The sequence below is a fragment of the Geotrypetes seraphini genome, chromosome 3, assembly GCF_902459505.1.
Source record: "Geotrypetes seraphini chromosome 3, aGeoSer1.1, whole genome shotgun sequence".
Taxonomy (NCBI): Eukaryota; Metazoa; Chordata; class Amphibia; order Gymnophiona; family Dermophiidae; genus Geotrypetes; species Geotrypetes seraphini.
Window position 1 is genome coordinate 74,850,688 of NC_047086.1, and position 72,089 is coordinate 74,922,776.

The 72,089-nt window shown below is 42.8% G+C and overlaps 1 long non-coding RNA gene across 1 annotated transcript; it reads right to left on the reverse strand.

Moving 5' to 3' along the window:
• Window positions 1–27,893: 27,893 nt before the first annotated feature.
• On the reverse strand, window positions 27,894–56,850 carry LOC117356532. Its single transcript, XR_004538662.1, has 2 exons — window positions 56,790–56,850; window positions 27,894–28,245 (listed from the first exon to the last, which is right to left on the reverse strand). It is a non-coding gene; the product is annotated as an uncharacterized LOC117356532 (long non-coding RNA).
• Window positions 56,851–72,089: the final 15,239 nt, after the last annotated feature.

Genomic DNA, 72,089 nt, shown 5'->3' on the forward strand with positions numbered 1-72,089 from the left:
CGACGCGGTTTACAGTAGGAGAAATAGGAAGGAACTAAAACAGAGGGTTAGAGGTAGAAGTGTGAAGAAAATTTAGAGGACTTGGGATGCCAAGATGTAAGAGTTTCCTTGATTCCTAAGTTGGAGGGAGACTTACATTTTTTTGAGAAAAGCCAGGTTTACAGATGTTTGCGGAAAACTTGGAGAGAGCTCAAGTTCCGAAGAGGGGAGGTAAGGTTGTTCCAGAGCTCAGTGATTTTGAAGTGGAGGGAGGTCCCTAGCTTTCCTGTGTGGGAAATGCCTTTTAGCGAGGGGAAGGAGAGTTTTAATTTGTGGGAGGATCTGGTGGTATTAGGGTTTGAGGAATTCCAAGAAAAAGGGATAAAGGAAGGGAGGATACCATATAGGATTTTGAAAGTTAAACAGGCACATTTATAGTGGACCCTGGCGATTATCTAATTACTTCATAAAATAAATTAAAAACAATCCCTGCCTTTATTCTTGACCTCATCTGTCTAACTACCTGAGACACTTTAATCCTTATATACCCTAACTAATACATTTGTATTCAGTATCAGGAGCTGTTTCAGCAACATTAAAATTTCTTTTACTCACAAAATTCTTCAACTTGCATCAGTCAAGCAAAAATTTCTCTTCACGGCACAGAAGTTAATCAGAAATGCATTCTCAAAATCTCTACTTCATTTGTTCAAATTCGCTTTCCTATTGCTTCTCTGATGAGAAACAAAACACAGTTTTAGCCAGCCACAGTTAAACTTCTGTTCAAATTCAGGAGCCAATGCAGAAAGCTACTGTAAGCTCAACCTTGTGGGAATCATGAGGAAAGTACCAGCGAATAAAGTAGAAAGGAAATTAAGCGCGGGTTTACCTCAGTGCAGCATACATGGCCACACGTTGCATTCAGATGAATGCATATAAGGTCATTAAGTATGCTGATCTGATGTACAAATCCAAAACATGGTCTCTTATCACACAGTTACTCTCTATCACACAGTTATTGTGTGAATTTTTTTTGCCAGGTCCAGGGCTGGCATAGAAATGCAGAAACATAAAAATAAAACAGAGAAATAGAGAAAAAATGAAGGCAGGTAAAAAATATATGGCCTATCTAGTCTGCCTACTATTTCTTCCTCTCCCTTAGAGATACAATGTACGAACTTGTCCCAGCTTTCTTGAATTCCAATATAATTTTGTTCCAATATAGTTTTGCTCTCTACCACATTCTCCAGGAGGCCGTTCCACATATTCACTACCCTTTCCATAAAAAGGTATTTTCAGAGGTTACTTCTGCCCTCTTATTCACCCTTCTTTTTAAACTTTCAGCTACCTCTCAATTCTCTTTCTCCTCTCAGTCCCTAGCTCTCCCATTTTCATCTCACTTCTTTCCCAGCCTCCTATTTCCTTCTATCTACTCCCCTTTACCACATTTCTTCTCCTTTCTCACCTTGGTCTAACATTTTTCTCCCTGTCTTTTCTGTTGTTCTTCTCTCCCCCCTTGATGCTGAACAATGAGATGGATGGAAGAACAAAAGATGCTGCATCCCTCTCCCCATCTCTCCCTCTCCCCATCTCTCCCTCGCCCCATCTCTCCCTTCCTCTCTCTCTATTCCTCTCTCTCTCTTCCTCCCTCTCCCTCCTTCTCCCTCTCTTCCTCTCTCCCTCTCCCTCTCCAGGCTAACCTTCCTTCCATCCCAAGATCCAACGTATCTCCCTTTCTTTTCCCAACTGCCCCCATCCCATCTCTCTCCCTGCCTCCCTCCCCCAGGTCCACCATTTCTCCCTTTCTCTTCCTAACAGTTGTCCCTTCAAGTATCTCTTTCCCTCTTCCTCCACCCCACTCCAGGTCCAACCTCTCTCCCTTCATCTCTCTCTCTCTCTCTCCTCACAGCCCAGCATGTGTTCTCTCCCGCGCTGGTCTGATGTCACCGTCAAGCTGAAAAATCTGCCGGACTCAACAGTGATTCAGCAATGTTGGCCATGGCTCATCTCCAATGACACTCAACTTCCTGTTTCTGCCCGGGTTGATCTCAGTAGACGGAAAGCAGGAAAGGGAGCCACAGACAATATTGCTGAATTGCTGCCAAGGCCAGCAGATTTTTCAGCGTGATGGCAACATGGGACCAGCACAGGAGGGAAGACATGCTGGGCTGTGAGAAGGGGTAGTTTGGGAGCATTGCCACGGGCCACATAAAATGGCCAGTCGGGCCGGATATGGACCACGGGACTTGTGTTTGATACCTGTGCTCTAGAGTAAAAGGAAACAGCGATCATAATATGATCTGCTTCGACCTGGATGCAGGGGTGAAACGTCGGTCCAGCATGACAGCCATGGCACTGAACTTCCGAAAAGGGAATTACGAAGGGATGAGATTAAGCAGAGCATGAACAATGTAAAAACACTAGAAAAACTTGGTCCCTTTGTAAGGATACGGTCACCGAGGTGCAAAATCTATATATACCGCATATCAACGAGGGATCCAAGAAGAAAAAGAACAAAGAACCGGCGTGGCTCACTGTAGAGGTAAAGGAAGCGATCAGAGACAAAAAACTTCATTTAATTAAGGAATGGAAAAGGTCGAAAACTGGAATAAGCATAAACAACATCAACGCAGATGCCATAAGGCAATAAAGGGGCCAAAAGAGACTATGAGGAGAAAATAGCCAAGGAGGCAAAAAACTTCAAGCCGTTCTTTCGATATATTAAGGGGAAACGACCCAGGAAGGAAGCGGTGGGACCATTGGATGACCAAGGAATAAAGGGAACGCTAAAGGAGGACAAAGCAATCGCCGACAGACTGAACACATTTTTTGCGTCTGTATTTACCAAAGAGGATATACACAGCATACCGGAACCCATCAGGCTATATGCTGGAAACAAAAACGGGACTGACAGGGTTAGCGGTCAGTCTAGAAGAGGTATGCAGGCAGATTGATAGGCTTAAAAACGATAAATTCCCGAGACCGAATGGCATCCATCCAAGGGTAATCGAGGAACTGAAAGGGGCTATAGCAGAACTGCTTCAACTAATAGCCAATCTGTCGATCAAATCAGGAAGGATTCCGGAGGACTGGAAGGTTGCGAATGTTACGCCAATCTTCAAAAAAGGTTCAAGGGGAGACCCGGGAAACTACAGACCAGTGAGTCTGACCTCGGTACCGGGAAAGATGGAGGCGCTAATAAAGGACCGCATCATTGATCACCTTGACGGACACGGTCTGATGAGGACCAGCCAGCACGGTCTCAGCAAAGGCAGATCTTGTTTGACTAACTTACTGCATTTCTTCAAGGGAGTAAACAGGTAGATAGACAAGGGTGACCCGGTCGACATTGTATATCTGGATTTTCAGAAGGCGTTTGACAAGGTTCCGCATGAACGACTACTTCAGAAAATTGCGAGCCATGGAATTGAGGGTGAAGCATAGGAAACAGAGAGTGGGGGTAAATGGACAATACTCAGACTGGAAGAGTGTCACCAGTGGGGTGCTGCAGGGCTCGGTGCTTGAACCCATGCTCTTCAACATCTTTATAAATGATCTGGACATAGGTACGACAAGTGAGATGATTAAATTTGCGGACGATACGAAGTTGTTCAGAGTAGTGAAGATGCTGGGGGATTGCAAAGATCTGCAACGTGACATAATCAGGTTCAAGGAATGAGCATCGACATGGCAGATGAGGTTCAACGTGGATAAGTATAAAGTGATCCATGTAGGTAACAAAAATCTCATGCACGAATACAGGATGTCTGGGGCGGTACTTGGAGAGAACTCTCAGGAAAGGGACGTGGGAGTTCTGATCGACAAGTCAATGAAGCCATCCGCACAATGTGCGGCGGCGGCAGCAAAAAGGGCAAACAGAATGCTAGGAATTATAAAGAAGGGGATCACGAACAGATCGGAGAAGGTTATCATGCCACTGTACCGGGTATATATGGTAAGTGGACAAAAGATTCAGGGAATAGGATTTTAGAGGCAGGGGACCCTGTAACCCCTCTCTGCCCTTTCCATTGTACCTCCTCTCTGATGATATCCTGCATGCCACCACACCTTCCATACGACCCACATACCTGGAATCCCTGGTAGTCCAGAGGTGTAGAGGGTAGGAGCGAACTTTCCATGCTCCTGCCCCGCTGCTGAGCCGGTAATTGCTGCAAGATCTAGCGGTTCAGCTGTACACTTCTGCCCGGCGCTGAGCGGCTTCCTGAATGGCTGCCCTGAATTCTTATGAGTCTCACAAGGGGAGAGTGTGGCGTTGTGGTTAAAGCTACAGCCTCAGCACCCTGAGATTGTGGGTTCAAACCCACGCTGCTCCTTGTGACCCTTGGCAAGTCACTTAATCCCCCCATTGCCACAGGTACGTTAGATAGATTGTGAGCCCCGCCAGGATAGAGAGAGAAAACTGCATGAGTACCTGAATAAATGCATGCAAACAATTCTGAGCTCCCCTGGGACAATGGTATAGAAAATTGAATAAATAAATAAATAAAATAAACTCAGAGTAGCCATTCAGGAAACCGCTCAGCACTGGGCAGCAGCGTATAGCTAAACCGCCAGAACTCGCTGCAGCAATGGGGCAAGAGCATTGAAAGCTCACTCCTGCCTGCTACACCTCTGGACCATCAAGTTTTCTAGGTATGCGGGTCATACAGAAGGTGCGGTGGCATGCAGGATATCAGCATACAGGAGGTACAAAGTACAAGGCAGGGAGGCAGGACAGGGTGGCAGGGCAGGGAGTGATGGGGGCTGGGTACAGAGCCTGGCAGGGCAGGAAGGGGGCTGGGTGCAGTGCCTGGCAGAGGAAGGAGTGAGGGAGGGGGAACTGAGTGCATATCATGGCAGGGCACTTGAATATTAAGCCCCCCCCCCTCATCTTTTGTTCAGGTCAACCATTTTTCCTCTTTTGGGGGGGAAATGGGAGTCTCGGCTTATATTTGGATCACTTATATTCGAGTATATATGGTAAGTGGACAAAAGATTCAGGGAATAGGATTTTAGAAGCAGGGGACCCTGGCCCTAGCCTCAGAAACTTTTAAAATTCACTTTTAGAGACACCCTCCCTTCCCCCAAATTTCTCTCATAGGCTGTCACAGTTTTACTCATTGTGCCATGCAGATACTGGGAGCTGCAAAGGGCTGAAACTGCAACCAGAGAACTTTTGCCTCAGAAAAGCTTAGGAAATCTGGATTGCTTGCTTTTTCAGACTGCCCTTCAGTCCATCCAACTGGACTGAGACCTCAACCCCCTTCGCAACCCATGAGCAATGTCAGGGTAGAACACAGTCAGCACCCAATCCTGGTGAAAAACCACCATGGGGCCACTCAGCCTGCGCTCAAGCTCTCTGCGGACAAAACTTGGAGTGAGTCTTGCTCTCAAGGAAACGGACCCTGTGCTCCCGGACTGTTAATGCAGGCTGGCCAAGCAGGTTGTCTCTTGGCTACAGACTACTGCCTTCAGAGTCTGTTGTTATCTACAGCCAGAGATGTCCTGAAACTGGGAGCCTCTATAACACTGAAATGCCTCACAACCAGATTTAAAAAAAACCCACAAGACTAAATGAAAAATAAACACAAGCAGAACAGACAGGCTCCTACCATCTCATGTTTAGAGAGTAAAATTGAGTGAGGAGAGGCAGAGCAGAAAAATGTAAATGAGGCTCTCTACACAGGATCTCTCAACCAGATGTTCTACCCATCTCTTCCAGAATGATGTGCCTATTGCACAAGAAATGATCTTAGAAGGCAGACAAGGAATCAAATGGTCATCTTTTCTAAACAGTGAAGTTGATCTGTTTAAAGGGCTCAATGAGTATAAAAAATTTAGCCAGTGATGTGCAGCTAATAGAGTTGGAACATCATCAAATATTCTGGCTCCTGTAAAGTAATCTGACAACTATATTTTGAATAAGTGGAAGCCATTTCACAGCGGTCAGAGGCAATCCATCATATAACGTACTGCAACAATCACTCTGACTGTGAATTAGAAAATAAATATGTGACCTCAGGTCTGGTACATCCAACCAGTCTTTTATTGACCAAATCCTATGAAGAACACTGAAGGAGGCCTTCTCTAGTGCAGAAATTTGAAGATGCAATATTATTAAAGATGCAGCAGGGCACCGCTGAATGGTGAATTATTGCACATTCCTGAAGTACAGTTTAATTTGAAAAGGTAATTTTCCCAGCTAGCATTTGCCTTCATTAGTTTTATTATCTCAGGCAAAATTCAATCCAACATTTATGTCCTATTTGCTTCCATTATTTATATTAATTACTATGCTTATGGAGCATCCACGAAAATTGCATCTACTTGCTTGAAAAGTTTAATCAATCACTCAGACTTCTGAAATTATTTGTTATCTAGCAAATATGTCTACGGAGATGTGTAGGGCAATTTTATACAGGTTGAGAAGTGAGTACTGTTCACCTAAAAATGGCCATCTAAATGTGTGCCTGCATTTTGTAAACTGCATGGAAGGTAAAATAGATATATTTCTAACCCCTTCCCCCAAGTGTGTATACTGTATATTTGACACATTTTTATTTGATGTGTGTGCTTATGTGCAAGCATGGGGATATACAAAATGGCAAGGAAGCCCAGCATTAGCAAGAGAGATGCACTATTTTTTTACTCAACTGATGGTGGAAAGAGAGGAGAAAGAACCATGCTACCATGATTTAAACCTGGTTGTACCTCTGTAGATGGATTAACTCTTGGATCAGATGCATCTAATCCAAGAGTTAGGAACCTACAAGCAGATGAACTGAGCAGCAATGGTATAACGTGTAACCATACAGATGAGAGAATGACTGGAAGGCAATAAGAATGTAGCATGGACTATGATACAGTCCTGTGAGCAGATCTGGGAGGGACCAGGGGAACCCCTCCCCCTTCCCCCCCACCAAACAAGAAGTTTGCTCTCCCAGCTATTCTCGGTCTACTTGGATCATTTTGATTGGTTGCAAGATAAGATATTTTTCACATATTCATTTTGGCCCCCATTTATGAAGCTGCATTAGGCTTTGTTATATTGCTGACCGCAGCGGTATTAGCTCTAATGCTCATAGAATTCCTATGAGCATCGAAGCCAATACCTCCACGGCCAGCAATTAAAAAAAAAAAAAAAAAAAAAAGCCTAACGTGGCTTCGTAAAAGGGAAAGTTTGCTCGTTAAGTGAAGTGAATGTTCTGCACTGCTCCTGATGCTCATATGAACTCTTATGAGCGTCGGAAGCAGCGCATAGCATTAAGCGTGTCAGCCTGCACTAAAAAATGCTATCATGGTTTTGTAAAAGGGGTGGGGGTTACTTGCTAAGTTCCAGTATAAGATATCTTCTCCTCTCCCCTGAGATAGGTAAGACCTGTACTCAGGCTATTTGAAAGTGGTACAAAATGTGCATAATCGCTCCTGATCCTTCTTGTGACATATGGGACAAAGACCGTAAAATTCTGTCCAGCTTTGTCTACACTGCCCCACTGCTGGGCTTTCCATCAAAGCTAACTCCAGCCCCTCCCAATCCATCTTACCATATAAGAAACACAGACCGTAAAAGTCCATCTAGCATCGTCTCTATTTCCCTGCTGCATAGCTTCCATTTGGGCACCACTTCTGCACATCATAAATGAAGTTATAGTTTTGATCTTTCGAATTTTGTGTCAGTATTATCCTCTTTCTATTTAGGAGTCTTTTTTTATCTATCCCATGCATTTATGAACTCCGTCACTGTTTTTGCCTCCACCGCCTCTATAGGAAGGGCATTTCAGACCCTCTCTGTGAAGAAGTATTTCCTGACATTACTCCACCCCGCAAACTCATATTATGTCCTCTAGTAATCTGCCATTGTACAAAGAAGCTTTTACAGTTTTGTTATTCTAACTGGATGAAAGCTGACAGAAGGTGAATGACTGAAGCCTGCACTATTAAAGTGAGCAAAGCAGTCAGGGGTTCTGATCCTGCAAATAGAGCTAGCTGGTAAACAGAATAAATTGCACTATATTAAAGTTAGATTCAATAGACAGTGGCACTGAATTTTTCTATTTTTTTCCTCACCCATAAAATGGTTTGTCTTCTTTTCCTAATTTGGCAACATTAGAGAGACAAATGCAGTAACCCACAATGAACCAGAGGAAGAATATCAGACACCCAATGTTTATTCAAGACAGGAAGAAGTTCCTTGTAACTGGGCTTCTCCCAGAAGATCCCAGACAGATAAACTCATTGAACTTGTGGCCTTATAATATTACTAGTGTTTAAGCCCGTTAGATTAACGGGTGCTAGATGTCTCCTGCTTTTGAACCTGGGCAGGGGCAGAGGCAGAGCCGGGGCGGGAGGGAGTGATGGTGGGAGAGCAATTTCAAAGCTTCAGCAGCGGCGGCTCCTTGACCAATCCGCGCTTACAACGTCCCCACACTTGTGGTCTGGCTGGCTCCCCCACCAAAGCCCTTCGCAGCGGCAGCCCCTCCCGTATCCGTCCCCGCGTCCCAAGCCTCTCCGAAGGCCGGCTCCCATGAAAATGGTACCCCTCTGTCCAAAGCCGCGGCGGAAGCCTCCCTCAAGACACATTTCAAATCTGACATATTGTAATCACAAAACAGAAAATAAAATTATTTTTCTTACCTTTTGTTGTCTGGTCATTATTCATATCATGTAGGGGTCCCAGGCTATGGTTGGCTTTTGATAAATCGCTTGCCAGGGCCCCTTCTTTCTTCTTCCCTCCCTCCATCCCTGCAGCTGAAGACAGGCACCTCCCCCCAGTGGTCTGAGACAGGAGGGAGCAGTTAGGACAGGGTCTGAGGGCAAAGAGGGGCTCAACAGCACACAACCACCTTTCCTTCCCTCCCTCCATCAGGTGCTCCAGTGGTCTGAGACAGGAGGGAGCAGTTAGGAGAGGGTCTAAGGCTAAAGAGGGGCTCAACAGCGCCCAACCACCTTTCCTTCCCTCCCTCCATCAGGTGCAGTGAATCCACCAATGTTAAAAGGAGCCGCGTCGAAATCGGAGGCCTGCCACTGCTGTAGCACGTTCCCCTCTGCCTTGGTCCCGCCCCTTCTCTGACATATGGGACCACGGCAGAGGGAATGTGTTACGGTGGCGGCAGGGCTCCAATTTCAAAGCAGCTCCTTTTAACATAGGCGGAGGTGAACTGTACCTGATGGAGGAAGGGAAGGAACGGTGGGCCAAATTTCGGCAACGGCAGGAATTGTTTTGCGGGCCAAGCACCGTGAAACTTTGTTTCTTTAGGCAGCCCCGGTTGTTTACTTGGATTCAATGTGAGCCGGGTGAGGAAGGCCGCCGCAGCCTCGCGGCTAGGTAGGGGGACAACAATGGCGCTTATGCTCAAGCCCTCACCGCAGCTCCTCTCTCGATCCTGGTGCGGTTCGAGAGGGGAGTCGTGGCGGTGGCTTGAACATAAGCTCGATTGTTGTCCCCCTACCTAGCTGCGAGGCTGCGGCGGGGTTTCCATGGCAACCCGATCGCGGATCTCAGTGTAGGGCCGGGTCTGGCGGCGCCATGTAGTGCAGAAGCGGGAGGCGGGACCTCAGCACAGCGCCGCCGGCCCCCAGGAGCTCGAGGCCGGCTGCAGACATGCCTGGCGTGGCATGGTGCAGGAGGAACAGTGATCGGTGGAGAGCAGGTGATGACAGTGATAGGTGGCGCGAGGTGGAGAGTAGGTGAGGACGTAAAACGTGTGCATGCGCACTCGTGTTTTCGCGACGGATCAGGGAACACGTTTTTTTTAGTGCGCATGCGCGGCCTACCATTTTATTAGATTAGATTAGACTGGACTCTGTGCCTTATTAATCATTCATTCATCTTCAAGCAGTTATGTTGTTGTGAGGAACCTTTGCTTGAGAAATCACACTCAAACTCTATAGTTCAATCAGTTCACACAAAATCATATTTTATTAAATTTTCTACACAGAGCAATGGATTTCCTTATTTCAATCAATGCAGCTTCATAATTTGAAAGCTCTTTGTAACTGTTTTGATCAGATCTAAGCATTCATGCAGCTTTACTTCAAGTTTCTACATATCTCTCAATTCAAATGTCCAGTTGCTCTGTTCACAGTTGTACCATTGTTTTACTGTAGATTGTTCAACTGGGTTTAATGGAGCATTGCTCTTGCAGGTTTCCACTGTTACTGGGCTTCTCCCAGAGGATCCCAGACAAACTCATTGAACCTGTAGTCTTATAACATTATCAGAATGGATTCTGTATTCATTAAAGTAAATTTATTTTAATACAAACAAAGAAATAAATAAACCTATAGTTCAGTTAATCTCAAGGCATTTCTTCTACAAAATCTACACTCTACCAGCATATCCCAGAACTAGGGTAAGCTGGGAGTGTATTTCACATAATTTTGTGAAGTAATAATATTATACTTTAACTTAACCAAGTAAGCTGTATTTAGACTAACAGATTCAAAGCTTTGCAACACTAAGGGCTCCTTTTACTAAGGTGCGTTAGGGCATTAACGCGCGGAGTAGCACGTGCAACAATGCCGTGCACGCTAGATGCTAACGCCTCCATAGAGCTTGCATTAGTATTTTCATCTATCGCCCGGTTTTGCAATACACAAAGTCCTGAGTATAGTGATCACTTGCTCTAGACCAGGGGTGTCCAACCTTTTGGCTTCACTGGGCCGCACTGGCCGACAAAAATATTTCTGGGGCCGCACAAACGTGCAAACGCTGCAGTAAGACACAGGAGAGAGCCGGCAAGACGGTAAACACTCAGGGGCAGCAAAGGAAAACACTGCATCGCCCTCAACCGGGGCCACACAAAATACTTCACTGGGCCGCATGCGGCCCTCGGGCCGCAGGTTGGACACCCCTGCTCTAGACCTTCCAGGTCACCATGATCAGGGCAGTACCACCAGTCCTGCATTCAGGGGCCCGGAGCTGACAGGGGGCCTGGGCTCCCCCAGGGTCCTAGGCCACAGTCTAGGGGGAGGGGCGGTCCGCCCCACATGGACAGGAGAGAGCTGGACAGGGGACCCACGGAGTTCAATACATCTTGAGCCGCGAGGCTCGTCTTCTGTTCCTGCCTGCCCTGGCGCTCACATATAGCCGATCGCAAGTGTTCCCCGATGTCAGCGCTGATGTCGGAGGGAGGGCTTAAGCAAAGCCTGCCCTCCGACGTCAGCGCTGACGTCGGAGAATACTTCCGGTCGGATATTTGTGCGCGGCAGGGCAGGCAGGAAACAGAAGACAAGCCTCGCGGCTTGAGCTTCGTTTTGCTGAGAAAGTTGCAAAGATGGGCTGGGAGGCAAATGCGGAACACAAAAGGGGGGAGGGAGTGCGTTTTGGACACAGGGCATGAACTTGGGAGAGAGGAAGGGAGGGAAAGAGATGCTGAGGTGGGGGAGGGAATGGGTTTTTGGACACAGAAGGCATGGACTTGGGAGAGAGGAAGGGAGGGAAAGAGATGGTTGTGTACACAGGGAATAGAAGAAAGGAGAATTTTTGGTCATAGGGAGGAAGTAAGGTACAGAAAGTGGCATACCAGGGTGGGGGGGGCGGTCCGGGTTTACGTCCCGAGGGGGTGCACAGCTGGCCACCCTCCAGTGTTCTCCCTAGGCCAGCAAACTGCGGCTCTTTAGCCACTTGAGTGCCACCGCCGCCATCGGGAACAGGCCGGCGCCAAGTTCTCCCTGCTTTTCCTTGTGGGGCCGGCCAACTCTCACCACTCGCGTCAATTCTGACGTCGGAGAGGACGTTCTGGGCCAGCCAATCGCTGGCCCAGAGTTGATCGGCCCAGAGTTGAGAGTTTTAGTAAAAAGGGAGAGGGAATATTTGTCTATTTTTGTATAGTTGTTGCTGAGATGACATTGCATAAAGTCATCTGCCTTGACCTTTGAAAACCTGCGGGATATAAATGATAATTAACATTTTCTCTGCGTACAGCGTGCTTTGTGTTTTTAAAATTTTATTGTTGGTAGATCATTTTGACTTGGCCACAAAGGTAAGGGGGAGGGAGGGAGGGGAACTGCTGAAAGACATCTAGTAATCCTTGAAGGCTTGACTGTGCAGGGAATTATTTTTGTAAAATCATGTTTTGTTATGTGACTGGCATTATTTAGACTTTAATTTCTATGAATGAATAGAATGAAAATGATATAAATTACTTGCTTGTTTTTATGTGCATGTGCTGAAGGAAAGTGGAGAGAGAGTGGGCTAAGGACGCTGAAGGGAAATGGGGAAGAGAGAATGGGGAGAAGACGCTGATTTATAAATTGACAATTGTACAGAATATTGTTTCTTTTTTATATTCATCCATAACTGCATGTTAATGATGTGCTCATATGCACTTATTTATCATCATAACATATACATCATCATTAACATGCAGCTGTGGATGTGTAAGGACAGGCTGAGGAGGATGGATGGGAAGGAAGGAAGGTGCACATATCAACATATCGTACATTTTTAACATGCATGATGCAGCTATAGGCAAGCAGAGGAGGATGGGATCATACAGATGTGTATGTTCAGATATGTGCTCAGATGTGTGGTTTTTTCTGATATATTTATTAAGCTTACAGTATTTATAAAAACACATTTAATACTTGTTACAAAAAATATTATGCAATTGTGATCTACTTCTGGCCTACAAAGGTCAAAAGAAATCCTTAACTGAGATTTTACATTCAAAAGTGAATTATAGCTACTAGCACTATTATTTATTAGTTATTTATTATGCAGATGTTTGTTAGTTTGTTATTAGTTCAGTATTAGACATATGTTAGTTTAGAATAGATAGGTATAGATTAGTTTAGTTTAGGTTAGGTTAGGGCCCTGCTGAAAGAGTCTACCTTGACGTGGTTGCAGGCTTACAAATCTTTTGGTCAAAGAGTGCGGCGACAGAGAAAAGTATGTGTGTATTCGGCCCATGGAAGAAGGGAGGGGGTTCGGGGGGGGGGAAGGGCTGCTCAGTAAGGGGCCCAGAAATTTCTGATGGCGGCCCTGACCATGATTTCGGTATAACCATGGTCAACACAAAAGCAAAATGTGCACACTTGCCAGATGTGTGCTTTTGCAGGATATCCAAAACAAAATCTGTGCCAATTTACCCCAGAATATATATAATATACCAAAAATTGTGAATAATAGTGCTCAGTCACATTAACTCCTAACACATCGGCAGCAGCGTGATTCAAAGTGTTGCAATTAACATCATAGCGCCACCTCCTTTCCACCAAAGAATCTTGGATAGGAAGATATAGATGGAAATGAAAATAAAAATCATTTTAGGCAAGAAAACTAAGGCATGCTGTTGTTATCCTGAGTCTGGATGATTAATTTGATCAGTTGGACAGTCGGAGAAAGGGAGGACATCGGAGGAAAATACACATGTGAATGTCTACAGGAGCTGAATAATTCTATCATAGCTAAGTGCTACATTGTTGACCACTGGTTCAGGGTCAAAGGATTTAAGTAGTAAACACATTCTTTCAAGACAAATGCTGGAAGTATGGAAAATAGCATTTCCAGTATACTGCACAACCACGAGTACAGGTTGTTCCAGGCTACATTAAAAGACCAGCATAATTTGCACACATACATACATATATGCCTCTTCAAAATTAGATAAAGCTTAATTCCCTTATGTAAGAACAAGTACTTCTTATGAAAATTTATTCATTTTAATTTAATACTTAGAAATCTGAGCACTTTCTTTCTTAAAGTAGTTATTTGAAACTATTTCTTAAATAACAGCTTTTTCTCCCTATTAAAATACTGTCATTTTATGTCTTAAACTAGGTGGCTTCATATAGGAAAAATATTTTGCTTAACAGCTGTTTAAAAACTGCAGGATGACCTTTCTTAGGGGTTCTTTTACTAAGCTGAGGTAAGCACTTCACATGCTTACCGCAGCTAAAAATGCATTACCGTGGGGTGCACTTAGGTATCCCATGGTAGTTTTGGAATTAGTGCACACTCCTATGAACTAAAAAATAACATTTATTTTTTAGCACTGAGGTCGGGTCTGAGGGTAGAGACTGGATATGTTCTGTGCCGCATTAGTTTTTTTCTTTTTATTGCCAGCCTATGGGCTCCTTTTACTAAGCCGCGTTAGGGCATTAATGCGCAGAATAGCGCACTCTAAATTGCCGCACGCGCTAGATGCTAACACCATCATTGAGCTGGCGTTAGTTCTAGCCGCGTAGCACACGCTAAAATGCTGCGCGTGCTAAAAACGCTAACGTGGCTTAGTAAAAAGAGCCATATAAGTGTCAGAGCTTTTGCCACCGCCGCCTCCGATAAGAAACCCTAACCCGGCTTCATAAAAGGGGGCTTAACTGATTAGCAGGTGGTTAGCAACGTATAAATTATCATTCCCTTCTTTTAGAGGACTTAAATGTGTTGGGAAGCTTAGTAAATCTATGGCATTTGAACTGGGTGAAATTTGGAATAAGCTTCCTGATTCTATCAGATTGATAGATCAGTTACAACAATTCCGGAAAGATTTAAAAACTTGGTTGTTTACACAATATCTTAAAAGCTTACCTGTTGAAGTGCTGTAATAATAGTATATTTTATTCTTTTCGTTTTTTAAATTCACATCTTCAATTTTAATTATCAGTGCTGTTTCTGGAAATAATACACAAATAGCACTCTCTCTTTTAGGCCTATCATTATGTCAATCTAATTTTAATCACTTATGAACCGAGTCGAGCTCCTTTCGGGAGATGACCCGGTATATAAACTGAAGATTAGATTAGATTACAGCCTATAAAATAGGTAGCAGTAGGAGCTCACACACCAATGGCCACATGCTAATGTAAAAATTATCTCGTGGCCATTAAATGGGAAAAAAAAAGAAGAGAATGGCAGTGAAGAATGTTCAAGTAGCTTGGACAAGAAAGGGAGGTTAAAGGGATGATTGTTAGAAGGGCAGGTAGTGTCCAGAGAAGGTTTTTTTGAGGAGTGGTATAATTGTAGCATGATTAAAGGAACTGGGAATGGTTGCAGTGAAAACTGAAGGATTAATGATATGACAGATATAAGGGATGACAGAAGAAAAAGTAGAACTGAGAAGATGGGTGAGAATGTGATCAGAAGAACAGGTAGTGAATTTGGAGGAAGTTTCTTCTTCAACGATTTTAGAAAAGGAAGAAAGGGTTGAAGGTAGATTGGGAGAATGAAGTGGGAGAAGGGAGACGGAAGTGACCTGGTGGAGAACTTAAAATACATCTTTGGAAGTTCTCAGCCTAATAGGAAAAAGTGAAAAGGGAGGTGGAGGTGGAGGTACAATAAGGATAAAGTTCAGTGTGGCAAAAAGATGGCAAGAGTTGGAGCCAAGAGAGTTGTCAAATGGATGTAATAGACTTGTTTTGCAAGTGCAAGAGCAAACTAGAAAAAGGTCAGCAAGAATATGAAATGAACTGAATGAACTCAGAATGGGTGCAGGATTTTAGCCAAAGACATTCAGCAGACTGGGCACAGGAATGTAAGCAATGGATTCTGGAGGTCAGCCAATGCTGAGAATTGTGCATCTTCCAGAGAAGAGAAGAGAATAACATTATGAGAAGAGACATATTCATTGACAGACTTGGATACCATAGTGAATGAGAAGAGAGATGAAGCAATGTTGGAGAGAGTGCAAAGGTCAATAGCCTGAAAATCCCTAAATGTGATGGTGGAGATTGGATGAGAGGGAGGGGAAAAGTGAAGTGTGAAAATTATCAGATGATAGAGATAGATTGAGTTGGAAAAATTACAAAGTAGTTAGCAAAGGTGAGATCAAAGCTGGGTGGGACATAGCTGGAGATTGAAAGAAGATATTAAAGCCAAGAGATTTAAAGACATAAGAGTAAAAGGGGTCAACAGCATGAATGTTATGGTCCTCAAAAATGAGGACAGTGGAGGATGGTTTGAGAGAGAAGGAAAGCCAGGAGTCATAATTAGTATGAAATGAAGAGAGCTAGTGTAGTGAATAAGTGTATGAGGTAGACTTCAAAGGAAGAAAAAGCAGTGAGACTGATGTGGAAGAAAAGGTTGAAATCTACAAGGTGAGAATAATTATTTAATTTTCTATACTGTTCTCCCAGGGGAGCTCAGAACGGTTCACATGAATTTATTCAGGTACTCAAGCATATTTCTCTGTCTGACCTGGGGGGGCTCACAATCTATCTAATGGGGGGATTAAGTGACTTGCCCAGGGTCACAAGGAACAGTGTGGGTTTGAATCCACAACTGCACCACACTTTCCCCTTTTATATAGTAGCTCAGCATCACTATCACAGCCCACAGGGTGAGTTGTATAGGAGAAAACGTAACCTCCCTAAGAACACAAGAATAGTCAGACAAATGGTTCATCTAGCCCAGTATCTTGCCTTCAACAGTGGCCAATCCAGGTCACACATACCTGGCAGAATCCCAATTAGTAACACGATTCCATGCTACCGATCCCAGGGCATACAGTAGCTGCCCCCATAAGGAAAATGCTTCAGTACCTGATTGCAAAAACCGCTTAGATAACCTTGATAGGCGGTATATAAAATCCTAACCGCTGCTGTAAGAAGGTAATTTAGATTCGCGGCTACAGGGCAGGGAGGATTGTCGGACCCGGGCTGTTATCGGTCGGTCGGGGAAGTGCCACAAAAGTAAGGGGACCTGGCCGGCTGTGCTGCAACCGGGGCGGGGCGGCCGCCCCTCTCTCTTGGTACCGCGAGGCTACTCTCCTTCTCCTTACCTGCCATGCCTGCAGCACAGAGCCGAACGGAAATCTTCCCGACGTCAGCGCTGATGTCGGAGGGAGGGAGGGCTTTGTTTAAGCTTTGTTTAAGCCCTCCCTCCCCTCCGACGTCAGCGCTGACGTCGGGAAGACTTCCGTTCGGCTCTGTGCTGCAAGCAGAGAAGGTAGGGAGAAGAAGAGCCGCGCGACTGAGTACATCCAGCCCCGCAAGTAAGGGCATGTAAACTGTACCCGGCGTATAAGACGACCCCCGACTTTGGGGAGGATTTTAAGGTACTAAAAAGTCGTCTTATACGCCGGCAAATACGGTATATAAAATCGGAGGTATGTATGTGTGTGTGTATGTGCCGCGATCACGCAAAAACGGCTTGACCGATTTGAACGAAACTTGGTATGCAGATCCCTCACTACCTGGGGTGATATGTTCTGGGGGTCTCGCGGCCCACCTGCACACGTGGGCGGAGCTACAAACAGAAAATCAGATTTCACCCATTCATGTCAATGGAAAAAATGTAAAAAGCTGCCATTCTCACAGTAATTCAAAAACGGCTTGACCGATTTGAACGAAACTTGGTATGAAGATCCCTCACTACCTGGGGTGATATGTTCTGGGGGTCTCGCGGCCCACCTGCACACGTGGGCGGAGCTACAAACAGAAAATCAGATTTCACCCATTCATGTCAATGGAAAAAATGTAAAAAGCTGCCATTCTCACAGTAATTCAAAAACGGCTTGACCGATTTGAACGAAACTTGGTATGCAGATCCCTCACTACCTGGGGTGATATGTTCTGGGGGTCTCGCGGCCCACCTGCACATGTGGGCGGAGCTACAAACAGAAAATCAGATTTCACCCATTCATGTCAATGGAAAAAATGTAAAAAGCTGCCATTCTCACAGTAATTCAAAAACGGCTTGACCGATTTGAACGAAACTTGGTATGCAGATCCCTCACTACCTGGGGTGATATGTTCTGGGGGTCTCGCATCCCACCTGCACACGTGGGCGGAGCTACAAACAGACAATCAGATTTCACCCATTCATGTCAATGGCAAAAATGTAAAAAGCTGCCAACGCAAAAACGGCTTGCCCGATTTGAACGAAACTTGCTACACATCTTCCTTTTCAGTTTAAGAGATTGCAAATTCCAGTGATACTTGCATTCTCTATCACAATCAACAAATCACAGGGACAGACTATTACATACTGTGGAGTGGATTTAAGATCCCCCTGTTTTTCCCATGGTCAACTCTATGTTGCTTGCTCAAGGGTGGGTTCACCCAAAAATTTATATGTTTTTGCTCCTGGAGGTGAAACTAAAAATGTTGTTTATAATCAAGTTTTCTGTTAGTTGTATTGTATTCATTTTGTCAAATATTTCACATTATAATTTGAATATTGTACTTTTTATAAATCTGTAAAAAAATAATTTCATTCACCACTATAAAGTATCTTTATTTGAATCCATTTACAGTGTTATTGCTATAATTAAATACCCGTGCTACGCCGGGGCATCAGCTAGTTATATATATATTTTTTTTTTTTTTTTTTCAGATTAGGTGGTTGTCTGAAGGCCAGGATAAGTGGAACTGGGAATATTTCTATCAGCAATTCATCTTCCTAGAGTAATGGCTATAGAACTTTTATGATTCTTCCATCTTTCTGTGTTTTTTTTTTTATCTGTACTACAGTAGGGGCTCCTTTTACAAAGGTGTGCTAGAGGTTTTAGCGCGTGCTAGCTGCTACCGCCTCCTTTTAAGCAGGCGATAATTATTCGGCTAGCGCACGCTAATCTTGTACGTGCGCTAAAAATGCTAGCGCACTTAGGGCTCCTTTTACCAAGCCGCGTTAGTGTCTTTAGCGCACATGACTTTTAATCACGCGCTAACCCAAAAAGCTACCGCCTGCTCAAGAGGAGGCGGCAGTGGCTAGCGCGCCCGGCGGTTTAGCACATGCTATTACGCGCGTTAAACCGCTAGCGCGGCTTTGTAAAAGGAGCCCTAGGTGTTCCTTGGGTGTTTTAAGGGAAGAGGCAGCTTTCTAAGAGATCATTTTGGTGTTGTATCCTCTTGTTTGAGAGATACAATCAGAATTTTTATCTCTGTCTTTTGGGTTAGAGCAGATGTGGTAGTATCATATTCACCCTCCTTTACAAAGCAGCTGCCGTGGTAACAGCTCCGCCGCTCATAGAATTCCTATGAGCATCTGAGCTGTTATGGCGGCAGCCGGCGCTAAAAATATTACCACAGCTTTGTAAAGGAGGGGGATAGTTTGCTTGTATGTGATGGATATTTTTTTGTATGTGAAGGGTAGATGCTAGAGTTGTGGAGGAGAAATTTAAGTACAGGTCTGTGTTACTGTCCACCATGTGATAAACCCTGCATTAACTGCATAATATAGCATTGTAAAAATACCAACAATTGCACCCATTCCGCATCTCTCTATTTTGAGGAAATATTTTTAGCAGATAATTTTTTTTTTAATCTATAATTTGCTCTCTTTTTAAAAAGTGGCAGGCAGTTGGTAATTTTATAAAGGGAGTTGCAGACTCGATTTAACTTTTAAATTTGTTCATTTAAAATAAGCACTCTCTCACAAGGTATAGTGATGATAGGAAACTTGTTCTGAGAAATGTTTCCTGACAGAAGTGGCACCTCATGAATTTCTTTTAATCTCCCAAGTATTTTAATGATTCAGAATGTTGAGATAAAAAAAGAATTTGGTACAATATTTACAATGTAATTTTAATGGTTATTTGTGCAGTGATGATTTTTTTTTTTTTTTAATTTTCATTCCAGTGGAATGTGTCAGTTGTGTCCTAGGCCTCTTTCACAAAGCCACAGTAGCGATGTTGCCATGGTAAATGCACCACAGTCCATTCAATTCCTAAGTGCATTTACCAGGGCAGCATCACTATCGTGGCTTTGGAAAAGGGGCCCTTAGTCTTGTTGCTGTGACTTGAGTGAACAGTATCCATTCTGGATTGATTTATTATTTGATTATATTTATTTTATTTACAGTTTTTATATTCCTCTTGATTTTAAAATCTTCAGCGGATATCAAAAATTTATTTTTTTTAAAAAGCATAATTAAATTATTACATTTTACAAAATATACCCCCCCCCCCTTTAACAAAACTGCGATAGTGTTCATAGGAATTCTATGAGTATTGGGAACAGCATGCCAGTCTGTGCTAAAAACCAGTTTTGTAAAAAGGGGGAGCAATTAAAAAAAAAACAACAAATTTTTGAAACATTACATTTGATAAGATAATAGTCTCTAGGAATACAATACAATGGGGCCCTTTTACTAAGGCCCTCTTATACTAAGGTGTTTACTAAGGTGTTAGTCTATGGACATGTTAGCTTTTAGCACACGCTACTTTGATTAGCGCAGGCTAATCGGTTAGAGCACCTTAGTAAAACAGGGGGTAAGTTGCGCTAAAACGTGGCCAGCGCTATCCCCAGCTTGGGTCTATACCAGCTCCCACAAAACTATTAACCAGAGAAAGGCAAGCTGCTTCCCCCTACTCCAAACTGCTCACTTCCTTTTTCTTTTTTTCTGTTCTCAGGCTTTAAAAAAAAAACCTCTGAATCCTTCAAAACAGCCAATAATAGCTCTCTGTTCTTGGCAGTGGGAGGAGTCCACACAGAGTACAGACAGTCTACCTTTTGCCATGACATCGGAGGCAACAGCAGCTCTCCGATGAATTCTTGCACCATGAAACCTCTGGAAGATTCAGTGAACACAGGAATACCCCTCCTCACACATGTTTTAAATTTGTGATTTTAATTTTCATTATGTTGTTTTCTGCATTTGTTAGACAGATGTTATATGATCCCCAAATACATCCCATTTGGGTGAAACATGGCTACATGGGGTACAGTTTCTGAGTTGAATAATCATTGTTCACGTTATCTCTGGTTTTCTGTATTCTTGGTGCTGCTCAGCACAAATAAAAGATCACATGTTTCTTGGGAAGTCATGAAGGAGAAGAATTACATTGCACTCCCCGGCCTCTGAAACACTGGAATATGAAATATGAGCCAAATATAAAGGAACCTACTATATCAAAACCACAAAGTCAATATTATATATATATGTATGTATAGTAAATGGATTGCCCCTGCACTTAAATAGCTTATGGCAATAACTAATAGAACTCTTATCATTTAGATGTGAAGATAGAAGACCTCAGAAAATTTGCTTCCAAAACACCATAAATAGTGTTACACACAAGGAGCTTTTGTTTGGTTAAAATTAAAAAAAACAACCCTCCATACAAAATTCAGTGATTAAACTTACAAAACTGAGCCCAAAAGATATGATGCAGATGGCAATTCTACTAAAGTGCATTGCCTTTAGCGGGGCTCCAGGGCATCTTTAAATGCCTCGGACGCCATTGTTGCTTACTGCCTTCAGCTCCAGTGTGATTGTGCCAAGCTGTTACTTGCAGGATTTATTTCTTTCTATCTTCATTGAGCGGACTGGCTGCTTTTTCGCTCTCCAGCATTTCATCCCTACTCCTGACGAAGATTCCGAAACGGAGCTCTGTCGAGTGGAGATAGAGCGACGATATGAATCAGATGGGACTCAGCTAAGTTGAACTTTATCTTAGCAACATTGCTTCTAGTATAGACAGTGACTTTTGTATTTTTTTCATTATTATTATTTTTGATTGTTATTGAAGCCTCCTTTTGGAGGGGGGGTAAAGCGCTTCTCATTCTTTTTGCTTCCGTTTTGAATTTACACTCGGCGTTTTTGTGTTTATTAGCACTTATATTTACTTTTGAAAAAATTATTTTGTGACATTGTGATGTATGGGGCAGTGTTTATTTAAACCTTATTGGTCTGGTGCTAGTCATCAATAAACACTTGCCCAGGGCCAAAAATGAATCAAAAGGTTGACTGAGTTCATACTGAGGTCCCTTTATCTTTATTGTTAATATATTTTTTCATTAGATTGGACGCTGGTGTCTATATTCTCATCGGGAGTTTAAAGCTTTTTCCAATTCTTTTTTGTTTAATTCCACTAAAGAACACCTATCCCAAATCTTGTATACCGGTCATGAAATCCAAAAAAGCATAGCTCAATGCCAAACATGCTGCTCTTTCTTCACCGCTAACCATTAGTTCTCCCGACTGTGGCTCTGTTTCATCCAAAGCTACATCAAGGGAATCAGCTGCAACTCTCCAAGTCATATTTCATGAAGTTTTAGGGAATCTCTAAAGAAGCCTCCATTCGTTTTTAAAACTTAAACTTCCAGATAGCAAGACCACCTGTTCAAAGTTAACATTTATCATTAGTGACATGGTGTTAACACAAACACATTCCACAACAAATGAACGCATTAGTTGGGTTTTTTTTGTTTGTTTTTTTTGCTGCAGTAGGTACATTAGCTCCAACTCTTTTCAATCTATTCAGTCACTGGGTCTCAGTCACTCAGCTTTACACCTTTCCTTTAGACTGATAACATCCAGCTTCCAATTACTTTCTGTCAAAGTACCTGAATTTGTGGGGTTTTTTGAGTCTGATGTCTGGGTATCAACCATTAAGATCATTGCGTTCTGAGAGTTTGGCATTACTGAAACGACAGCTAATCCTAAATATACGGAAACGAATGCCATGACTTTTACATGTGCAGGAGTTAAGTTGTGGAATAGCCTTGTTGGCCAAATTCAAAAATGTAGAAATAGGAACTCATTCAGGAAAATGTTATAAACTCAACTATTTGTAGACGCATTTCTTTGAGCAATTGATCTAATGTAAAGATTGAATCTGTCTGTTTTGCTCTTATTTTGTTTTGACTTTTTAATATATGTATGTAATTTTTTGTAAACCGTTTTGGAAAAACCGCTAGAGGTTGTAGCATTCTGGACAGGTTTGAGTGGGCATTGCTCCTGCCCATTTACCACTGGACTACCAGGAAATCTTCAAGGTAGGCCTAGGAAAGTAGGGGGCTGAGAGCAAATACAAACAATATACAGTATAACAGTGCAGTCAAACTGATTTTTGGTTCTTGTAAATAAAACCATTTGACATTTGTCCCCCCACCCCAACCCCCGTGCTGACATCAGAACATTGACTTCCAATAGGATTCCTTTTGGTATAGTGATGCGAATTCATCGAATCTTCTACATTGGGCTACCTTCATATCTGCTAGGCTGCAGATCCCTTATCCATCGCACAGCAGTCCTGGGGACAAGCCAGTCATTCTCAGGATATCCATAATGACTATGCATGCGATAAAGGTTCATAAAAAGGAAGCAGTGTTGAAGATCCAACTTATGCATAGATATTATGGATTATATGAAAACCTGATTGTGATCATGTGTCCTCAAGGATTGGGCTGAGATTTAGCTTCCGTTCTCATGCTCATCAGATTGGACTGCTCTTAGAATCATTGCCCCTCATATTTTGAATGATCTGCTCTTATCCTTACCTCTAGAAAAGTCCCAAAAGAAATGTAAGGACAAATTAAAAATGCACTTCTTTTTATCTTGCATTTACATCTCAGCTGTTGAGTTTTGTGGTGTTGGTTTATTTATTGCTTTATTGATTGCCTCTGTGGAGAGATTCATCCAGGACAGTATACAGCAGGTAGAACTTGACATAAAACAATTTTGTTAGCAGCCCAATAGAAAATGACCACATATAATCATAATCAATAAGGTAAACTTGGAGACGGCAAATTGACTCTTAGTAATAGGACTAATATGATATTTGACAGCACATAAAATACAGTTGGGCCTAATCAATCTGAGGTCAGTATAGTGATATCAATAATTAACCCATCTTTTCCCCTCCTTTAATCTTTGTGGTTCTTTCCCCTACTTGAATGTTTCCTGAAATAGTCCTTCCACTCAGGGCAGGATTAATTCGTCAAGGGCCCCTATTTCCCTCTTTCATTTTGTCTACCTACAGCTTGCTACCTCTTTCCCTCACCCCTTCCAGTATCTAACTCTATCCTCTTCCCCCAATCCAGCATGTGCCCTTTTTTCCTTTCTCCTCCCCACTTCCTTCCAGCATCTGCTTCCCTTTCGCATCCCCTTCCATTCAATGTTTGTCCTCCCTCTCCCCCATACTTCCATTCAGCATCTGTCCCTGTCTCTCACCCCCCCACACTTCCATTCAGCATCTTTCCCTCTCACCCCCCCCCCCACACTTCCATTCAGCATCTGTCCCTCTCTCACCCCCCTCCACTTCCATTCAGCATTTGTCCCTCTCTTCCCCCCCACACTTCCATCAGCATCTGTCCCTCTCTCACCCCCCCCCCCACACTTCCATTCAGCATCTGTCCACATCTCACCCCATCACACTTCCATTCAGCATCTGTTCCCCCTCTCTTCCCCCCCACTCTTCCATTCAGCATCTGTCCCCCTCTATTACCCTCCCCACTCTTCCATGCAGCGTCTGTCCCCCCTCTCTCATCCCACCACACTTCCATTCAGCATCTCTCCCCCTCTCTACCCTCCCCCACACACACACTTCCATTTAGTGTCTGTCCCCCTAAACCTAAAGCACCACTCAACCTCTTCTTGAGCCATCTCCCCCCTTCCCCTCACCTTTGCAGACACTTTCTAAAACCAAAGTTCTCTTTCACGGGCCCTGACGAAGAAGCTGTTCTCACAAGTTGCTTATGATTTGAGTGGCCTAAGGGATTGGGCCAATCGGAGTCTTAGGCCACTCCCAACATATCCCAGAATGCACTGAGAGAGAGGGCTAAGATTCCAGTTGGCCTAGGTGCCTAAGGCCCCTCTTACAAGAGGTCTTAGGCCTCTCCTTGGTGCATCCCATGATGCACCAGGAAGGGGAAGGCCAGCCATTCTGTGGAGGTAGACCTGCTGGCCAGAGGGAGCAAGCATCCCTCTGGCTGGTCAATGAAAAATAGGTACTAGTGGGGTCCAGGTGGAGACATGCCTTTGAGGGGGTTTCTGGCAGGAGGGATTGGGCATCCCTCCTGCTGGTGATCTTCGGGGGATGGGGGCTTCCAGAAGGAGGGACTGGGCATCCCTCATGACGGGGGATGTCTCATGGGGGTGAGGAGGGTTCTGGCAGGAGGAAGGAACGGGCATCCCTCATGCTGGGGGATGTCTCAGGGTGATGGCAACAGGAGGAATTTGGCACTCCTCTTGCCACAGACATTCAGAGGTGGGGGGACTTCTGGGGTTCTGGCAGGAGGATATGGGCATCCCTCCTGCCGGTCATCTTTGCAGGGGTATGGACGGGTTGCCTGCTGCGGCCGCAAAACTGATCGCGGCAGGGGGATTCCCTTGCCGCAATTAGCTCAATGGCAATGAGATTCTCTAACTGACACCTGTAACATAGACGCTGGTTAAAGAATTGTGGTGGTTAGGCATCTGTTCATCAGGACAGACGCGATTCTATATAGGATGCCCGTACATGATTCTCAAAAGCCGCTTAGGTGATTGCTGAGACAGGGTGTCCTATACAGAATCCAGCTCTTGGTTTTTGGCTGTTATGGTAGATTATTCCTAGAGGAGAGAGGGGCAGTTGTAGGTGCAATGTGGATTCAAAGGAGTTCAGTTTTTGAGGCGTTTAGTTGAAGCTTGTTTGTGGGCATCCAGAATTTGAGAATTTTGAAGTTTTGCAATTTGGAAGTCGCAGTCCTCTCCTAGTGGAAGATATAGTGGATGTCATCGGCAAAGTGGATCTTGATTTGGTGTTTATAGGCTATGTCAAGGATGGATGTAATGTAGAGATTAAACAGCAGAGGGGATAATAATGCTACTTGTGGTACCCTATACTTGATTGGCTTTGGTTTTGTTAGGGTAGTATCGAGTAGCGACATCAATGGCAGACATAACTTGGGGCATCTAAGTGCATTAAGTGATGCTAACAATTAATACCGTGTTTCCTCAAAAAAAAGACCTACCCCAAAAATAAGCCCTAGTCCCGGGATTTGCCACCAACTCTTCAACCCGGCCCCCTCTTTTCTTTCTCTCCCCCACATGTGCAGCATCTTTCCTCCCCTCCCTCTCATCCCCTGTGTAGCAGAAGTTTGCCCAGCTTCTATACTTCTCCCCCTCCCATCTCTCGTGCAGCCTTGCCCAGCTTCTATCTTTCTCTTCCATCCCTCATGCAGCATAACCCTTGCCTAGCTTCTATCCTTCCCTCCCTCCCACCCCTTGTGCAGCAGAACACTTGAGCACCCCCCTCCGCCACAGTGCAACCGAACCCCTGCTGATCCTCCATCCTTCCCTTCCCACCAACCGCGAGCGAGCCCTACCTTCATCCAAAGCAGCATCAGGCCAGCAGCACTCTAAACAGGCTGCTTGGCCTTGTCCATAGGGGATTTCACTCTGCCGCGTTACTGATGATATCATCAGAAATGCAGCAGAGTAAAATTACCAACGGATAAGGCTGCCGACATGACGCTGCTTCGGATGAAGGTAGGGCTCACTCACTCGTGGTCGGCGGGGAGGGAAGGATGGAGGGTCAGCAGGGATTCGGTTGCTCAGTGGGGGAGGGGGGTGCTCAAGTGTTCTGCTGTACAAGGGGTGGAAGGGAGGGAAGGATAAAAGCTAGGCAAGGGTTATGCTGCATGAGGGATGGAAGAGAAAGATAGAAGCTGGGCAAGGCTGCACGAGAGATGGGAGGGAGAGAAGTATAGAAGCTGGGCAAACTTCTGCTACACAGGGGGATGAGAGGGAGGGGAGGAAAGATGCTGCACATGTGGAGGAGAGAAAGAAAAGAGGAAGAATTGGAGTGAAGGAGAGGAAGGGAGAGATAATCATGTGCATACCCCAAAAATAAGACCTAGTGCCTTTTTTGGGCCCCAAATGAATATAAGACACTGTCTTATTTTGGGGAAAACATGGTAGTATTCTATTTTAAAAAAATCCCTGTAACTGAAAAATACTCCTGTGGCCCATATGCATGTCCTCTTTGATGTTTAAAGTTAGGCCCTAGATTGGTATGCCTAGCCAATCTAGGTGTCTAACTTAATTATTTTAAAAGCTTATATAGTGCCAAAACAATTAGCATCTCATAATTGGCTTAAATTAAAATTAATTGGTTGGTAGGTGCCTACCAGAAATTGGGAATGGTAAGAGGCAGAACCTGGCCATGTTTTGCATATAGGCGCGTAAAGTGAACTTAGGCACTGGTATTTAGGCCAAGAAAACCTTGGCATAAATAGGAAGCGCCTGTTGGCACCTAGCTTAAGATTGACATGCGTTATGTGCCAAGTTCCTTGGCATCTATGTTTTAGGTGCCATTTATAGAATTAGGGCCAATGGCACTTAGGTGCTACCTTTTAGCACTGTTTCCCAAGTTGATCCTGGAGTACTCCCTTGCCAGTCAGGTTTTCAGGATATCCACAATGAATACACATGACAAATATTTGCATATAATCGAGGCAGTATATGCAAATCAATTTCATGCACATTCATTGTGGATATCCTGACAAACCTAACTGACAATGGGGTACTCCAGGACCAACTTTGGAAACATTGCCTTATAGAATAGTGCCTAATGCAGATAGGTTCCTATTAATTAATGGCGCTTTTGACACCCATACTGTAAATGGCATGTACTTCTAGGCTCAAACAAGTATTTACCCAGCACTATGGACATTCATGCATAAAAAATGGAGAAAAGACCTCGGTGTCTAATAAGGGTGCAAAAAACTCACTGCCCAAATAGACAAGCCGCTCTCAAAATACCAACGTTGAGGCAGGCAGACACATCCTTGGTCAAAAACTCCAAGATAAGTGGAAAAAAATTACTAAACTTCAATTATTTCTGTAATGTATCAAAATAACATCGCACTTATCTTTGCAGACATGTTTGGGAGTTTTATGTACTTCTAGGCATCAGCTTAGAGAATTCCCTTCTATAGCATTTGATATCTAATATTAAATGTTGGCCTGCAGTGTACTAAGTCATCAGAACATATGCAGTAACATAGCAATACAGAAACATGCTAGCAGATAAAGGCCAAATGGCCCATCCAGTCTACCCATCCGCAACATCCACTGTCTGTCACTATTACTCTACTTTATTTTTTCTTTTCAATCTGGTCAAAAGGGGTTCTTTTCTTTTAATTTTTTTAAATATTTTTAAATGTTATTATATTTGATATACCACAAATCAAAAAGTATCTATGCAGTGTACAATCAACTTGAAACTTGAACATGTTCATTTTATTTCTTCACTAGTTGTGTTGCCTTTTTTTTTTTTCAAAAGTGGTGTGTGTTTGAAAAACGTAGGACAGTCCTGACTGCCTATGTTATTGCATATAAATAACATCATAACCTCACATATGAAAGATGCCAGAATTCAGTTCTTCCAAAGCACTGAACCCTACCGAGTTTATGAATACTTTTCAATTTTATCAAGCTGTACTTCCAGCGAAAAGTCATACTTCAGTAAAATACCAGAAAATTAGCTTTCCTTTCAGAATTGATGCCTTTACTGTGATTCACCAACCACATTTCTTCAGAGAAGCAAATTTTATCCATGCTGAAAAGCGCCACATGATAGTTCAGTTCTTCAGGTGCTGTATAATCTTTTAAAATATCTGTGGAGAAAAGAAGCCAAATAATTACTCTGGGCCAGTATGAATTGAAATGTCTGTGTACGACTTCCATATGTTTCAGTCAGTCTTTCATGCATTTGTTAGGCTGTTGAGCTGCATTATCTGTAAACTGTAATTCAAAGATAAAAAGCAAACGGTGACAAGGTCACAGCATGAAAGAAGGTATGTATACCAGCACAATTATCAGCTCTATCCAAGGTCTTATTTGCAGTGCAAAATATCATTTTCTTCTCCTACACACTCAATTAAAAGATTCAGTTTGGTTATTCTGGCATTTATGATGACATTAATAGCTATGCTAAAAATGTAAGATTTGTGTGCTTTCCCCCTTACCATTTTCAGATCTTCTTAACTAAATTCTCAACAGTAGGACGTAGATGCTTTTGAGCAAGTTAACACATAAATTCATGGTATAAAATGGAGAGAGCAATTGACTATTATCCTAACTCACTTGTCTTATAAATGGATAAGTATTTGGTCTACTATTTATATTTCTCAGCAAGTGTATTAAGCTTATAAAATATCAGTTTGAAGGGGGGCGGGAGGGAGGAGGAGACGGCAACCTAGGAAGATGAATGCTCAAAGAAGAGACTGGTGGGCTTTCAAGCGTTTATGCTTAATAATTTTATTTTCTTCTATAGTTCCTAGGGGTAAATGTAAAGGAAAAGTAGGATAGACTATGGACTTACCCAGCAGCTGTCCAGATGTAGCAGAGTCAGAACACAAAGTATGTACTCATGTTTTTTTATGAAGTAGCTGAACAGAACCCCCTCTCCTCTCCCCCCCCCCCTCAATTATTTCAAAATTATTTAGCCACCCAGAAACAGCCACTGACTGGTTATCTCGCACTGCTAGGGGGTCATTTTACTAAGGCGCGCTAAATGCTAACGCATCCATTATAGTCTATGGACACATTAGCATTTAGAACACGCTTAAAATGGCTAGCGCACCTTAGTTAAAGGACCCCTTAATATTCACAGGCAGTGCTAAAAAGTTAACTGGCTATATTCAGCGCCGGCCAGCTAAGGTTGGCGGGTTCATAAATAGCAGGCCTATGTTTGCCTACTTTTAACTTGATCGACCAATGCTGAATATTCACCCCCAAAGAGTCCAGGGCACATTGGACCACTCAATTGCTCCTTTTGCCTCACAGCCCAAACTGCTGTTAGAACTATGGGGTGAAAGGGTAATGGAGTGTAGCAGCTATTCTGAATCCTGAAATCAAGAAAAAAGTACCAACAATAACTGGCTGGAGTGCTCCGAAAACTTCTGTCAGTTAGTAGCACGCCTGGAGGGACAAATCAAAGTGAGAATGCATCTGACAGCTCCTGCCAATGTTGACTATGTTGATGGAGGCTAGGAGAAGAAGTAGGAAACCTAGAAGAGCATGTCTACCTTGGTTATTTCAAAAATTGATTATTGCAATGCCCTATTCAAGGGAATAGCCCAAAATGAAATCAGACATTTACAGATCATCCAAAATGCTTCAATTAAACCTATAATGAAAGCTAAGAAATTCGATCATGTGACTCCCCTTCTTAAGAAAGCGCACTGGCTTCCAGTCGCACACCGTATAATGTATAAATTAAGTCTGCTTACCTTCAAATCTTTGTTTTACAAAACTCTGGCTTTCATTTACAAATCATTGAGTCCCTATACCTCAACCAGACTTCTGAGATCTAATGATCAACATTTACTAGTTATTCCCTCACTTAAAATTATTAACACATGGTGGCATTTCAGCTTTTCTGTTACAGCTCCTCAAACTGGAATTCCCTCCCTATTTACTTAAGGGAAGAAAACAATTTGGATAAATTTAAGAGCAAACTAAAAAGCTTTCTTTTTAAGGTGCATTTGATAATTAGAAAGCTTGACTAGGAGTTTCGTTCCAATTCCATAACTTCTCTGAGGTTCATTGTTCTCTCTTTTCCTAGTGTTTTTTACCATAATTGTCTTCTCTTCTATCAACAATTTGTATTTCTTTTCCCTTCCTTTCCTCTTGTTTTAATATGTTTGTAAAGTTAGTCTTCAGTATGTTTCGTATGGTTTAGTTCTTTGTTTTGTTGCCCCCTTAATTTTATTTTTATGTCAACCTTGGAGATACTCTCCTCTGCCCCTGCCAAGGAGAATCTCCATATAAAAAATCTTTGCCCCTTTGGGGTTAAAAAAGTTCCATTCAAAATCTCACTCCTCAAAAATAAGATATCCTTTGGCTACCTTTACCTGAGAAAAGGTACATAAGAACATAAGAACTGCCATCTCCGGATCAGACCTTCGGTCCATCAAGTCCGGTGATCCGCACACACGGAGGCCCAGCCAGGTGTACACTTGGCGTAATGTTAGTCACCCATATCCCTCTATGCCTCTCATAAGGAGATATGCATCTAATTTGCTTTTAAATTCTAGTACGGTGGATTCCGCAATAACCTCCTCTGGGAGAGGATTCCAGGTGTCCACCACTCGTTGCATGAAGCAGAACTTCCTGATATTTGTCCTGGACTTGTCCTCCCTTAGCTTCAATCCATGTCCTCTTGTCCATGTCACATTGGACATTGTAAATATTTTTTTTTTCCTGCTCTATTTTGTCGATTCCTTTCAGTATTTTGAAAGTCTCGATCATATCCCCTCGCAGTCTCCATACCTTTTGTCCAGGATCAATATAGTCAGGAGTGCTGCTTAATCATTCCTACCCTGCCAGAGCAGAATTCAAAATAGTGATAGCAGACCCCAGATTTTACTTTCTCCTACATTTGACTCCTTTGAATCTACATTTATTTTTTTTACATTCTCTCCATTCCATTCACTCATGTGCTCGTCTACCTGTTTCCAGAACATTGTGATGTTGCCAGTACATATCAGCCAAGTTCTGTAAATGAAATAGTCAGAAGATAGAGGATGATGGAAAATTTACCAGTAGAGGTCTATATGTGGCAGTTTTCAGTCCTCTAGACCAAAAAAAAGATAGGCCAGAGCACAGTATAGGGGTTCAAGGAAGGTTTAGATAGGTTCCTAAAGGATAAGGGGATTGAGGGGTACAGATAGAAGCAGAGGTAGGTTATAGAAATGGTCAGGAACCACTTCACAGGTCATAGACCTGATGGGCCGCTGCGGAAGCGGACCGCTGGGCGCGATGGACCTCTGGTCTGACCCAGTGGAGGCAACTTCTTATGTTCTTATGTTCTTATGTTCTTAGATTTAGAAAACATTTTATTTACTTTCAGTAAATGCAACACTTCTCCCTCCCTCCCTCTCTCCTTCCCTGCTTCAGTCCCATTCCTACTACTGTAACACTTCTCTCTTCCTCCTTCAGCCCCTCCCTTATGCATTCAGTCTGGGAAGTTCAGCAGTACTTCTCTCTCAGTTCTCCCCAGTCCTTTGAACTTAACTTCTTTGGGCAGCAGTGGCAGAGAATTCCACACTGTCTGAGCTGTGCCCCTGATTTTTCCCCTTTCTGCATCCTGCCCCTTTAAAGTAGCTTTCTTTTTACACATGAGTAGATGTCAGAGAGAGAAGGACTTTGAGTTCAGTGTGGGATCACTGACACTGCTGCTGCCCGAAGAAGTTAAGTTCCATCTTGGTAGCCAAGAGTCAGATGGTTTGAAGGATGATGGAATTTTGCCTGGGAAAGCATGTGGGATCTCTTAGAGAGAAGAAGAGGATAATAGTTACTGCGAATGGGCAGACTAGATGGACCATTTGGCCTTTATCTATCATGTTTCTATGTATAAAGTACATATAGTGTAAAGCAACCTGAACAAAGAATCTACAAGCTGGAAGTAGGCTTTCTGCCCAAAACGCCTTTGCTGACATAGTAAAAAGGTAAGTGAAAGAGGCTATTAGAGCCAAAAGAACATAATTTAAAAAAAAATGAAAAAAGGATCTGAGTGAAGAATACAAGAGGCAACGTAAGCACTGACAAGTTCGATGCCAAATATTGATAAAGAAGGCTAAAAGAGAATATGAAGACAAACTTGTCACAGAGGCAAAAACTCACAGGATGTGTAAATCAAATAGGAAATAAGGAGTATGACTCTTATTAGAGATTTGGACTAGTGTGAAACTAGTCACCACTGAGGCTTCTGAAGATTATATCCTGCATGAAGATTGTAGCTGTGCTGTTTGTAAAGGTGTAGCGGTGCTGTTTTTAATTACACATTGAGCGTTGAGCATATGTACGATGTTTGGAAATAACTGCTCCCACCAGTAGAAAAATTCTTGGACCTGATCAGCCTTATTCTATAACTATGCATGTAGCTTAAGTGATAGCCTCCGATCCTGCCATGACATGCCCATTTCCGCACCCCCTTTTTTTAGCTTGCATGTAAAATTTAGGCGCTGATCCTGCACCTAAATGTACACCCATAACTTGTAATTAATTCTAATTAGTGCCAATAATTGCTTGTTGAAACAACAATTATTGATGCTAATTAGCATGTTATTCAATTAAATTGCAAATGCAAATTGGATATGCATCCAAATTTGCACATATAATTTTCTGCATTTTTTATAAAATTAGGGGATGCACCAGGGAGGGGAAGGCCCATTTTGGAAGAGGTGGGCCAGCTGGACGGAGGGCGTAGGCATCTAGTAGATACAGGTACAGGGGAGAGGGATCGGAGGCAGGGAGGGGTGTTGTGATGCAGCGGGAGAGAATGGGTATCTCTCCTGCTGCTGGGGGAGGGTTTGCTTGGCAGCGGGAAAGAGTAGATATCACTCCCGCTGCAGGGGGAGGTCACTTGGCAGTGGGAGAAAGTTGGCATCTCTCCCACTGCAGGGTGGATGTTGTGTGGCAGCGGGAGACAATGGGCATCTCTCCCGCTGCTGCGGGAGGTGGGGGGTCGCTTGGCAGTGGGAGAGAATGAGCATCTCTCCCAATGCAGGGGGGTGTTGGTTGGCAGTGGGAGTGATTGAACATCCCTCCCACTGTTGTGTTTTTCTTTTTGCGTATTTTTCTGTGCATGTGCCCATCACTCACCAGCGATGGGCACATGCAAATTTAGCGAGTCTTTCCTACTCTCCGCCAACCTCATTTACATGAGTGTTTTTTGGACAATGACTAGCTTTTTTTAATTCGCTAACAGAACAGCTGCGCTAACAGCCCATCATTTTTTAATGCATTTTTTTAAAAGAATCTAGGAAGTCCGCTTTGTTCAGTTAGTACACATTAATCAACCAGCTGAATAGCACTTCCATGCCACCACCCCTAGCACCAGTGGCGTACCAAGTGGGGGGGGAACGGTCTGCCCCAGGTGCACGCCCCAAGTGGGTGCACAGCTGGCCACCCACCGGGAAATAGGCTACCGCTGGAGAAAGGATACCACTGCCGCCATCGGGAACAAGCCGGCGCTGAGTTCTCCCTCCCTGCTTTTCTTCCCCGCGGGGCCGACTAACTCTCACCACCCGATGTCAATTCTGACGTCGGAGAGGACGTTGTGGGCCAGCCAATCGCTGCCTGGCTGGTCCGGAACGTCCTCTCCGATGTTATAATTGACGTTGGGCGGCAAGAGTTGGTCGGCTCGCAGGGAAGAAAAGCAGGGAGAGAGAACTTGGTGCCGGCCTGTTCCCGATGGCGGCAGTGGCAGCCTTTCCCCGGTGGCAGTGGCAGCAGCATGTTTCCCAATGACGGTGGCATGGGGGAGGGCAGGGAGAAAGAAAGAAAGGGGGGACAGGGAGCCAGAAAGAAAGAAAGGGGGCAGGGTGAAACAAAGAAAGAAAGAAAAAAATGGGGCACAGAGAGAGAGAAAGACAGACATAGAGAAAGAAAGGGGGGCAGGGTGAAAGAAAGAAAGAAATGGGGCACGGAGAGAGAAAGACAGACATAGAGAAAGAAAGGGGGCATGGAGAGAAAAAGAAAGAGGGAGCAGGGTGAAAGAAAGAAACGGGGCATGGAGAGAGAAAGACAGACATACAGAAAAAAGGGGGCATGGAGAGAGAAAGAAATAAGGGGGCAGGGTGAAAGAAAGAAATGGGGCACGGAGAGAGAGAGAGAAAGACAGACATAGAGAAAGAATAGGGGGCATGGAGAGAGAAAGAAAGAAGGGGGCAGGGTGAAACAAAGAAAGAAATGGGGCACGAAGAGAGAGAGAGAAAGACAGACATACAGAAAAAAGGGGGCATGGAGAGAGAAAGAAATAAGGGGGCAGGGTGAAAGAAAGAAATGGGGCACGGAGAGAGAGAGAGAAAGACAGACATAGAGAAAGAATAGGGGGCATGGAGAGAGAAAGAAAGAAGGGGGCAGGGTGAAACAAAGAAAGAAATGGGGCACGAAGAGAGAGAGAGAAAGACAGACATACAGAAAGAAAGGGGACATGGAGAGAGAAAGAAAGAAGGGGGCAAGGTGAAATAAAGAAAAAGTTTGGGGAGGGAATGAGGTCTGGAGAAGAGGAAGCATACAGGAGGCTGAAAGAAGGGAAGAAATATTGGATGCACAGTCAGAAGAATAAAGTGCAACCAGAGACTGATGAAATTACCAAACAAAGGTAGGAAAAATGATTTTATTTTCAATTTAGTGATCAAAATGTGTCCGTTTTGAGAATTTATATATGCTGTCTATATTTTGCACTATGGCCCCCTTTAACTAAACTGCAATAGTGGTTTTTAGCGCAGGGAGGCTATGAGCGTCGAGAGCAGCGTGGGGCTTTCAGCGCAGCTCCATGCGCTAAAAAACGCTATCGTGGTTTAGTAAGAAGGGAGGGGGTATATTTGTCTATTTTTGTATAGTTGTTACTGAGGTGACATTGCATAAAGTCATCTGCTTTGACCTCTTTGAAAGCCTGCGGTATATAAATGATAATTAACATTTTCTCTGCGTACAGTGTGCTTTGTGTTTTTTAAATTTTATTGTTGGTAGATCATTTTGACTTGGCCATGAAGGTAAGGGGGAGGGAGGGAGGGGAGCTGCTGAAAGACATCTAGTAATCCTTGCAGGCTTGACATTGCAGGGAATTATTTTTGTAAAATCATGTTTTGTTATGTGACTGGCATTATTTAGACTTTAATTTCTATGAATGAATAGAATGAAAATGATATAAAATTACTTGCTTGTTTTTATGTGCGTGCGCTGAAGGAAAATGGAGAGAGAATGGGCTGAGGACGCTGAAGGGAAATGGGGAAAAGAGAGTGGGGAGAAGACACTGATTTATAAATTGACAATTGTACAGAATATTGTTTCTTTTTATACTTTAATATAATAAGTTCAATATAAAACAATTCAAGGCTTGTGTGGATGGAATCAGGTGGTTTGCAGGGATGGGGACCGAGCTTATGGGGATTAGTCCAATAAAATAGTATTTTATTATTTCTCATTATTTGTTTTATTTTTATTTGTTAATTTGTAAAGTGGTGATTGTTATGTATCAGTTTTTTTCAAATTTATATCTACTGTCTTTATATTTTGCACAATATTAGAGGACATGTGTTACTGTTTTTGTGGTGTTGTGGTGTTGTGTATGCAGAGTCTGGTTTCTTGGCAGTTCAGTTTAACTTTTGTCTACATATTTCTATTTTTAGTTTGTGATTATTCCATATTGGGCAAGGGTGTATCTGTCTGTGTGTATGAAAGTGACATGGCTTTCTGATAGCATCAACTGTACAGGATCAATTGACTGTGCAGGATCTGGCTTGTTTAGTTTTACAATGTATGTGTTAGTGTTCTAGTGCTCACTGCAGTGTTTAAGATGGTGCCTTTTCCTAGGTACACTCTTGTTGTGCGATATGTAGATTGTTACTAAAAATCATATTTTTCATATAGATGGGGGGGGTGTCAAAAAATGATGGGCCCCAGGTGTCACATATGCTAGGAACGCCACTGCCTAGCACACCCCATCCCTCGTCCCCAATTTTTTAGAAACCTCATGTGCTTAGTGTGTGCAAATAGCAAAACTAATGCTGAATATAGACCGTTTTTCCTGCATTACACATGTGATAGCCCTTAACACAGCTTAGTAAAAGGGCCTCTCAATGTGGATTTTTGAGTGAGAGAGTTATTTATATAAAAAAAAAAGAATGGAAACAGTGAGCGACAGAGAAAGCTAAGAGAACAGACAATTGCTTTATAAGATACGGTTCAGTCTAATGAATCAGAGTTGGTGATGTTATCAGAATTTTAAGTGTGTCAGGACTTGAGTGAGTGAAGCTGATAATAACAAGATAAACCTAATGGGCTCACTTTTTATTTCTGAAAAGGCAGGGATGCGTGCTTTTATTTCTTTTTTACTTACTAGGAAACAGTGCCACTATAGATATCTAGTGAATGAAGCATGTGTTTAGATCTGCAGAAGATTTGTTCTCAGGTGAATGTAGGAAGCTGTTCGTATTGATTTGTTTAACGATTAAGGAGACAGGTACCTCAGTAACCAAAGCCAAGGCCCAGCACATCATTTCAACTGGTGGAGACGTTGACAGAATCTGCAACCACTGTACTATGAGAGCAGTGCAGTATATTCTAGGGAATTCTATAAAGAGCACCTAAAGTTAAGTGCAGATTCCGCACTTAGCTTTTGGTGTGGAAACATGTTCTAATGGATGCAAGTGGCACAGTGGTTAAAGCTACAGCCTCCGCACCCTGCCGTTGAGGGTTCAAACCCACGCTGCTCCTTGTGACCCTGGGCAAGTCACTTAATCCCCCCATTGCCCCAAGTGCATTACACAGATTGTGAGCCCACCGGGACAGACAAGAAAAAAATGCTTAAGTACCTGAATAAATTCATGTAAACGTTTCTGAGCTCTTTGAATAAATAAATAAGTCACTAAAATGGGGCTTGAACAGAAGATTGGCACAGAAATAGACTTCAGCATTCAATATCCAAAAGGTACTTACAGTAGCTTAAGAAAAATGTGCCTCTCATTAGAGACTAGGGCCAGATAACCTGCCGTGGGCCATAGTTCGCTCATGCTGTGTCAAAGGCTAGTTCCAAATTTCTGAAAGACGTCATACAGAAGTCCTTAACAACAGAGCAACCTGTTATAGAATTACCTCCAAAGTGCTTTTCCCCTATACATTCTGAGGTAAATTCTATCTATGGTGCCAAAAAAAAATTTCACTGAGAAAAGCATTATTCTATAAACCACACTCCTTTTACTAAGGTGCACTAGCGTTTTTAGCACGTGCTCAAGATTAGCGCGCGCATACCACATGCTAAACGAAAAATACTAATGCAAGCTCTATGGAGGCGTTAGCGTTTAGCGCTCGCACTAAAACCGCTACCGCACCTTAGTAAAAAGAGCCCTTAGCGTTAGACACAGTTTATAGAATAGCGCTTATGACTGAGGACCATGCCTAAAGGCACAGGCATTTACACCAATGAAAACATGGTACAAATACCTACACCTAAAGTTAAGTGTGGATGCCCTTATTTTATAGCTAAACCTTGTACTTAGGCTCAACGCTCAATGGGTAATTATGAACAGCACAGCTACACCTTTGCAAACAGTGCATCTGCAAACTTCATGCAAGATATAATGTTCAGAAGCCTCTGTGGTGACTAGTTTTACATGAGCATCTCTGACTATGATTCATCTAACTCTTCATAGGCTTCATGGGTAAATACACATGAAATACACATTTCTGAAAAGCTCTTTCACAATAATCCATATCCAAAAAGGTACTCGGCTTGAGAAAGTGTGACTCTTATTAGAGACTTGGTCTAGTGTGAAAGGCTTCTGAAGATTTTATCCTGCATGAAAACTGTAGCTGTGCTGTTTGTAAAAGCTGTTCATAATTACACATTGAGCGTTGAGAATATGTACGAAGTTTGGAAATAACTGTGCCCACCAGCAAGAAAAATTCTTGGACCTGATCAACCTTATTCCATAACTACACATGTAGCTTAAAGGAATGCCCGCTATGACCTGCCCATTTCTGCACCTTCTTTTTTTGGCTTGCCTGTAAAATTTAAAGATGCACCTAAATTTACACACATAATTTGTCATCCATTCTAATTAGTGCCAATAATTGCTTTTTGAAACAGCTGCTAATTAAATTTCAAGTGCAACTTGGGTACGCGTCCAAATTTGCACAATTTTCTGCACTTTTTATAGAACTAGAGGGTGTATACATTTTTGGGAAAAGAAGAAATCCTAGCACTTGTTTTTTGGAGGTTGTTTTTTTTTCCTTTAAGAATCTGTTTCTTCTGGTTTTAGTTTCAGTTCTTCCATCTTTCCACATTCATCAGAGATCTAGGTCAGCTGTGGAAATGTAATAGAGAACGTGAATGACAGCAAGCCCCCTGTTGACCTCGACTGACCGCTGACAATTGGTTTTAGAGAGCAATGAAGGAAATGCAACGAGATACAGAAAGCGATAAAATGAACACTAGGGCTACTTCTGAAGCCGAGAGCCATTCTTGAATCTTGACAAGCATGCGTTCAATAGCATGGTCCTTTCGGACGTCTCAAATAATTTTTTAAGAATTACATTTTTATTGCATTTTGTTCTTGAACTTAAAAACGAAGAGTCCTATTTGTCACTTTCATTCTGTCTCATTTGCTCCCGTAATGGGCTTTCACTAGCTGCACCTGCTGCTATAACAAGATTCAGATCAACAAGCTCTGATAAACCCATCTGACTAGGAGCTTTATGATTTGCGTTACCTGGCCCCGGACTTCTCGACAAAAAAAGATTAAAGGTAGGGGGGGACAACAGGTGTTTTCTCTTGATAATAGTGCAGTCAGTTCCACTCCAGCTTCCTTCATTTCGTTGCTCGGGTCTATGCCCTGGCAGGAGGGACAGGTTAGTTACACGTGCCAGTTATAAATTGCTTTACAAGACTGATAATAAAGATCGCCTAGGGACTAGAATGGTCTGTCTGCGGAGAATTAGTTGCCACTGTGTTTTATCTTCTGCAACAACTCACCCTGGGTGATCCCAGAAGGATGAGCTGAGCATCAAAAAAAAAATAAAAGCACAACACTGTAACCGTTTTTAATCCAGTTTTGTTCATTTGATTTGTAGAGCTTTAATCAAATCAGATTTCTTTTTGCGGTTCCCGTGTATGCCAGTATCAAATTGGCCCCAAAGTATCTCACCAAATTGGCCCAAAGTATCTCACCAAGGTAGTTTAGAACAAGTATTTTCTCTGACCTGTGAGGGAGGAACGGTAATGAAGAGAAACTTAGGGCCTATTTTAAGAAGCTGTTTAGCATGGGCCACTGCGGTAATGGCCCCAAAGCCAGTAAGGATTTAAAGGGCTTTGGGGCCATTGCCACGTGGCTGCCGCTAGCATGGCTTTGTAAAAAGGGGTGGGGGGGTGGGGGGAGGTTAAAGCATAAACCTCCCCCCCACCCCTTTTTACAAAGCCATGCTAGCGGCTGCCACGTGGCAAAGGCCCCAAAGCCCTTTAAATCCTTACTGGCTTTGGGGCCATTACCGCAGTGGCCCATGCTAAACAGCTTCTTAAAATAGGCCCTAAGTTTCTCTTCATTACCGTTCCTCCCTCACAGGTCAGAGAAAATACTTGTTCTAAACTACATTGGTGAGATACTTACTAGATGTTGGTAGTCATTAACTGGTTACAGCTGTTTGATCTAAATAAAGGGTTTTGAATCAGGTGTAGTACTTGATAAAGCTCTATGGAGTATACACACTTTATAGTTTATTTAGGACGTGATATAACTCTAGTTGGTATATTATCATATGTGTTAAAGGCAATAATATATTTAAAGCAAGAAAGGAAATACAACATCAAATATAGGATAGGAACTTAGGTGGTCAAGTTTCAGGTTTACTAAAAATTTGATGCAAACGCTTATAATATTATTTCAAAGCAAATTACATATATTAAAATCAAGGGTAACGAAAACTCATAATTGTACGTACAAGGACCAATTCTGAAGATAGAAATACAGAAACAGGAGGAGAAGGGGTGGAACTACAATATTTAAGAGAAAGGCGACATGATAGGTTAAGGTCAATATTAAGCCCACTGTGATAATCAGGTAGCAAGCAGCTTCCAGCCACAAGATGAACCAACTAAACCCAGATATTCAGTGCTGGGGCATGCATGGATCCCAGCATTGATTATCTAGGTATGACTGCTACCCAGAAGCTACCCGAGCACTAGCTGACATTCAGACTGATACCCGGTTAACTCACTATACAGTCAGGGCAACTTTAGCTGTCCTAAATTTATGAGGTTACTTATCTGTTCAGCAGACTGAAAATCACAGCTTACTGGTTGTTTCTGCTCTGTACTAACTCTGCCACCACACTGCCCACAAACTAGCCAGTTTGGCATAGATGATTAGAGGGGATATTCAATGGCGCTGAATAACATAACAAATTTCTAGACCGCATAACCGTAAGTTCTATGCGGTTTACAAAAGATTATGCTAGGGAAAAGAAAACAAATAATTTTATGAAGAATACAGGAATAACTAATTTGTCAGAAATTTAAAGAGATAAGTTTTCAGCAACTTTCTAAAGTGCTCATATGAAATAGAACTGATATGCTGCCTGATAAGCAAGGATATGTTCTTGATATTTCTTACAGTGAACATTACAGGATATGTTCATGATATTTCTTACAGTGAACATTCGAAGTTCTATAAAGCAAAAATAAATCAAACCAAAATGAAATATTATTCCGATAAAATATTAAAAGCTAAAAATCCTTCTCTTCTTTATACCATCCTCAACAATATAACACCAAATAATAAAAAACAATGTGAATCAAATAATACAGTTCCCACTGCTCAAGAACTGGCGGATTACTTTACTGAAAAAATTACTAACATTAGGAAATTATTTAAAAATAACTTACTACTTTTAAAAGATCTTGAACAGGTTAATCCAGATTCACTATCTTCCAAATGTTCCAAATTTAAAATACCTAGTTTAAATGAGATTGAAGCTATTCATAAAACTTTGAATATCAAAGGTTCCAAAGCTGATCAGATACCACCACTTATTCTTAAACAATATTTTGACATCTTTGGACCTTTGATTCATACATTAGTTACCGAAAGTTTAAACCAACACATTGTACCTCTGGATTGGAAAAAGTCATACATCCGTCCCATTATTAAAGATAAAAATATCGGTAATGATGACCTATCCAATTATAGACCTATATCTAACATCCCCTTTTTAGCAAAATTAACAGAGAAAATGGTTTTCAACCAAATTTCAGAGTTTGTAGAAAAAACTAACGTGTTACATCCGAATCAAACTGGTTTTAGACAGCACCATAGCACAGAACACTCCCTGATTGGCATGACAACTTCCATTCAATATTTCTTAGATCATCATCAATCGGTGCTGTTAATTTCTATTGATCTTTCAGCAGCATTTGACACGATTGATCATCAACTTCTTCTCAATAGACTACAATCTATTGGGGTTACAGATGAAGTTCATGCGTGGTTTACATCCTATTTCAGTAATCGCTCATCCACAGTTTTTTTCAATGAATCTTCCTCTAAACCATCACACATTGCACATGGGGTTCCCCAAGGATCTATTCTTTCTCCTTTACTTTTCAATATTTTTCTGGCACCACTGTTGACATTATGCCAATCTGTAGGCTTTCATGTTTTTGCCTATGCTGGTGACATTCAGCTATTGCATCCTCTAAATAATAATGATGTACTTGAAATTTCGGATATTAATAGGAAACTTGACCAAATTTATCATTGGCTGGATGAAAACAGATTGGCACTTAATATCAAAAAAACTAATATCATGCTTTTTCCATGGAAGGATAGTTTCCCTCTTGTTACTCCTGTCGCTATTCAAAACGTTCCCCTACAATTAGTCCAAAATATTAAAATTTTAGGGGTAATTTTTGATAATAAACTTACTTTTCACGACCATATTAGTAACATCATGAAAACTACCTTTTACAGATTACGTAAAATTCGATCTATTTCAAAATTTCTATGTCCCAAATCATTCAACATTCTGATTCACTCTTTGGTGATGTCTAAAATAGACTATTGCAATTCTCTATTTAAAGGAATTGCTTTACATGAAATAAAACGTCTCCAAATCATACAAAATGCATCAATTAAATTAATAACCAAATCCAGAAAATTCGACCATGTGACACCGCTTCTTAAGGATGCTCACTGGCTTCCAGTTATTCACAGAATAACTTTTAAACTTTGTATAATCATCTTCAAAACTCTATATAATATGACCCCTGCTTTTTTATTTAAATTATTAATTCCATATTCTGCAAGGAGAATTTTAAGATCCAATGAACAAAACTTATTGTCTATTCCTTCATTAAAAAGTATAAATACGAGAAGACAATTTATTTTTTCATGTACTGCACCTCAGACTTGGAATGCCCTCCCTATTTTTTTAAGGGAGGAGAAGGAATTCGGAAAATTTAAAAGTAACTTAAAAACTTTTCTTTTTAAAGATGCCTTTGCAAACTGATTTTTTTTATGTTACTACTCCATTGTACTTTATTATATATATTTTTTTAACTATTACCCTTGTGTTTTTTTCCCTGAATGTCTCTTCTTTACTTTAATGAATTGTATTTCACCCCTCCTTACCTAATGTTAAGAGTATGTTAAACAGTGTAATTTTTTTTTTTTTTAATATTTGTATGTATTGTACAGTTACCTAACAAATGTAAATTTTAATGTGTACATCGCTTTGAAGTTTGATTAAGCGATTCATCAAGATACCTAATAAACTTGAAACTTACTTTTACAGCCCTTAACATAAGGAAACGCAAACTGAGCATGTGATCTTCTATTATTCCTCTGTGACAGAATATCAAATCTGTCAACAAGATATAGTGGGGCAAGTCCAAAAGCTACCTTATAATACAAACATCCCAATTCAAAGATTACTCGAGCCTCGATCGGAAGCCAGTGCATTTCAAGGTAGCAAGGCATTGCGTGGTTAAACTTCCTTAAACCAGAGATCAGTCTTACCACCCTATTCTGCACCAAGGTCAATGTAGTCAGATTTTTCTTGGTGCTTTTCAGATAGACTATATTACAATAGTCCAGTAGGCCCAAGAGTAATGATTGAACAAGAATTTTGAAAGCAGCAACCCCCCCCCCCCAGATAAGCCCACTCATGTGGTTTAAATGGCCCAGATCCTGTCTTCTGAAGGGAGAGGAGGTTTTCAATGGTGGGGCTTCAGGATACTGACCTAGATGTACCATTAGCTCAAGTATTTATATTTTGAGGTGGTAAGGGCAGAAACTAGCAATGAAAGCAGGGCAGGATTTGGCTCAGGTTCACCCAAAATTGGCTGTCACAGCCATTCAGGAAGCCGCTCAGCACCGAGCAGCAGCGCCCAAAGCGCACTCCTACTCGGTACAGCTGGATCACCAGAACTTGGGGCAGTGACTGGCTCAGCAGCAGGGCAGGAGAATGGAAAGCTCACTCTTGCCTGCTACACCTCTGGACCACCAGGGATTCCAGATACACGGGTCCTAAGAAGGCAAAGTGGCATTCAGGATATCATCAGAGAGAGGAGGTACAATGGACAGGGCAGGGAGGGGAGATGGGGTGGAGAGCCTGGGAGAGAGGGGGAACAGGGTGGAGAACCTGGCAGGGAAGAAAGAGGACTGGGTACAGTGCCTGGCAGGGAGGGGGCTGGGTGCAGAGTCTGACATGGGAGGGAGGGGGCGCTGGGTGCAGATCCTAGCAGGGCAGGGCACTTGAATATTAAACCGCCTGTCTTATATTCGAGTCAACCATTTTTCCTCCTTTTTGTGAGAGAAATGGGGGTCTCGACTTATAATCGGATCAACTTATATTCGAATATATGCAGGGTAGTGCATCCATATGCATATAAACATATGGAGCACTATAGTGGCAATTTGTTTCATGGGCATGTTGTAACTTTGGTTTGCTTCTTTCAGGTGAGCCAATCATTGGTTAAAGACATGCTTCTTCTGGAACTGAAGACTCCTCAGAGTTGGCTTGTGACTGTGCTCTATATATTGCTAAGGCATGAGCTGTCAGGCTTCAGTTCATTGAGCAGCATCTACAGAGGTAATGTGATTAACTCACTCTCCCCTCCATCCTGCCTTGTAGCTGCTTCAAGGGCCTTGGTTTCAACCTCAGTGGTGGTTGCTTCTTTTTCTTTCAGCGGCATCTCCAAGGCAATGCATGAAACTTAGGGATACTCCTGGGCTCCAACTTATTGCTCTCCAACTATATTTTTCGAGTGGTCTCTTCATCATTCTACTATTTACGACAACTCTGGAAAATAAGAAACTACTTCTTGGAATCTGTCTTCGTCCAACTTCTCTATACCTTTGTCCTCTCCCACATTGACTACTGCAATGCATTATTCAACGGACTCACAGCAAAGAACATACAGCGTCTCCAACGTGTACAAAATGCAGCAATCACACTCCTAAGGAACCTTCATGCCCACGACCCTGTCTCCCAAGCTTTATCATCATCCCACTGCCTACCCATAACCAAACGCTATGGGGGTAATAATAAAAAAAAAACCATCTAAAAAGTGTCCTAAATGGCTACTTGGATGATCAAAAAGCCTGATCGAGGGCAGGAGGGCCTGGGATCCCTCCTGCCCGTAATGTAGTGCGGGGTGGGGGTAGGGGGTCACTTGGGCCAGGAGGGTTTGGGCTCCCTCCTGGCCCGAACGAGTCGGGGGTCGCAGGGGTCAGGAGGGCTTGGACTCTCTCCTGGCCCAAACGAGTCGCAGGGGGGGTCGCCTGGTCCAGGAGGGCTTGGGCTCCCTCCTGGCCAGAACGAGTCAGGGGTTGCTGGGGCCAGGAGGGCTTGGGCTTCCTCCTGGCCCGAACGAATCGGGGGTCGCCGGGGCCAGGAGGGCTTGGGCTCCCTCCTGGCCTGAACGAGTCGGGGGTCGCCGGAGCCAGGAGGGCTTGGGCTCCCTCCTGGCCTGATCAAGACGTGGAGGGGGGGTGGTCGCCGGGGCCAGGAGAGCTTGGGCTCTCTCCTGGCCCGATGTTAATCGGCGGGGCAAGAGGGCATGGGCTCCCTCTTGCCCCGATGTTGTCGGGAGGGGGGGTCGCGGTTCGACATGGCAGGAGGGCTTGGGCACCCTCCTGCCTGGATGGTTGTGGGGGGGGGATTTTGTAACCGGTGTTGTTTTTGACAGACACCGGTTACAGAATCCAGCTTTTAGGCGAAGGACTGGCTCCTCCTTCGCCTAAAAACCCTTCTGTTGGACGTTTGGGGCTTAGGCTTTTTTTGTTTCATTATGGCTAAAAAGTGTAGACGTCGTGTAGGTGTACTTGTAGACGTAGTGGAGATTGGGCGTTTAGGCAGAGGAAGGCCATAATCAAAACAAGGATGTTTGTTTTGGTTATGGACACTTTCCCTGCTTCTGCGTTGAACGTTTAAGGACTTAGGCCAAAAGGGGACTTAGACGCTTTTTTTGATTATGCCCCTCCATGTCTTTAAGGGCTTGATGCTAGCGTACAAATCCTTGCACAACATGGCACCATACTACATGACAGCCAAACTCCCTCCATATGTACTGAACCGACTACTCTGCTCCCAGGATGAGATGTGCCTCCAAAACACCCCCAGGTCACACCCTTCAACTACAAAGCGCTAGATAATGATCCTACTTCCATTTCATTTCTAGCTACTGGAATCAACTACCCCCTCAGATCGGATCCCTCGAAGGGCTAATAAACTTTAGGAAAGCAAAAAAAAAAATTGGCCTCTTCACCTAATCCCCTGTCTATGATTAAAACACAAGAAATGTTTATTACTCTGTATATATCAAGTAGGCAGTATAGTAAGTCTACCAAATTGTATGTTTAATCATATTTATTGAAATATTTCATCATATTACATCAACTTAATTAAGATATGGACTCCAAAGCAATTATTACACTGTCAAAATCAAATAAACCAATTAAGGTGAATATCCATCTAGCCCACAACTTGAAGAAAGACAACTCTATTAGTTCAGACATCATCAGGAAATCAAAAAATAGGATTAGAAAAGGGAAAACCTTTCCCCCTTTCACAACCTATATAGATACATATAGCGCTAATCATATATGAATCCCCATTGAGAATAGCAAATAAACAAGTAAGGTTTCTTTCCCTTTAAGAAATAATTCTAATTGAAGTTGGTTACAAAAAACATAATCTTTATCTTGAATATGTAATAAACATTTGCAGGGGAATTTTAATAAAATGTAGCACCAATTTCAAGAACCTTAGGTTGTAAAGCCAAAAAGGCTTTCCTCCTAAGTTGAGTAGCCTTTGCTACATAGGGAAACATTAAGACCTTATCTCCGCAAAATTTTGCCTCTCTATTTTGGAAATATAGTTTCAAAATTAAAGCTTTATCTGATTCATTTACACAGGTAATTAACAAAGTAGCCCAGGTTGGGATCAATTCTTGAGAGTCTTCTAAAAATTTTGTCAAATCCAAATCTACTACACTCAATTGATCCAGTCTCCCTTCTACTGGAATTTTTTTCTTTTGGGGTATATAAAAAAAAGTTAGAAAACAAGATACCTCAACCCACACTTTAATCTAAATTACAACAATAAGAGCTCCCGCAGAATTCACCTGTTCGCCTTCCCCTGTTCACCATTTCAAAAGGTTCTTCGACAGAACCTTCTCCTTCCAGGAGGCTAAACTGAACCCATGGCTAGACCAAATTGTGCTCGATGCCCCTGCCTACCTTGACTTCAGAAAACAACTCAAAACACACTTATTCCACAAACTGAACTCTTAATACACTTGACTTCTACTTCTTTCTTCACCACCCACTAATGGCCAGGAATTTTCTCCTACTCATTTATTGTACTTTCCTAACCTGTTGATTTCAATGACTTCATTGTTTGTAACTCTGATTAACTGATGTGAATCGCCTAGAACTCTCTGGGTAAGGTGGTATGTAAAAATAAAATTATTATTATTATTATAGTATCTGAATTAGTTACCCCAAGTATCTCCTTAAGATACCTTCTCAGAAGTATCTCAGGTGATAACAAATGGGTCGATGGAAAATTTACTAATCTTAAATTGTAAACCATTGTCTGTATACTGTATTATGTATGTTAACCTGTAACCCATTCTGAGCTCATTGGGGAGAATGGGATAGAAATGAATTAAATAAATAAATAAATAACTCTGTCTTCCTATATTCAGCAGTAGTTTCTGCCTTTTCTAATTCTGCTGTCCTACATGCAGTGGCAACGCCTGCTTTCTGTTCTTCTATTTTAAGTTTCTCTCACTTCAGGGCCATTTATAGCTCACTAAAGGAGGCACATAATTTAGTGTTTCCAAGTTTTATTTAAATTTGATATACCACAAAATAAAACAATATCCATGCGGAGTAAAATAGACTAAAATAAAGCAAATAGAGGGAGGAATGAGAAATGGAAGAAATGGGAAAGGATGAACTACAATGCATGATAGGAGAGGGAAAGAAAGAGATTAGAGCAAATATAATAATAATAGCTTTATTTATATCCCTGTCATACCTTTTCATTCAGGGCCATTGTTCTGTTGACAGTATCGTGGAATGGGGGGAAGGCTAGAGATTGTAATCATCCTGGAATAGGAAGGATTTGAGATTAGATTTAAATTTCTCCAAGAAGGTTTCCAGTCTTAGATGGGGTGGGAAAAGAATTCCATAGGGTTGGGCAGTGATGATGCTGAAGCATGGAGAGTTGCATGTAATTTGTCTGACTGTTGGGATTATCAGTAAATTCTGTTGTAGTGAGCCAAGGGTGTATGAAGGTAGGCAGTGTGTAAGAAGCTGATAAATATATGGAGGTGAGTGAAATAAGCAGGTTTTAAATACCAAGAAAAAGATCTTAAAAGTGATTCTGTGTGAAATTTGGAGCCAGTGAGCCTATTTAAGTGGGAGGGTAATATGATCAATTTTTGTTTACTCAGACAATCATTTTAATGGACGTGTTTTGGATCATTTGCAGGTGATGTATGTCGTTTTTTTTTATGATACCCCGATAAAGGGAATTACAGTAATCAATTTGACTGATTATCAGTGAATGCACCAATACATTGAGAGCTGAAGGGTAGAGAAGAGATTTTAGCGAGTGTCCAGAGTTTGAAGAAACATCGTTGAATGACATGAAATTTGAGGTTGAAAGCTGAGAGTGCTATCTAAAGCGACACCTAATATTTGAAGAGTGGGAATAATCGGAACTGATGTGCCTGGTAGTAATAACAAAGCTGCTAGATCCTGAGGGGAAGTAATAGGGCCTTAGGTTTCTTTAGATTAAGGAACAGGCAGTTATCATTTAACCAGGTAGTAATTGTGCTAAAATAGGAGTTAATCTCATGAATTTGTGAGGGACCCGATGGGGTAAAGGGGGTGAAGAAGCTAGATGTCATTGACATAAACAAAATTAGTAAAGCCAATGAATTGTGCTAGGGTGAAAAGGGGTGTCATAAAGACGGGAGCCAGTATTGATCTTTGTGGAACCCCCACAAGGTAAGGTGAATGGCTCAGATATGAGGTATTGTGAAACTGAATTGTGTATTTTCATTCATGGCCTCTGCCTCTGCTGATGCCTGGATAGCTGCTGAGTTGGTTGTAGATTGAACTGACTGATCTGTTTTATGTGACTTTGAAGTTCTTGAACTATGTCTAGATGCCCATGAATGTTGAGAGGTGTCAGGTAGAGAATGACACAAAGAAAAAAATCTGTCCCCGTCACCACCCCGTCACCAGACCACCATCCCCTTCACCGCCCCATCCCCGCCGTCCCCTTCACCGCCCCATCCCCGCCATCCCCTTCACCACCCCATCCCCGCCGTCCCCTTCACCGCCCCATCCCCGTCCCCATCCCCACTGTCCCCTTCAACGCCCCATCCCCGCCGTCTTCTTCATTGCCCCGTCCCCGCAGCATCTACCCTTCCCTCTCGCCACCTCACCACCCTTCAACTGCCCGAGAATCTCCCTCCCTCCCCCTTACATTCGCTGCACGTTAGTAAAGAATTGAAACTTATGGGAGGTTAGGCGCGCGATCACCGATCACGCGCAGCCCCCTCCCTCCCTACGCCCAAATCTATCTCCCTCCGCCTTACCTTCACAGCGCTTTTCTAAAAAAATTACTGAAGCCGGCGAAGCCTGCCTGCCTGTCTGCAGTCACGTGTGTGTGGGCGGAAGCTTCTCCTCTGACGCAATTTCCAGTTGCATCAGAGGAGAAGCTTCCGTGACTGCAGGCAGGCAGGCTTTGCCGGCTTCAGTAATTTTTATACAAAAGCGCCGTGAAGGTAAGGCGGAGGGAGGGAGGTAGATTTTGCCAGAGGGAGGGTGCCATGCGCGATCAGTGACTGCGCGCCTTCCCTCCCTTAACTGCAGGGACAAGGCAATTCACCGCTGCACAGGGCAGTGGATGGCCTTGTCCCCGTGCCTGCAGTGAGCACTTTTTTCCCCCCACCATTTCAGCGGGTTACCCACAGCTACCCACAGGTAACTGCCACCGTGTCATTCTCTAGTGTCAGGTCTGATAGACGCTCTTGAGTCTACGATGGGAGCTCTAGGCAGCCATTTCCTATGAGTGATCTGCACGGAGCAGGAGTGTGAGAAGATCTCTCTTGCCCTGAAAACCCGCTAGACCACCAGGTAAGGCTTAAGGGGGGGCTTACAGGGCTTAAAATAGCCGGGGGGAAGCGAGGGTTAGGAGCAGAACCTGCCCGAATATTATTCACGTTTTTTTAAATATTTGCGGGCCGGCTCTGCCCCTAACCCCCAGGGATACGGAGGGAGAAGTGTAGTATCAAGCAGAAGTGGTGCACAGGAAACAGGGAGACAAGGTTTGCTGTCCTTTCATTTCGTATTTAAAGTTAGGGAGGCATATGCAGACGTTATCTGGGTGGAATATTTACCTGGCTCTTGAAAGACATCACTGAAAGCAAAGGTACCCAACGTCCAAGAGAGCCCTTGGAAGAGGCAAAAAAGCTAAGTGACTGAGATATTTGAAAGTGGAAGATTAGATTTATACCTTCGATAATCTTCTCTCTGTTAGTCCCTGTAGGATTCCATATGCTAGGTATTCACTCCCAACCCACAATCCGGGAGTTGCAGAAATCCACAAACCTTTCTGAGCACATGCTCTACCCCCTTAGCCTGCAAGGCTAGAAAATATATCCAGTTAAATCCCAAAGCCAAGCAACATACCTAAATAAATTCATGACAAGAGGGTACAGGGGAAGATCCCCAACAACATAAGGAATTATTGAACTGGTTTGCTTTGCAAAATATTAATAAGCGATAAACAGGCACAAGGGCAACTCAGAAAAAAAAAATCGAAGAACAATGTAGAACTAACCTGCTGTGTGCAACGAGCACACCAAAAAAGGCTTTCGGTGATGAGTATACTCATAGAAAACGTTCCACAGGATATGTCAACTGGCTGGAAAGAGTTAAAGCCTGTAAGGAGAATCATCAAGGCAGAAAGAAGCAGGCTATTCCAAAAAACTGAGTGTACACAGAGAGGGCGGGTCGTATGAAATCCTACAGGGACTAACATAAGGAAGATTATCGAAGGTATAAACATAATTTTCCATTCTATTGTATCCCTTCCGTATTCCATACACTAGGTGACATACCAATGCAATGGTAACATCTAAGGAGGGACAAAAGAGCCTACCCTCAGCACCGAGATTCCAAAAAGTGCCATCAGAATGAGCCGCAACATCCACTTAGTAAAAACCAGGTATGAAGAGAGGCCCAGGTAGCTGCCCTGCAAATTTCATCAGGATGAATCATGTGAGACTCCACTCACGATACAGCCATACTTCCAGTCAAGTGGGTGTTAAGCATAAATGGCAACAGCTTGTGATGGAAGTCGCAGATATGCCCATTTGAAGCTATCAATCAATCGAAGCCTTGGCCACCAGCCAACCACGGTGAGGCACAGCAGTCAGGACAAATAGGTGATCAGACAGCTGGAAAACATTAGTCCTCTCCAAACTGTGGATCAAGACTTCCCTGACAGCTAACTTGTGCAAGATCTGATCCTTTCACTCCGAGCCTGGAAAAGTCTGAAGGAAAAGCAGACAAACGAACTTCCTGTTTGACATGGAAAGCATAAACCACTTTCAGTAGAAAGGAAGGAAGGGACAGTAGGGAGAAAACATCAACGTCCGGAAAACAGATAAAGGACGCCCTGCACAAAAGAGCCTGAAGCACCAAAAAACGCTGAGACAATGGCAATCAAAAAGACAGTCTTGACTGTCAGATCTGGAAAAGAAGCATCCTTCAGTGGCTCCAAGGCCTAAGGAGAGGAGGAAAGATTCAAGAGGCCAGCCGGGAGCCGGGAGGGATTTACTGCACAGACAGTGCAGGTGCACCAGTGTTCCGCTACCTATGTTAGCCTAAAGTTGGAACAAAATAAAATAATGCTCTCTGTCCAAAGATTAGGGGTAACCGAAAGGAAGATGTATCAGGAAGTTCCTCCCAATTGCCTGTTCCCTGGGAAAGAGAAAAAGAAAAGGCTATGGATTGACTGCTAGGTCCTCAAGAAATAAACTGCAATGGAATGGATGCTATGGATTTAAGATAAGTATAGGATTTTTTTTTTGGGGGGGGCGGGTTTGTAACGTGCTCTACATATGTTACTGAGATCCCTGGGGCTGTTTGCTATATGTGACCATTTGCTGAATGTTTTGGTTTTTTTTAAGTTGGGAGAGAGAGGTAGTGATTCTTCTGACTATGGTCAGGAAAGAAAGCTAATTTCCCTGGTAGGTTTTGAAATAAAGCCCTCAGAGCCTGCTATTATAGTGTTTGGTTGAAACATAGAAACATAGAGTTTGACGGCAGAAGAGGGCCGGTGGCCCAACAAGCCTGCCCACTCAAGAACCCTCCCTCCCTGGAGTACCCATCTTTTATGCATAACTCTGTAGCACCCCCACCTGTTTGTCCCATCGACTTTTGAATTCCAGCACGCTACTAGCCTCGACCATCTGGCGTGGAAGTTTAGTCCATCGATCAATCACCCGTTCGGTGAAGAAGTATTTCCTGGTGTCACCATGAAATCTTCCTCCCTTAAGTTTTAGTGGATGCCCTCTTGTTGCTGTGGGACCCATAAGAAAAAATATTTCTTCCTCCACTTCAATGCAATCCGTGATGTATTTGAATGTTTCTATCATGTCCCCCCTTTCTCTGCGCTCCTTGAGAGAATATAAGCGCAGTGTTTTCAATTGCCCATAATACTTCAGATCTGTTAATGTTGTTTCCACATGGTTATCAACTCAAGGGTTGGCCCACTCCACTCAGTATTTTATAGACTCACAACTGAAAGTTTGACACATCATAGGTGCTACCCAAGAAAGGATGGGATGCCATGGAGGTCAAGTCATGTGGAATGCAATTATAGCTTGCTACGACCCTGACTGCACACAGCAGGCAACTGCCTAGATGAGAGGCGGGGCGAGGGTGGGTTGGGAGTGAGGGGTGGGGCCATGTGCCCTCGTTTTTTGACTTCACAAATATGGTAACCCTACACTTGCTTTGCTCATATAACAGTGTTCCGCAATCTTTTTAAAGCTGCAGCACACTAAACTCAGGGCTGTGGCTTGAGGGCATCTGGAAATGCGCAGATGTCATGCATATGGGTGATGTCATCATATCGACGTCCACGCACGAATGGAGGCCCTCCAGACAGGGCCCTGAGCTTGCAATTACTACCGGGGGGGGGAGCATACCGCGAGTGGCACGTCCTGTAAGCAGTCAGCCGGCGCCAGTGCCTCTCTTCCTCGCCAGCATCTCGTGACATATCCGGAATCTCACCACGGCACACTAGTTTGCGATACACGATCCTCTGTGTTATAAAGAACTTAAAATAGCCTTCTGCTGTAGGTTGGTATTCTGCAAAGCTACCTTGTAACTGTTGTCTAGAAATACTGAGATTTGAAGGAAATTTAAGTACAGTACTTTCTCTCTGAGCTGTCCTACTTTGTGCCACTTTCTCTCAGTTATTTTTGTCTGCTTTATAATTCTGCATAGTTTTGTCAGTGAGCCTGTAGAGCCGATGGGGTTTGATTAGCTTCTCTCCACCCTCAGAAGTTTCTATTAATGTATGTGAGTCCCTCTCGGCTGTGGCCTGTGGCTGGTGTTCTGCCAGCTCACTTACTGCAATCTCTTCACTTGCCATCATCTGCTATCAAACTGACAGAAATAAACCTTTTTTTTTTTTTTTTTCTTATTCTTCTTCTAAGCTCTGAGCACTGAGGTAGCTGGGCTGGGCTGGGCTGAAACTGCTACAACATATGTTTGCCAAGGTAGCAAAGGAGGAGGCTGCTTACAATTTCCTTATATGGCACATTTGCTGCTAACACTGCTTCTACCTTCACTTTGATCGCACTTTTCAGTATAAAGTTAATAATTCAATTTTAATAATATGGCTTCAGAAAAAGGAGGAAGGATTGAGACATCCAGGTTTAGCATCCATTGAAAGCAATGGAATTAAAACCTGGCTCTCTCAATCTGTCCTCATTTTTCTGGAGCTATATGGTAACCCTAGTCCCACCCCTTCTGCTGATAAAAAGTATTGCAGCTTCTCTTCAATTATTGTGTAGTCGTAGTATCTTGATTGATCTCGAACTGAATACTTTTATTCAGAGGAGGAGGGTGCTCAGAGAATAACCACTAACCACCCCTTGACTATTAATGTTTGTCAAGGAAAACCTGACTAGGAACGTAACTCCTTTTTACAAAGTCGCATCAGACTTTTTTTATTGTCAGCCACGGCGGTATTAGCTCCAATGCTCAGAGCTATTGCTCCACATGGGAGTGGCCTTAGGTATCTAGCTAGTCAGAGTCTTAGGCCACTACCAGTACATCCTAGGTTGCACCAGGAAGGAGGACTAAGGCCCTGATTGACCCAGGTATCTAAGGCCCCCTCCTATGGGAGGGGCCTTAGGCATCTGAGTCAATCAGGGCTTTAGAGGTGTCCCCAGTGCATCCCAGGATGCACTGGGAAGGATATGGCTTACCATTTTAAAGAGGCAGGCCTGCCAGATGGAGGGAGTAAGCATCCTTCTGGCTGGACTTTTGTATAAACAGTATGGGGGTGGGGGAGTATTGGGGTGGGTGTCTGGAGGTTTGAGGTTGCTGGAGTGGGGGCCTTGATGTTCAGGGGGTTCGAGGTGTTGCCACTTCAGGGGTGGCGGCAGGAGGGAGTGGGCATCCCTCATTCCAGTCTTCAACAGGGGTGGGTGTCGCCACTTCAGGGGGGTGGCAGCAGGGAGGAGTGGGCATCCCTCTTGCCAAGCTGAAGCTTCTGGGAGGCCTGCCGGCTCAGCTGATCGGGAATTCCCTTGCTGTGATCAGCTAATAGCAAGGGATCCCCCGATCAGGCAGGCACAATTCTGTAACCAGCACCAGTGACATGGGCGCTGATTATAGAATTGGATGTTAGGCATCTGTTTTTACAGACAAACACAACTTTGTGTAGGACGCTGGTGTGTGATTTCTCAGCCGCTTCTTAGGCAACTATTGAGACCAGCATCCTATACAGAATCTGCCCCTCAATGTAGGCCTATTTCTTATAACTATTTTTCTTTTTCTTTTATAGTCACAGTGACCAGAAGTTCTCTAGTTAAGTTTATGCTGAATGTGTGGGTTCTAAGTCTCACTGTATATGTTGTATGTTTTCAAAGTGTCCCCTGAAGAAGGTGCCTCCTATACGCTGAAACTGGGGTCCTTATTGGAACCACTGTTTTGAATAAAGACTGATCATTGGTTGAAAAGACACCTCCCTTGCCATTTTTGTTGGTCCGTCTAAGTCAGTGTATCGCAAACTGTGTGCCGCAGTACACCAGCGTGCCTCCTGATATTTCTGGTGTGCTGCAACACACTGGCGAGGAGTAGAGTCGTCCATGTCGGCTGCCTGCCTACAGGACGTGACTCTCCTCCTCGCCAGCGTCTCTTCTCTTCTCCCTGCACCTCCCGGATCCCTGTAACGGCAGGGTCACGGCAAGCCGGGCCTCCGTGCATGCACGGAAGTTGACACAATGATGTCATGCATGCACGTGACATCATCACATTGACTTCCGGGTGCCTTCCAGCCGGGGCACTGCATTTAGTGTGCCACCGGCAGAAAAAAGTTGTGGGACACTGGTCTAAGTTTTTTTACCAGGTGGTAATTTTTCAGCTAGCACGTGCTATAGCACGTGCTAATCCAGTGCGTGCGCTAAAAACGCTAGTGCACCTTTGTAAAAGGAGCCCTATGTTTCATAATCATATATAGTTTTATCTCATTTTGTATAGTTATAGATCTCATACTTTTCATAATAATTGTACTCTAATGACAAATTTACATGAAGCAACCAAGAGCACTATGTAATAAGAATGCAGCCTCATGTTACACGTTATATCTTTTTGTAACATAACATAATGACGGATTTCTATACCGCATAACCCTTAGTTCAATGCGGTTTACAAAAGATTACATAATGAGTAAACACAGGGATAATATAATACACAAATTAGCTAGCCAAAAATTTATAAAAAAAGAAAAGTTTTCAAAAGTTTTCTATAATGTTTATAGAATGTTGATCTAGTCAATAATAGGTGAAATTCTTTGTCGAAATGAGCTGCTTGATAGGAAAGACAATGCCCATGATGTTTCTTACTTTTACAGCCCTTAGCTGAAGGGAACGTAAATAGGGCATGAGATTTTCTACTGTTCCCATAAGTCTTGATAACAAATCTATTAACAAGATAGAGAGAGGCCACACCAAAGACGACTTTATAATATAAACATCCCAACTTAAAAATCACCCGGGCCTCCACTGGGAGACAGTGCAACTCAAGTAATAAGGAGTTACATGGTCATACTTCCTCAGTCCATAAATCATTCTAATTGCCGTGTTTTGAACCAAGGTCAGCCTAGCCAAATTTTTCTTCGTACTTGTCAAATATACAATATTGCAATAGTCTAGAACAGTGTTTTTCAACCTTTTTTGGGCAAAGGCACACTTGTTTCATGAAAAAAATCACGAGGCACACCACCATAAGAAAATGTTAAAAAATTTAACTCTCTGCCTATATTGACTATATATAAAGTAATTCTCTTGAATAGGAATCAAATAAACACAAAGAAAGTATTTTATAATTACTTTATTATGAAATAAAAATTATAAAATACTTTATTCAGTGCGAAACCTGGGCCTGTTTGGCTGAACACAAAGCTGATATTCTGGCTGGAATCGAAGAAAGACACACACGTAGCTCTTCGTCAACAGCTCTCAGTCTCTCTCTGTATTTGGTTTTTATAGCATACAAAAATAGACAAATATACCCTCCATCCTTTTTATTAAACCACAATAGCAGTTTTTAGCGCAGGGAGCTGCGCTGAATGTCCAGCGCTGCTCTTGACGCTCATAGGCTCCCTGCGCTAAAAACCACTATTGCGGTTTAGTAAAAGGTGACCATATTGTAAAATATAGACAGCAGATATAAATTCAGAACTGTGCATAGTAAGTGAAGGGAAGTTTTCATCTCTGGGAATTTACCCAGTTAACTATTAAGTTATTTGGGCAAATTCCTTTGAAAACTGTGGTAATACTGCCTCCACTTTGCTAAATTTAAAATAAAATCATTTTTCCTACCTTGTCTGGTGATTTCTGGTTGCACTTTCTTCTTCTGACTGTGCATCCAATCTTTCTTCCCTTCTATCAGCCTGTATGCTTTCTCTCCTCCACACCTCATTCCCTCCCCCAACTTTTTCTTCCTCTCTCCCTGACCTTTCTTTCTTTTTTTCTGTTTCTCTTCTTTCCTTCTGTTTCCCTGCCTGCCCCCTTTCTTTCTTTCTCCCTGCCGTTCCCCAAGCCACTGCCACTGCCATCGGGGAACAGGACCCACCAATGGATAACAGGCCCCAAAGCCGACGCCGACGCATGCTCTCCCTGACGTCAATTCTACAATCGGAGAGGAAGTTCCGCCCAGCCAGGCAGCGATTGGCTGGCCCGAACCAGGCAGCGATTGGCTGGCCCGAACTTCCTCTCCGACTGTATAATTGACGTCGGGGAGAAGAAGACTTATCGGCTCCATAGATTAGATCGCCAAGACAAAGTGAGTCCTGGGTGATCGACTCACTTTGCCTTGGCGAGTTACTGGCGCCCCTGCCTCGGGCCCCCTGTCAGCTCCGGGCCCGGCGGCCCTGCGGCACACCAGGCAACATCTCGCGGCACACTAGTGTGCCGCGGAACAGCGGTTGAAAAACACTGGTCTAGAACACAGTTCTTCAACCACCGGTCCGCAGACCGGTGTCGGTCCGCAGAAAATTTCTACCGGTCCGCGCAGGGCCGGTGAGATCAAGTCGGCAGTTAAATTTCCTGCCGACTGCGGTTCCTCCCGACTGCGGTTCCTGCTGACTAATGTTCCTCCCAGCCTCAGGCAATCAAGATAGGCTGCCAACGTTGGGGCCTTCCCTCTCTGAGTCTCGCCTGTTCGGAAACAGGAAGTTGAAACAAAATAGGCGGGACTCAGAGAGTGAGGGTCCCAACGTCGGCAACGTGTCTTGATCGCTGCCCCTGCCGAGTTGCTGAAGAGGGCCACGGGGAATTTGCGATTAGAACGGAGAGAGCTGCAGATTCAGGTGCAGGTGGAGGGAGATGGTCAGCGTGTGCGAACAAGATTCTGGGGAGCCTTCACAGTGGCTGTCTCCCCTCCCACCAGCTCTCCTATTTGCCAGGGCAGTGATTTACCGGCAACTTCCTGCAGGCAAGTACTGAGAGCTGCTGGAAGGGGAGGAAGCCACTGTAGGAGGTTGGAAAGGTGCTGGATAAAGGGAGAGCTGTTACTGGACTTGAAGGGAGTTAGAAGGAGAGATGCTGCTGGGAGGGGAGGAGGGAAAGGGATGGGAAGAGAGTTAATGTTGGATAGAGGGAGGAGGGAAGGGAGAAGAAGGAGAGATGCTGCTGGGAGGGGAGGAGGGAAAGGGATGGGAAGAGAGTTAATGTTGGATAGAGGGAGGAGGGAAGGGAGAAGGAAAAAAAGGAAGGAGGGTAGGGAGAAAGAAAAAAGGAAGGAAACAGCTGGCAGGGAGATTACAGGAGGGGAAGGGGGTCAGGGTGGAATGGAGAGATCAGATGAGGGAAAGGGGAGATAGAGGAATGAGAAAGTAGAGAGACATTGATGCTGGAAAGGGGGTCAGCAGAGAAATGAGAGAGGGATAAAGATGCTAGATCTGGTGTAGGAGAGATAAAAATGAAGAAGGCAGTGAAGCTGGAATGAATGATGTAATAAGGAGCGAGGAGGATGGACAGGGAAGAGGGGCATAGAAAGAAGTCAGATACATATGGAAGGGGGAGAGGGCAGACATTGGATGGAACGGGCAGATGCTGGAAGGAAAAGAGTGAAAAGAAGATGAAAGCAGAAACCAGAGACAACAAAAGGTAGAAAAAAATAATTTTATTTCTATTTTGTCATTAGAATATATCAGATTTGAAATATATATCCTGCTAGAGACATAACTGGGGACAGCAGTATTCTGTTAGCATGATATTTCTATGTAGCATTCTATAATAACTTGGCTTGTTCAGTTTTCTTGATAGTAGAGGGGATATATGTGAAGGGGAGGGGAGACAGAGGTTTTGTTGGTCTTTGCTCTGTATATTTGTATTTATAAAATCACAATTGTTAAGAATATTGTTTCTTTTTATACTTTAATAAAATACGTTCAATATAAAATCATAATTGCGGCTTGTGCAGATGGGATCAGATGGTTTGCGGGGACCGAGCTCGCGGAGATGGGGCATAAACGGGGGTTTTAAATTTTAGTCCTAGTAGTTTGCCGGTCCACAAAATAATTCTTTTATTTCTGCCGGTCCACGGGTGTAAAAAGGTTGAAGAACACTGGTCTAGAATACTCAGAAGTAGCATCTGAACCAAGAGTGTAAAGGCAGTGGCATCAAAATAAGCTCTAATGGTGCGGAGTTTCCATAGGGTATAATAACTCTTCTGAACCACAGCATCTATCTGATTTTTCATAGTCAAGCACTGATCAAAATCCACTCCCAAGATTTTAATTGTAGGGCTTATTGGAAATGATACTGAATAGATCTTAATTATTGGTTCTGGAATTATCTTTTTTGATGACACGAAGAACTTAGGGCTCCTTTTACTAAGGTGCACTAGCGTTTTTAGAGCACGCAAAATATTAGCGCACGCAAACCACGTGCTAAATGAAAACACTAACGCAAGCTGTATGGAGGCACATGACACCTCTGAAAATGCCTGTTATAGAAAAGGTTCAGAAAGATATAGTGGTACTAGAAAAGATTCAAAGAAGAGCGACCAAGATGATAAAAGGAATGGAACTCCACTCATATGAGGAAAGACTAAAAAGGTTATGCCTCTGCAGCTTGGAAAAGAGACGGCTGAGAGAAGATATGATTGAAGTCTACATAATCCTGACTGGAGTAAAACAAGTACAAGTGGATCGATTTTTCACTCTGTCAAAAATTACAAAGACTAGAGGACACTCGATGAATTTACAGGGAAATACTTTTAAAACCAATAGGAGGAAATATTTTTTCACTTGGAGAATAGTTAAGCTCTGGAACGCGTTGCCAGAGGATTTGGTAAGAGCAGATAGCGTAGCTGGTTTTAAGAAAGGTTTGAACAATTTCCTGGAGGAAAAGTCCACAGTTTGTTATTGAGAAAGACGTGGGCAAAGCCACTGCTTGCCCTGGATTGGTAGCATGGAATATTGCTACTCCTTGGGTTTTAGCCAGGTACTTAGGACCTGGATTGGCCACCGTGAGAACGGGCTACTGGGCTTGACGGACCATTGGTCTGACCCAATAAGGCTATTCTTATGTTCATAGGTAGCACTGAATTTTTCAGGGATTCACTGAGTGGTGTGTTTGTGGATAGAAGAGAATAGGAGTGGGAGGTTCCCTTTCATCCTGAGGGTAGGGGACACAATATAAAAGAGGAGTAAGAGTGAAGAGGAGATCAAGGATTTGATCACCCTGATCTTTTCCAGAGCCCTAGAACTGAAGGAGATTTTTGAGGCACTGTCTGCTTATGAGGAGAAAGTCCAAGACGGTTTGCAACAGAGCAGACAACCAAGAAGAGAAAGAGGGAACCTAGTGAGCTTCACAACCATAGAGCAAAAGGATTTTACTTGTTCAAGGGTTCACCAGGAGAAGGCAGAGACAGCGTGTGAGTGGAAGAGTGGAAACAAAAAAGAAAGGAGCTTGCAATCTTATGGTCCTGTTCAATACTACCACTCTGCCATCCAGTTGCTTCGGTATTTATTTATTGAGATTTATTGACCATCTTTATGAAGAGATTCACCCAAGGTGGTGTACAATAGGTATAATTCAACAAAAACAATTTTGTTAACAGTAGTAAGAAGACCAGATATAAACATAAATACAGTAAAACCTTGGTTTGCGAGCATAATTAGTTCCAAAAGCATGATTGTAATCCAAAGCACTCATATATCAAAGTGAATTTCCCCATAAAAAATAATGGAAATTCAGACGATTTGTTCCAAAAACTTTAATACAAAATACTGTACGTACTCATATTGCAAGACCTTGTTCGTTTAGAACAGTCACTACACTCCTGCAGTGTCAGAGAGAGAGAGAAGAACCATTGGCTCAGTTGTGATGATGTGATGTGTGTATACTGTATGTACTTGTATTGCAAGGCCTTGCTTGTATATCAAGTTAAAATTTAATCAAATGTTTTGCTTGTCTTGCAAAACACTTGCAAACCAAGTTACTTGCAATCCAAGGTTTTACTGCACAATGAATGAGGCAGAGTTAAAATCAATAAATTGAAACTCAAAAATAGGACTACCTTGAAACAGTTTCAACCTATACTTATTAACAGTAGTGAACTTCAGATACGAGAGCTATAATACATACTAAAACATCTCGGGGTTCTGATAAGTAGTATCTTTCTCTTTAAAAACTCTATAGCCATTAGTTTATTTACCCCTTCCTTTACTAACGCATAGATTGGGTTTTAGCTCCGGCAGCAGTGGGAACTACTCTGACGCTCATAGGAATTCTGTGAGCATCGGATCAGTTACCGCTGCTGCCGGCACTACAACCCACGCTACGTGTTAGTAAAGGAGGGGGTTAATGACTTATTTTTATTTATTTTAGTATTTATACACCGCTTATAGATCTCGGCAGCTTTCATTTTATTACTTCTATTGCAGAGAAACTTCATTTTAACTGATGACTTTAAAGCTGTGATTTTGACATGTCATTACATCAAATCTTTTTAAAGTGACCCAGTATTCATTGATTTTAATTGATTCTTCAACTGTTAAGTTGATTTCTTGAAAAGCTTTTCGTTGGCATTTTGTTCCCACTGATTGTCTAAAAACTTTCTTCTTTTTTTTTTTAATCATGCTGCTAATCTCACTGACATCCTAATACATTATTTTCCACTCTGTCAGTTTTTTCCATCTATTAATCATTAATGCATCACTTACACAATCCCCAGTCATGATTTTATAATTAAAGAGAAAACTGCCTACTATGGGAAGAGAACTGAAGGCAAAAACAGAAAGACATTTCAGCTGGGAAATTCTGCATAGACTCTAACTATCTGGAGTGAAAGGCAAGTCCTATAAATACTAAAAATGCATTTAGAAAATGTGCCTGACTACAAAAAAGAAAGAGGATAATAAAAAGGAGATGTTAAGAAATAATATGCATAAAAAACACTGACTCCTCTCTTTAACTAAGGTGCGCTAATCAAATTAGCACACACTAATCGAATTAGCACACGCTAAACGCTGACACGTCCATAAACTAACATTCACGTGATAGCATTTAGCACACACTAATTCGATTAGCGTGCGCTAATCGGGTAGCACACCTTAGTAAAAGATGGCCTGAGCATGGACTACAGTTAAGCAACGTGGCACATGCTTAAATACCGTCTCTTGGAATTTCATGTAAAGACATGCTAATTGGCCAATTTTGATTCTACTTCTGTTGCAAAAGGAAAATGAGGCACAAAACAATAGCCTATAGGTCCTTCCATCTGGCCAGTCAGCATTCTCTCCAAGCTGTTCTGGAGTCGGCCACATGCATTCTTATTATTGAGCGTGCTGCGGTAGTTTCACAATTTCAATCATATTGCACAGGGCAGGCGGGTCCCATTGGAGTCCCATAAAACCTGCTTATTTCACTTGGGGGGGGACTCTTACTCAAAAGAAAACCAGGTTAAAAGTTTATCTCGCATTTGATAACCTGCCATTTCATTATACGGTGAAGTATAAGTGGTGTACAATATCTTTAAAAAAAAAAAAAGAACACCATCAATTAATAGTAAAGACTCACTTCAAAAGCCCACCTGAAAGAATTCCAAGATAGATAAAAACAATGTATAAAAAATAGCACAAGTGACAGATGTACATGTTTTCTCACATGAAAACTTTTAAATTGTATAATCATATAAAATTTTAAAAATCTGTCCAAGTCCAAGGGCTCCTTTTACAAAGGTGCGCTAGTGGTTTTAGCGCGTGCTAAAATGCCACACGTGCTAGCCGCTACCAGCTCCTTATAAGCAGGCGGTATTTTTTCGGCTAGCGCACGCTAATCCTGTGCTTACGCTAACAATGCCAACGCACCTTTGTAAAAGGAGATCCAAGTCTATACACGGATGTTAGAACATAAGCCTTGCATTGGTAGGAGCAAAATGGAAGCGCCCCTCGTTACATGTTGAATGTCAGCTGACCATAAGTTCTCTGAATTAAAGTATATGGCTATCGATCACATCCTGGGTGATCGTGATAGGAGACTTCTTCAGTGTGAACAGTGATGGAGTCATCGCCTCAGAACTGTCGAGCTTATGGGACTCGACGTTAACATTCAAAGGTCCGCATTTTGGTGACATCATCTGACAACGTCATTCTTCTTTTTTGTGCTTTTCAATTGGCCGCTCAGGTTTAACAAGATGGCTTTAAATCCCTGGTGGCCATTTGCAATGTGCAGCACGGTGAGATTAGCCCATTGCATTTGCCTTATACCTTGCATTTTTTAAAATGATGTCGCTTTTTGGTTGTCTTTGCCTTGTTTTTTATTTTCTTTTTCTTTTGTAGATTGTGTCACACTTTATCCTTTATACAGACTGCGTCTTCCCCTGACGAAGCCATTTGGGTGAAACGGAGCAAACTCCGTAGGGAACAAAAGATAAGTGTTGTACTTTTATATATTTATTGTTGACCCAAACAATTTGGAGGTTATTTGGCCGATGATAAGAATTGTTCTTCGGGAGTCCGCTATAAGCATTGTCTTGGCGGACCTTCGTTTATGCTAAGGTCTTTTTCCTCCTTATAAACAAAAAAATCTATGTGATAATTTCATCAAGACATAGGATCCATTAAGCTAAGTCCAATATTTGCCAAAAACAAAGTGTTCCCAGAGTGGGCGTTCCAGGAACATGTTAGGGGCATCACATGTTTATGTTTATGTACAGTATTATGTGACTGACACTTTTTGGTGATAACAGACAGCAAAATGACTTCTCATCTACCCACAATGAACTGCGGTCACCCTTGTTGAGATGTAACCTTCATTTCCCAAACTACCTTATGGGCCTCTTAACTTATAAATTGCCTTGAACCTGTACTGGATAAATGCAATATAGAAATTCAGATTACCGTAGATTAGAAAGAAAAACACTGTGAATTAGGCCTGCTTTAAAAGCTTCTAAGGAAAAGCCCAACTCATTTATTGACCCATTTGAGATTTGGCTGTGTTGGATTTAATTTTTCTTTAAAATACAGCATAGTACCAGAAGACTGGAGAATGGCCAACATGATGTCGATTTTTAAAAAGGGTTCCAGAGGTGATCCAGGAAATTATAGACTGCTGAGTCTGACGTCAGTGCCATGCAAAATAGTAGAGACTATTATAAAGAACAAAATGACAGAACATATATGTACTCACACTAAAGATGGCACTATTTAAATCTGTTTCATTTATGGTTGGGAATCATATAACACAACTCTCCAATACTTTACCCAACCTCCAAATATCCAGCGTTCCCCTCCGTAGAATTACAAATTGTTAAACATACTCTCATATATTTCAAATGTAACAAAATGTGGCCTCAGGTACACCTCCTCCACCCTTAGTAGTGTTCAATATCGGTGGGAATACCGGTGTTTTCATTCCTCATTGGCTCACATTCTTTTTTTGCAATTATTTAAGTAAACTTTTTTTAAAACTTTTTTATCCACCGTGCTCTTTTTAGACGTTTCCTTGAGATTATTCTATTTAAAAATGTTCAAATAAGTTGTATACTTAGCTTATCATGCTACTGGGTTACATGATCTGACATGTTTTGCAACAATTTGCTTTATCAAGGATCCCCCAGAGCCATTGTGTCTACCATCTTACTCAAATATATGAGAGTATGTTTAATAATTTGTAATTCTACGGAGGGGAATGCTGGATGTTTTGGAGGTTGGGTAAAGTATTGGAGAGGGGAGAACATGTATGTAAGCATGGATTAACGAGAGAAGCCAACATGGATTTAGTCAGGGGAAATCTTGTCTCATCATTCTACTTCATTTCTTTGAAGGGGTGAATGAACACGTGAATAAAGGTAAGCCGGTTGAAATTGGATTTTCAAAAGGAATTTGACAAAGTACCTCATGAAAGACATCTGAGGAAATTAGAAAGTCATGGGATAGGAGGTAATGTCCTATTATGGATTAAGAACTGGTTAAAAGACAGAAAACAGAGAGTAGGTTTAAATCGTCAATATTCTCAGTGGAGAAGGGTAAATAGTGGCGTTCACTGCCATATACAGTACATAAGGCTGAGAGCAAAAGGAACAGCACTTACTATGCAGACACTCTGCTGTTGTTTAAACTGGAGGTAAAAAAAAGCCTCAGAACCCCGTTAGGGGAAATTAGCCACTGACTTGAAAGGGTAAATTAACGTCACAGGCAAAAAAAAACTCTATCATGTATCTCATACTTAACACAATACACTTTCAAATGTAAAAATGTTCATATCAATCAGTTTCACAAACATAGCAATGTATATATTAGTCTCATTGTGTACTTTCACATATGAAACAGTTCTTACCCTTTAATATTGAGAATTAATCAAACTTACCTTCCCAACTGCAGTAAACAGCAAGACACGGTCCTTCTGATAGTGGCCAGCATTTCACTAACAGGCTGCTTCAGAATTGCGAGAGACCGAATCTGAAAAAGAAACACATCGTAAAAAAACTTCCTGTCATTGTAGCTCACTGAATCCTTACTGAACATATACTTAGTCCAGATATTTTCCACTTTTTTTGTTCCATATTTTTTTTGATAGGTGGGGCCTTAAGCACTGGAGTCAATCAGGGCCTTAGCCTCCTCCCCTGTGCATGCTAGTAGCATGCACCGGAAAGGGGAAGGCCTGCCATTTTGGAATAGTGGGCCTGCCAGCCGGTGGATATATGCATCGCTCCAGTTGGACTGTATTCGTGAAAGGTACAGGGGTGTTGGGGTAGCTTAGGGGTGTCTTCAGGTTGGAGGGGTTAAAGGTATGTGTAGAGTCAGGAGAAGGAGTGTCACAGGTTGGGGGTTTGAGAAGTTACAGGGGGTGACAGCAAGAGAGAATGGGCATCCCTCCTGCCTGGGGACTTGAGGCAGGAGGGAGTGGACATCCCTCCTGCCCCACTGCTGCGGGAGGAGTTCGGGGATAGCTGTGGGAGGGGTTCAGGGGTTTGGGGCCAGAAGGGAGTGAGCTTCAGATATCTGGGAATTTGGGTTGATTATCAGCTGACCTTTGAAAAACAAGTGTCAGATGTTATAAAAAAGGGATTTTTTACACATTAAGGACTTTGAGGACCATAAGAGGACTATTCCAAGAGAAATATCTACATACTCTTTTTCATGCTTTAAGAACATAAGAATTGTCGCTGCTGGGTCACACCAGTGGTCCATCATGCCCAGTGGTCAGCTCACATGGCGGCCCTCTCGTCAAAGACCAGTGCCCTAACCGAGACAAGCCCTATCATAAGAACATAAGAACATAAGAAGTTGCCTCCGCTGAGGCAGACCAGAGGTCCATCTCGCCCAGCGGTCCGCTCCCGCGGCGGCCCATCAGGCCCATTGCCTGAGCAATGGTCCCAGACTATCCCTATAACCTACCGCTACTCTTATCTGTAACCTTCAATTCCTTTATCCTCTAGGAACCTATCCAAACCTTCTTTGAAGCCTTGTAACGTGCTCCGGCCTATCACAGCCTCCGGAAGCGCGTTCCATGTGTCCACCACCCTCTGGGTGAAAAAGAACTTTCTGGCATTTGTTTTAAACCTGTCTCCTTTTAATTTTTCCGAGTGCCCCCTTGTACTTGTGGTTCCCCGTAATCTGAAAAATCTGTCCCTGTCTACTTTTTCTATACCCTTCAGGATCTTGAAGGTTTCTATCATGTCTCCTCTAAGTCTCCGCTTTTCCAGGGAGAACAGCCCCAGCTTTTTCAGTCTGTCAGTATATGAGAGGTTTTCCATACCTCTTATCAGTTTAGTTGCTCTTCTCTGGACTCCCTCAAGTACCGCCATGTCCTTTTTGAGGTACGGCGACCAATATTGGACACAGTACTCCAGATGCGGTCGCACCATTGCACGATACAGTGGCAGGATGACCTCCTTTGTCCTGGTCGTGATACCCTTCTTAATGATACCCAACATTTTGTTTGCTTTTCTTGAGGCTGTGGCGCACTGTGCCGACGCCTTTAAAGACGTGTCCACCATCACTCCCAGGTCTCTTTCAAGGTTACTTACCCCTAGCAGTGATCCTCCCATTTTGTAGCTGAACATCGGGTTCTTTTTCCCTACATGCATGACCTTGCATTTCCCTACATTAAAGTTCATTTGCCATTTTTTGGCCCATTCTTCTAGCGTCGTTAGGTCCCTTTGCAGATCTTCGCAGTCTTCCATGGTTTCAACCCTGCGGTAGAGTTTGGTGTCATCCGCAAATTTAATAACTTCGCAATTTGTTCCCGCCTCCAGGTCATTAATAAATATATTGAACAGGAGCGGTCCCAGCACCGACCCCTGCGGAACTCCGCTCGTGACCCCATGCCAGTCTGAGTAATGGCCCTTCACTCCAACCCTCTGTTTCCTGTCTGCCAGCCAGTTTTTGATCCATCGGTGGACCTCCCCTTGCACCCCGTGTCTCCACAGCTTTTTAAGCAGTCTTTCGTGCGGTACCTTGTCAAAGGCTTTTTGAAAGTCAAGGTAAATGATGTCAATGGATTCCCCTTTATCCACCTGTCTGTTTACCCCCTCAAAGAAGTACAATAAGTTTGTGAGGCATGACCTACCCTTGCAGAAGCCGTGCTGGCTCGACTTTAGCTGTCCATTGTTTTCTATGTGTTCACAGATACTGTCCTTAATCAGTGCTTCCATCATTTTTCCCGGGACCGAGGTCAAGCTCACCGGCCTGTAGTTCCCTGGGTCCCCCCTTGAACCCTTCTTGAAGATGGGTGTGACATTTGCAATTTTCCAATCCTCCGGGATCTCTCCAGTTTTTAAGGATAGGTTACATATTTGGCGAAGTGGCTCTGCTATTACGTTCCTTAGTTCCTTGAGTACCCTTGGGTGAATGCCGTCCGGACCTGGCGATTTGTCGCTCTTTAGTCTGTCTATCTGCCTGAGGACATCCTCTTGGCTTACCTCTAGTTGGACCAGCTTTTCATCCCGATCCCCATTTACGATGTCCTCCGGTTCCGGAATATTGGATGTATCCTCCCTCGTGAAGACTGACGTGAAGAACTTATTTAACCTGTCTGCTATCTCTTTTTCCTCTTTTACCACTCCTTTTTTGTCTCCATCATCCAATGGCCCCACTTCTTCCCTTGCCGGTTGCTTCCCCTTCACATATCTGAAGAACGATTTGAAGTTTGTTGCTTCCCCCGCCAGTCTCTCCTCATATTCCCTTTTAGCTTTTTTATCAGCGTACATCCTTGTTCAGCAGGAACTTGTCTACTTTGTCTTGAATCCCTGGAGGGTGTTTTCCCCTAGGACAGACTCCGGAAGAGCGTTCCAGTTTTCTACCACTCTCTGGGTGAAGAAGAACTTCCTTACATTCGTACGGAATCTATCCCCTTTCAACTTTAGAGAGTGCTCTCTCGTTCTCCCTACCTTGGACAGGGTGAACAACCTGTCCTTATCTACTAAGTCTATCCCCTTCAGTACCTTGAATGTTTCGATCATGTCCCCTCTCAATCTCCTCTGTTCGAGGGAGAAGAGGCCCAGTTTCTCTAATCATTCACTGTACGGCAGTTCCTCCAACCCCTTAACCATCTTAGTCACTCTTCTCTGGACCCTTTCGAGTAGTACCGTGTCCTTTTTCATGTACGGCGACCAGTGCTGAACGCAGTACTCCAGGTGAGATTGCACCATGGCCTGGTACAGCGGCATGATAACCTTCTCCGATTTGTTCGTGATCCCCTTCTTTATCATTCCTAGCATTCTGTTCGCCCTTTTCGCCGCCGCCACACATTGCATGGACTGCTTCATCGATTTCAAAATTGGATTATTGCAATGTTGTATAGTTGGGGACCTCAAATAGGAATTTTAAAAGATTACAAACCCTATAGCATACTGCAATAAAAGTTTTAGGCTTTAAGAAAAAATTTTATAGGGTAACACTGCTTTATTTGCAATATCACTGGCTACCCATTCATTATAGAATCCAGTTTAAAGCTCTATTTCATGTGCATAGAGTTTTCTATTCTTCACAGCCTGTTTACCTACATTCATATTTGATTCCCTATTCACCATTAAGAACCTTGAGATCTATTCAGGATAATAGAATGGTAATACTCTCTGTTCATAGAGCTAAGTGGGAATTTACTCAAAATAAAGCATTCTATTTTGCAGCTCCAAATTTATAGAACCATATGCCAAGAGAGCTGAGACTAAAGGCAAATTTAAAATCTTTCAAATTTATGTTAAAAAACGTTTTTTTAAAGAAGCATTCGGACAAGATCTAAATCAATCTGATATCACTCATATATTCTGAATGTTCTTGACCTTCAGTTAGCAGTCTGGTGAAATTTTAGAGCTTAATGGTATTTATATGATTTTGCTTAAGAGTGAATGCTTTTTGTAAGAGTGGATGTTCCTTAGTATGTGTGCTGTTTATATGGGTAGGTCTATACTATCTAATAATGGAGTTCTTTTTTATATTTGTTTTATTTTATTTTACTTTTATTGTATTTTGTAAACTGCTTGGACCAGTAAAATGAATGAGCGGTATAACAAGTTTAATAAACTATAAACCATCTCACTGCTGCGGGAGGGGTTTTGGGGTAGGAGGGAGCGTGCATCCCTCCTGCTGGCCAATATCGCGGTGGGTTCCCTGCCACAGTCACTCAGCTGATTGCTGTAGGGGGATTTCCTTGCCACAATCATCTCAGCGGCCGTGTCTATTTGAAATGTAGGTCAGCATTTTGCTGGCTTACATTTCTGGCATCTGTCACAGCCCTAGGGACATGCCTAGGGCCATTTAAGCTCACCCAAGGCCACTTCTGGGTGAAACAACACCCACAACTAACCTTGGGCAAGCTTAAGCATCTCCCTTAACCGCAACAAATGCCTTGGATTTTTTTTTTAACAAAACGTGCATCTCGATTGGCTGGTTAGACAGCGGTAGGATGCCTATCACCACCTACAATCGGGATGCCGTTTCTAGAATCTGCCACTAATTATATAGCCTGATGGAGACTGCCCCAACTTTGTTGGCTGGCCTGAGAACTTTACAGCGGCCCCACATACATATGTGATTCCCATAACTTTGGTACAGAATTTTGTTAAAATTTTATTTAGCCCAGGCTTTTTTATAACAAGAAAGAGAGTTATATGTTTTCTTTTCTTAAAAATCCTCTTTCCTCTCTCCTTTCTAAATATTTAGAACGGGCAAGTACGTGGAGCATATCTAAATGGAGACTGAAATGTGAATAGGTGTTTTTGATGTTTTGTTCTTATCCGAGTTAGCACTGTGGCATGAGTATGCTCCATGTGCTTTCTCTGCCCAGTTTCAGATGTGGCTGATAAAGCCGATGGCACCAGAAGGCAGGCTTCTCTGAAGCATTACTAGGATATGGGCGTTTTTCCTTCTTTAATTACTCTGTCTTGGTATTTAGCAAGATCTGACACAATTAGAACTACCCAAAATCTTAAATTGTTTTTCCCCAGGTGTTGTTTACTTTAGTAAATTAGAGAACTTTATGTATCAAAATTATCAAGCTTTGGAATAGTTTCCCTTTGCAGTTGCATGACCAGGGTTCTTTCTGAATATTCCGAAAACATCTAAAACCTTGGTTATTTTCAAAATTGTAAAAAAAAAATAAAATTATTTTATATTATTTAAATGTTTTTGTACACCTCCTTTTTAAATCTTTTGTAAACCATGTTTAGTTTAGAGTAGATTGCTGCCTGTTTTGCTGGTCAGTGCAAATGCTGTGGTCTTTGTAGCTAGTGCTTTTTTCATGTTTATATTTCTTCCTTGAGTGATTATATTAATGATTTGCAGAAAAGAGTGGATGTGAGGAGAAGGCTGGGTTTTGGCTGCCCATGATATGTTTTTTTTTGCATTTATAAAGCCCCAAGTAAAAAGTAGTTTGAACCACTGGGAATAACTTCTCTCATTTCACACCTCACACCCTTCTGAGATGCTTGCAGTATATATATCTCCTTGCCTTTGACTTACTGGCATATGTATGCATCTTTTTCAAGCCATGGCACACTAAATGTGGGCCCGTAACTGGAGGGCATCCGGAAGTGCGCAGATGTCGACCTGATGATGTCACGCACATATGTGATGTCATCACGTAAACGTCTGTGCATGTGCAGATGTGCTCCAGTCTCAGCCCTGAGACTCCTATTGCCGATGGTGGTGGGGTTCTAGAGAGGGAGAGGTGTGGATAGCAGGAGAAGCACTGGCACCGACTGACTGCCTATTGGATGTGCCTTCACCAGTCCACCGGTGCCAGCACCTCTCCTCCTCGGGTGTCTTGCGGCACACCTGGAATCTGCCGCATTACACAGTTTGCGATACACCGGCATACCAGATGAGGATATAATTCATACTGTATGCTAACCTGGATGATACTACATTGTATGACTTATTAACTGAGCATTTGTTTGCTTTAATTGTCTCATGAAACTCTATTTCACCCTCTCACTCTCTCCCTCCTTACTCTTTCCCAGCAAAGAGCAAGTTGTTCAGCCCAACCTTCAGTGATCACAATGGCTCTAAAATTTTTATAAAAACATTATATTACTTTACATTGGTGTCTTCTATCCCGTCAATATCCCGCCAATACCTTTCATGCTAGCCTGATGTTAAACTACAGAGAAATCCGCAGCATTCAGTTTCTCAATAGTATAAACATGAACTGAACATGATCAGATTTAAGCTTGTGGTCTCCAGGGAGAATTCCAATATCCTGCCCCTTCCACCTCATGTTTGGATCACTATCACAAAAACACCCAAATCCTCCCAGCTGGAAGAAGACTCATATTTAAAAAAAAAAAAAAAAAATCAATCCCTTCAACATCTTGTATTCCAGCTAACCACAATGCCCTGTATTACACAATACGTTCTCTTTGAGCTCACAATTAAGCCCAAATTGCTTCTGGAAGCACAGTTTTATGCCTTTAATATAATTTCTAAAGAAGGTTTTTGTTTTTATAAGATAAAATGGAGGAGCAGGGAAAAGCGGTTCATAATATTTTTCCAAATAGAAGCTGCAGACCTAAACATTCTATTCATTCCATTCAATAAAACAGAATGTGATTATCTCTACTTTCCTTAACATAATGGGAGTTATTTTAGAAAACTTACTTGCAATTTCCACAAGGAATTGACAGTATATTGATTGAATACACATAAAAACACTAATTTAAAAAAA